Source organism: Pezoporus wallicus, unplaced genomic scaffold, assembly GCF_028554395.1.
Source record: "Pezoporus wallicus isolate ANWC-B61680 ecotype Strahan unplaced genomic scaffold, APGP_CSIRO_Pwel_v1 contig_8042, whole genome shotgun sequence".
Taxonomy (NCBI): domain Eukaryota; kingdom Metazoa; phylum Chordata; class Aves; order Psittaciformes; family Psittacidae; genus Pezoporus; species Pezoporus wallicus.
The window spans coordinates 3,523,934-3,584,881 of NW_026639380.1; the positions used below are offsets into that span (position 1 = coordinate 3,523,934).

General features: G+C 41.7%; 2 protein-coding genes across 2 annotated transcripts; one reads left to right on the top strand and one right to left on the bottom strand.

Annotated features, from left to right (window-relative positions):
- Nucleotides 1–16,631: 16,631 nt before the first annotated feature.
- Nucleotides 16,632–19,846, top strand: LOC130602013 (uncharacterized protein C1orf100 homolog). Its single transcript, XM_057414506.1, has 3 exons — nucleotides 16,632–16,645; nucleotides 18,776–18,982; nucleotides 19,636–19,846. Exons 1-3 carry the CDS (start codon nucleotides 16,632–16,634, stop codon nucleotides 19,844–19,846), a joined length of 432 nt encoding a protein of 143 aa, XP_057270489.1.
- Nucleotides 19,847–23,522: 3,676 nt separating this feature from the next.
- On the bottom strand, nucleotides 23,523–59,766 carry ADSS2 (adenylosuccinate synthase 2). Its single transcript, XM_057414459.1, has 13 exons — nucleotides 59,436–59,766; nucleotides 42,269–42,371; nucleotides 39,796–39,864; nucleotides 39,016–39,066; nucleotides 36,802–36,868; nucleotides 35,540–35,647; nucleotides 35,161–35,242; nucleotides 33,848–33,974; nucleotides 31,024–31,178; nucleotides 30,474–30,598; nucleotides 29,317–29,414; nucleotides 25,079–25,228; nucleotides 23,523–24,303 (listed from the first exon to the last, which is right to left on the bottom strand). The coding sequence occupies exons 1-13, from the start codon at nucleotides 59,601–59,603 to the stop codon at nucleotides 24,251–24,253; spliced, it is 1,356 nt and encodes a 451-aa protein (XP_057270442.1). The 5' UTR covers nucleotides 59,604–59,766; the 3' UTR covers nucleotides 23,523–24,250.
- Between the last annotated feature and the right edge of the window lie 1,182 nt (nucleotides 59,767–60,948).

The window sequence follows — 60,948 nt, forward strand, 5'->3', positions numbered from 1 at the left end:
CCAAAGTCCTGATGCCCCAGCACAGCTGGAGACTTAAGGATGGCTGCCATGTACCCTCAGCTTCAGTGAGCCTGCAAGCAGTCTAACACAAAGACGATATCCTCCAGTCCTCTTCTTTGCAGCATTATTCTTTATTCAACTGCCTTTTGGGGTCTGCAGCCTTCTGGGATACCCTGAAGTTTTCCACAGGCAGGGAGTATTTTCTTGTGCTCTTCTTCCTGTCAGTTACTGTGTCCTCAGCTCCCAGTGGAACTGGTTTCTCTCCCTGCAGATGGGCTGAAGGGCCCTGGCTGGGGGCCATGTCAGCAGGATGCAAGGAAGCACCCTGCTCAGATCACAGTCAAGCAGAGAACATGCTGTCCTGTTATTATGCAGTTGTGCATGGCGCAGCACAGAGGGTCCTGCAATTCAAACTGCAGCCACAATTCAAATCGCAAGCAAAATGAAAGTATTTTTCAAGGGGAACCAGTGACACACAAACCCTGTGTGTAATATGGCTAATTCCACTTTCCTTCACTAACGTTTCCTCCCCTGGTAATCACTGCCTCATCTGGAACGTCTTCGGTGAGAGGAAAGCCTCGTCTCGGGGCCCTCAGAAGGGCAATGTGGGGACACACTGTGATGCTCAAGAAACTCGCTTCCAGGCTGAACAGCAGTTTTGTAACAGGTTCAGATCCTCACCGGTCTGTATCACATTCAGCAGCAGTGTTACAAGTGCAAGATAAAGCCTCTTAACTCAGCTTTCTCACTTGTTTCCAGAAATTTTCACTGGTGGCAAGTACTAGGAGAGGGAGATGCTGCTTCCCTGCAGGGGCAGGTGATACCTGCTAGTTTAGGACTGTTTCCATTAGCATACGGGGCCAGGAAAATGTCAAACCAGAAAGGAGAAGAGGAATGGCCTCAGATGCACTCGCTGAACTACTCCGGTAGGAAACACATTTACTTCATTCAATTGCTTGTCACAGATTTTTTGTGTTGGTGCCATACACAAATACGTACTCAGAGCCAATTTTTGCACACTCTTGCAGGCCCTTCTCCCCAGGTACAGAAACCTGGACCTGGTGTCAGTCCGCGATGTGAGTAAACAGGGTTTGATCCAAGAACTTTTTACCATGATGTAAGTTTGCAAAGAGCTTCACATGAAAGCCTACATTGTTTTGAAGTGCTAGACATTTTCCTGCTCTGAAGTTTCTAACAGGGAACTTCTGCTGGGTTTTGGATTCAGGTCTTGTCGGTTCCCTGGCTGCCAAAATGACTTTTGTGAGGCAGATAAAACTTGGAATAGATCTAGTTCAACCTTTGCAGCCAGCTCCTACGCCTATGAAGTTTCTGAAACAAAACCCAGAGTCTCTGGGGGAAAAAAAAAAAAAAAATGAAAGAAAGAAAAAACCACCTCCTGTACTCTCGATTGTCGTTCAGCTCTCACTCAGGTTTTACAGTCCCGACTCATCACGGCCCGAAAATCGGCCGGTAAATTCCCTTTCAAACCGGTCATTGCTCTGATTTCCCTTTCCCCTGCTAAGGTGCGGGCGCTGGCACGGCGTGTGCACTGCGTGCCGCTAACAAAGGAACAAAGCGGAGGGGCAGGAACCGGGAGCGATGTGCAGCCGCTCCAGCTGACCTGAGCGTTTAGCGGACCTCTCCATTCACCCAGGGGCAGGACGCTCGCGTGTGTCGCGGGGACGCCGGCTGGAAAATCACCTCGTATGAGGTGAAAAAGAAAGGGAAACAGCCCGGGGACATTCACGCCTCGGGTGTCAGCCTGCTCTGAATACCCCGCTCAGCCCCCGCTCCCCTGCCCCGGTCCCCGCTGTCCGCGCTCTGCTGCCAGCGGCGGTGTCGGCGGGGCTCGGCCCGGACAGGCCCGGCCCGGCCCGGCCCTGCTCGGCTCGGCTCGCCGAGGGGGCCCCGGCGGGGCGGTGGCTCTGCCCCGGCCGGGGAGGGGAAGGCGGTGGCTCTGGCTCTGGCTCTGTCGAGCCGCCCCCCGGCACCCGCCCGCCTCAGCGCCCGGCGCGGCACCGCCCAACCGTGAGCGGCGGGAGACCCCTAGCGTCCGCCCGCGCGCAGCCCCGCGCCGCCGCCGGGCTCCACCTGTCGCCCGCCGCTGACACAGGGGCCGCTGGGGTGCTGGTGCCGGGCCACGGCCCGGAGCCCTGCGGTGGGGTCCCCAGGGGCAGCCGCGGGGACGGCCCTGAGCGTCGGGGCCTTTACCCTCGACAGGAAAGGACCGTGTGCGACTGTGAGCCCCCGGGGCGTCTCCTCTGCTCCCGCTGCCGCCTCCGGCACCCAGCTCTGCGCAAGCGATCGGAGCTCCCTGGGCTCTCCCTGCCCGCCGTGCAAAGGCAAGCCTTTAGCACCTTGGCGAATCGTCATGAGGGGCCAAGGACAACGGGGATGAGCCTCTGTGTCCAACACCTTTCTCGGGGCAAGGAGAGTGTGTGGATGCCCAAGGCTGTGACACACCACGCATGTCTCTGGCGCAAGAGTGGGAGAGTCTGTGGTTGGGCGCTGCTGTCACTGTGCAAAACTTCTAACACTTAGCCAGTGTCCAAAAGCAAAAGCCATACTGGCACCTGCAGCGGGAAGCTGCTGGGAGGAGCTCTGGAGGCCTCTTGGCTTTTCCTCTGTGGTTTGATAACATCACCTGTGTCCATGGACCTCCCTGTCCCCATCCCTGAACCTGTCCCTGTCTATGTCCCCATCTCTGACCCTGCTCCCTGCCGCATCCTCCCCTTGGCCTCATCCCATGCTCACAGGGCTGCATGCAAAACAGCAGGAGAGCAAAAGCTCAAGGGGTTTCATTCAAGGAAAACCAAAAAGTGGCCTTAAAGAGCAGAAAGGCTGGGTTGGTGTAACTCTGCACAGGGACTGCAGAGGTGATGCTGCAGTAACCGTCCCGCTCCCTTTGTCTGGCACATCTCACTACACCATGCAAGCACAAGCACATCTTTTCCCAAAGCTCAGCCCAAGTCCAGGCCTCTCAGCCCATGGCATGGGATGTGCATACCGCTTCACACTGAGCCCCCACCAGTCATCAGCCACTTCCAGACCACCAGCAAGGCCAGCCTCACCCAAAAACACAGCTTTGCAAGAACAGAACGTGGCATTGTGGTTGTTTGCTCTAGAAATGAGAAGATGAAGGGAGGACATGGTAGCGAGGAAAGAAAGAGGCAATTTACCATGCCAGCTGCAAGCAGAGGAGGAAGCAGCACACACAGACAGCAGCAAGGGAGAGTGCCGTGTGGAGAGGTGCTGCTTCTTGGCTCAGCAAGCAGGCATTTGATGTGCTCGCCCTTTTCCTGGGAAAGGGCTTTTAAACACGACCTATTTGGAGGAAACATGCTCTTGGTTCCCCTGCCTTTCACACGGGTCGGCAGCAGTGGTTTGGGCACGCACTTACCTCTGGACAGCACCTGAGACGCATTTCCCCCTTGAGCGAGCAAGCAAGGAGGTTTGGTGGTTATCCTGGGGCCCCTCAAAGTCTGTGCGTTTTTGCTCTGGGAGCTTGAGCAAAGCAGCAGCCAGGCAGACCCCACAAATTGCCTGGGCAAAACCACCAGCAGAGCTGCAGAGCCAGCAGCAGCCACAGTGCCAGTGCCAGAGCCATTGCCCAGCCAGGCACTCGGCTTCCAAAGCCACCGGGCTCCACTGCAAGGCTGCTCTGAGCAGGCACCGTCCCGCTGCCCCTCCTGCACCCCCCACAGTCCAGACCTGGCCTCTGCCACCTCCACCCAAAATCACTGCCCACAGTGACCGCCTCCTGAGCTCAGCCTGAGGGCAGTGTGTGCCCTCCAAGGAAACCCTCCCAGGCAGCTGCTGAGCACAGGGTGAAAGCACCACACCTATTTCTGGGTGTTTATGGGCTCTTTTATCTCTCTTGTCCTTCCTCATTCTCTACCTGTCTGCTGAAACACCCAACGCTTCAATAAAGCTCCTTCAGTTTCCTGCTCTTTGTCTCCTCTCGTTTGATCTCCAGGATGCAGATGCCGATGTACCAATACATGGATTACTCTGTATTTTTTTGTGTGTGAAGGAAAACTGTAAAAACTTCACCTACAATTCAAAGAGGGCTCAACTTGTTTTCCCGCTGTAGGAAGTAGTGTTTGTCTTGCCCTGCTCGTTTTTTCTTGGAAGCCTAGATGGATGACAGAGGAGTTTGTCAGACTGAGACAGAGGAGGAAAAAAGCAGGTGAAAATTGATTTGCAAGGAAGTTACTTAATCATATCTTTGTACATTTGGTTGTGCCTCGAGCTTTTGTTTTATATCTGTGTATCTTGTATATTTGGGAGATGCTTGAGAGACGCAACAGGCCTGTTGATACATCAATTAAGGACCAAGCTGACAAGAGCCAAGCTCTCTGAGGTACCTGACGTGCTCTCAGAGATGAGAATCAACATCCCTTGAAAAGGAACCTCAGAGGGAAAACAAATTTCATGACCAGGATTTCTTGTTTAGTTTTACCTAGAAAAATAAAAAATGTTTTTCCTAGCAACTGCGTGTCATGAGCAAATGAAGCAACGGTGTCTTTTTTTTCCCCAAAAACAGGCAAAGAAGAGCTGAAAAACCTAAGTACAGAGGAGGAGAAGCAGAGTTGTGCATGCCAATGCCATTGCAATCTGATCAATGTCTCCACAATTACACAGAAAGATGCAGACATGCACACGTGGCCCCTCTGAGCCAAGCCCCACAGCCCTACAGGTTGTACAGAACCCTCGTGTCCATCCTGCCATGGCACCCACAGTGCTCTCAGCCTGAAAGACATCATTTTAAACACAAGGCAGCATGATGCCTTCTGGAGATTAAAGCTGCTGAAGGCTCTTTGGGGATGGGTATATGCTGGCAGTCCTGGGGCAATGTCCATCAACTCCTGCAAGGGAACTGTCAATGAGCAGGCAGGGGCATTGTGTGCAGGAGCACACTTGTGGCAAGGCCTATAGACTGTCCCCAAACCAACAGCGAAACACCTGGGAGGCCCCATCAGCTGGGCCATGGAGGAGTCACAAGCGAGGAGACAGAGGTGCAGCTGGTATATGGGTACCAGGAGATGAGACAGCTGAGGGCATTGCAAGAGGATGTAACCAAGACATGATCTCAACACCAGTGCCATGACCCAAAAAGTTCGTGTGGGAGACTGCATGAATTGGAAGAAGAAAATAGGTTGCTGAAGGGCTGATCCATGCAAAGTTACCACTTCCGGTTCTACGCTTGAGCTACGAGGAGCTGCTTAGGGGAAGCATCATTAAGGTAAGTACTTGCTGCCTGTCTCCTGCCCTTGGGGGCACAGGCAGGAGAGCCGCATGGACCACCCTGCTCAAGCACAGCCTCCTCCTGGCTGGGGATCACACCGCCTTCCAAACCTTGGTCAGGAGGAGAGGGGAAACTCTGCTGCTTGAGACAAACCGAGCCAGACTGCAGGGGAGATGGCAGCAGGTGAGGCTCAGTCTGCGTCGTGAGGGGATGCTGGGCTCCTCGTTAGCTCCACGTTTTCCTTCCCTCTCCCTGCTGGTGTGAGAAAACGCACACTGCATTTGTTCAGCTGCCAGGAGTATGGCAGCTCAAGCACCATCTTGTTAGCTTTGCTGTGTGTCTTTTCCCACAGCATTGCTTTAAATAATGAAGGGAGTCATGATCCACCAGCTGGATTAGACGTTATGAACTTAACTGGCTCAAATCCAATGGTGATATATTTGGTCTCATTATTTTATGCACAAATGCCACAAAACAGCACAAGATTTTTTATTTTTTTCCTAAATACTCTTTTTCTTTTAGCACTGACATTTCTCTTATTTGCATTAAGATTTGCAGTGAACAGTCTGTGCCAGACCAAAGTTGTCAGATACTTCTGCTTTTATGGGTGGTTTGTTCCAGGAAATCATGGTTGGAAATTGTATCCCCAGCCTCAGAGGTGGGACAGTGAGCATTCCCAGGGTGGGGAACATCTCGCATTCTGGGACCTGCTGTGTGAAGAAATGGGGAAAGTGGTGAATGCATCATGGTGCCATGGCCAGGGTGGTTCAGGGAAAGGGAAATCAAGATTCTCATGTGATCTGACTTTTAGCAGCCCTCTGAGCTATAGTTTCCCCAGCTGCATGGGGAAGATAGTAATATTCAGCCTGCTTTATAAAGTACTCAGAGGCTTTCATCAAGCGGAGACTTTCATCAAGCGGAGAGCTTGATGGAAGTGGTGGGAAGCTCTGTGACCTGCACCCATGCTCTTGCTGTTTCCAGTGGAGATACCCAGCAAGGTGCGTGGAGGGTGAGGGATGTGATGCAACAGGGAAGCAGCCATGCTTGATGTGGAGTGCAAGACCTTCTATCCCCTGCAGAGGGAAAATCAGCTTCCCTGTCATGTGGGAGACAGACACAGGGAAGGTTTTGCAAAGGAGGGCAGCTAACTACCTGCAAAAGCCAGATTTACCAGGGGGATCAGAGGTGTGAGGTTTGTAAAAAATGCTTTGAGCACAGAAAGATTAGAGGGGAGAAGCCTTCACTGTGGATACTTTGAGCTTGCAGCAGTACATATCCAACAGAGTTTGGCCCTTCCTAGGAAGCATGAAATTGCCTCGGACCAGGCTCAACATGTCCTGCTATTCTAGCAAAGCAAAATAAAAAATGCACAAAGAGATGGGAGCCACCTGGGTAATGCCCATCAGCTCAAAATGATGAATTCTTAGTGAGGAAAGTGCAAGAAACAAGGGTCTTGTCTGTGGTGATTTACCTAGACATCCTGGCAAGACTGTGCCATTTTACAATTCAATTCAGCCTTCAACCAACACATTCCTGATGTGCTTCCGGAACTAGTCAATGTCTGCTCTGGGTATTTCATCTAACAACCCAGAGAGAAAGGGAGATTAGAGAGGCAGAAACCTACAGCATATTGGGGAAAAAGTCTTTTTCCCTTTTGTTTTGTGTTTCATATAGTCTCGGGCCAGTATGTGCCATTGTGCTGAGTCTGCTATTGGAAGTAGTTGCTGAAAAGTCAAGACCAAGTTTGGGAGCATCTGCAAAAGACATAAACGCAATGAATCCAAAAAGCAAAATCAGGCTTTCCCCATTTTGTTCTTCATTAAGCAGAGAAAAAGAAGAGAGTGCTCCATGTATTCAGCCATTCAAATGCAATGTACTCACATACTGTCTGGGTGAGCCCAAGCATCGCTCTGCAAATATTGACAGTCTCTTCATTTAAGTAAGAGCTCTCAGAGTCTAATTTTAAGTGCTCATTTTGTGTATGCCTCAAAAAAAGTCATGCAATTAGGGGAGAAACAAGCCCGAGCGTGGCTGGTGTCTCCAAGCACCTCACCCTATGCCACAAAGCACCTACCTATGACATGGTTGCACTGTCTCTATTGTCAGAGCTAAGCATCCTCCCAAAGAGTTCAGCTCCCACATGGATGTTTTAATCTTTCAATGAATCCAGTTATTTAAAGTGAAGCTTAAAAGTGCATTTTTTTTTCTTTTCTTTTCTTTTGCTAGTATTTCAGTCTTTAGCATTTGTGGGGGCATTTTACAGCCTCATCAAAACGCCTGCAGGACTCGAGAGCTCTTCTCAAGGTGGTAAGCACCATTCCCAGGCACTTCACAGACTGAAATGACATATTTGGATCTCCTGAATTCACAGTGGAAAAGCTCCCAGCTCTGGGGCAATATGCAGTAACTATGTGATTGCCTACAGCTTAATAATATTACAGGAAAACTCAAGGTAGGAAGGAGATAAATGCCTCTTGCTTGCAATTTAGTCAGGAAACGGGATTTAGGAAGCTGGAGTGTATTTACACCCACTGCCCCTACTCACCTTGAATGTGCTCAAGAGGTGGGTGTTAGTCCTGCAAAAAGCAGTGCTGGATGTTTAACAGTCACCGGTGGCTGGGATTTTGACTCCACATCATTTGCAGGCAGTTCAATAAAAGAAAGGCTAGTGAGCTTGCTCTGCTGGGATGATCCCTAACCCCATGGCTCCCGATGTAAAGCACAGGCCATCTGTGCGTTAAGATGGCCCTCTCTCTTTTCCTGGGCTGCAGAAATGAGAAACAATAATGAGATCTTCTAGCTGAAAGGACATAGGGCCAATGCTTACTCCTTAATGCAATTACTTGAGGCAATGGGCAAAGGTTTCAGGAACATTTTAAAGCAGATAATCAATACAGAGGCTGAGTAGCCATGATGGGGTTCACAGCTAAACAGATAAGGTGTCGCATCACGTTTGACCTATTTCACAGCATAAGCATCACTTCTGCCCCAGTTGTCTCAAAAGATGACACTGGATACTGCTACCACTGTAGAACAAGAGGTAAGCATCACAGTCTTCAACTGAGGTGTTAAATGGGCTCCATCAAAGGTTAAATTAGCAATCCCCAGTGTAATTCCTTTGTAATATTTCTTTAATATTGAAAAAAAGAATGGGCCAACAGTAGTGCAGGGCAGGCTGTCAGCGGGATCCTGGCTTTCATATACTCACTGGCACACCCAGCCAGCATCAAGCTCATTTAGGTCCCTCTCTGACAGCCTCACCAGTATGGGAGAATGAGACAGCACATCCCATTCCCGCCCTCCCACTATTGCTAAATGCAGGACCCTGTCACCCTGCCAGGCTGGAGCAGGCAGGCACAACACTGCAGCAGCGCAGTCATTCCAATGCACCTTGCAAAATGAGCCCATGCTACTGGAAAATCAAAGCCATGCTGATCAGCAGGTGTTTGTATGTTACAGGTCCTGCCCCAAAGAGATGTGTTGGCTCACAAGCCGCCTGTCCCACCACCTATGGGAGTTCAGCCCCCAATGCCATTACATACCAAAGGGAAGAAGTTGCTAGACTAGGAGATGCTTGCCAGTATCCTATAAAAGCATTGTACTGGAGGTATAAGGCCACTATGTTGAGGAAACAGTAGGCAATGAGGACCTGGTGCAGGTGAATCTGGGCAAAAAGGCAAAAGCAGCCTCAAAGAACACTTTTCCAGGCCGTCCCAGTTCCTGAATATCTGGCATCCCCATATGTGACTACCTGCAGTTCTGCATGGTTCACTGTATAGCACATGGCTGCTATATTGTTCTTGTTCCTGATGAGGGTATAGATCAGGGTGAAATCCAGGTGCATGCAACAATGGGACCATCCCTGACATGGCACAAAGTGTTTGTCACCACTGGGAGTCCATGTACCAGTAATTTCTTCCTTGAGAAGCCAATCTTACACTATCATTACAGGATCCCTTGCTTCAGGGCAGCAATAGAGCCTGAACCAGGATACTTAAAAATAGAGGCAGCAATTTGTATCCCTCTTTTAATGCACAGAGTCAGGTCCCTGCATGCTGGTTTGAAACATGAATGATGTGTCTTGGATCCATGTGTGGTGTTTAGAGGTCTCTGCTCCCTGTATTTCTGGCCAGGAACAAAGGCATTTTGGATATATGCCATTTCAGCTCTATATAAGATTCATAGCCAGTGGGGCTGGAAGTGCCTCGAGAGGACTTCCAGTCCATTTCAGCCCCTCACACATCAAGAATGGTGAAGATGGCAGGAAGAAGCTCCGCCTGCTTTGGGTTTGTGCAGCTCTCAGTCCCCTTTCCTGTGTGGCACCTGGCTAATACTGCACTGGAGCTCCCTTGGGTCTGTGTTTTCTGACCTGCAAGGACTGAATGTCTTTGAGACCATCACCCTCATCAAGTTGGTCAGAAAGTCTGGCAGTCATCTGGAGGGAGCTAACAGGGTGATCATCTAGGCCTTATTTCTATGTGGAACAAGGCTAAAGAAAACCCCACAGATTCAAATTTAGAGGCCTCTTTCAGCCTTAGAGGGTCATTTTGCCTGTCATCCCCAATACAGCCAGTTGGTGCTCTCGCCCTCTTGCTCACACAAGTGTACCAGACACCAAGACTCTCCAAGCACTGCCTCCCAGCACCAGAATAGCCTCAGTATTCAGACTTCCTCCCCAGCCATCATGAGTCTCCAAGGGGGACCATCATCTTATTTTACAGTTACAGACTAATTCAATCTAGTTTTCAAGTTGCTTCCCATTTCTGGGTCCCTTCCCTTTGCTGCCACAACCAGAAGGCCAGACAGGTTTCTTTGGGGTGGGAGCTGTCTTCTTGCACCCTTTGCACGTTTGCTCCTGCTTCTGCCTCGCTGATCCCCCTCCAGCACAGAGCTATTATCCTGGCATTTTTCTTTTCTGTGATAAGGGCAGCATATGTCTGGATCTGCAATTACAAGTTGTTATCTTTGTGAATCGCCAAGAAAAGAATACTCTTTGATCCAACCCATGTGTTGCTTCTCTCCGCTGGTGCCAGAGCGTATGATTTGAACAAGGCACCCAGCTTACCTCTGTAGAGGAGAGCTCTGCTCTAAGTTACACTCGTGCATCATGCACTTAGCGTCATGCAGTGCTGCTCCGCTTTCTCTCTTGAGGTGTTAAAACAGATCCAGTATCATCCTCCTCGGCATTCTTGGTACTGCAGCGCAGCCCCTCCTGCGGCAGGGGGGGCTTGTCCATGGTGTTAGGAGAGGTGGGGTAGCAACAGCTCCAGGTATGAGCGGACAGCTCCTGGCGCCCGCGCTGCGGAGCTGCAGGACTGCTGTGCCGGGGTGAGCCTCTACCAGCCGTTTTCCCACAGCCGCTGTTTGCGTCAAGCCACTTGCTCTGTTATCTTCCAGGGGAATGATTCTCTGTTTTCCCCAGCTGAAGAACGTTAATGCCATTAAAATAATAAGAGATTTAGAGCATCCCTTTGTTTATACAGTAACATGCCACAGTGACAGGCACAATATAAATAGCTCAACACGGAGATAACCAAACACTTTGGCTGATGAAAACCCCCCAGCATTTTTCCCATTCCAAATTCTTTAGAGTAATCTGATTTGACCTCCAGCACAATGCATACTCTAATGATGCCTGAATAATGACTAGGCAAGGAATTAACTCCCACGGTGAGTTAATGCACTCACTTTCACCCAGAAGACCTAGGCTCAAATCCTGAATAAATCAAATGGATTTGGTGATCTCATTCCAGTTCCTCACGGTCCTTTGTTCACACCCTGGTATTCCACAGAGTGGGGGGGCCACTGCCTGCCTCCTGCAGAGAGGGGCCAGCATTTGGGTAGCAGAGATGGTGTGGGCCAGAGGGGAGGTGCATTAGCACAAACCAGCAAACCCCTCTAATCCAGGGATCTCAGCTGCTGGAAACAACATGGGTATGCTAGGGTAGAGAAGGCTTTCACAGACTGACAGCCTTAGCACACCACCTCCTGGGTATCAGTCGTTTGCTGCTGTCAAACACCTTGATGTCAAAAAACCCACCAGTTTTAACTGTGTAATAGATGCTCGAATATAAACTGCCTCAGTGTGATCAACAGCAGATTTGTCTCTCCGGGTTTATGAGTGGAGGAGCAAACATAACTCACCTAGCCTGTGGCAGGGTTGAGGGAGGTCTTCGGTACGTGACTGTGCCGACAGCGTTTTCTGTGTCCTGTGAAGCTGGCAGCGTCAGTAGGGTGGGATGAAACCCTGCACCTATCAAACAGGGAAGCTGGAGAACAAACAGACACATTCTGGTGTCTGCTACTTCCTGCATTTCTTTTGTGCTCGCTGCTAAGGACACTGGGACAGCAATGGGAACCTTTAAGTGGCATTTCCAAATCCTGTTACCAAAAGCTGGATGCCTGGCACCCATACTGGAGCCCGCAGATTACATCAGTGGAAGCTGAAATGCTTGGTGGCTATGAAAATAACATCAGTCCTGCCTAGATGCTCTGCTCTGGTTAAACAAATTGAAAAGCTGCTTTGTTTTTATCTATGTTTTTGTTTAATTCCTCCTGCTAAGACCATACCCAAAGCACAGCCAGCAAAACCACTGACAAGTCCTGTGGAAATAACTGAGTCAGGATATTCTACTATTTTACCTTTCAAATGTGGGCAGCAAAATGTAAATGTCAGTGAAACAAAGGGCATGTATCCATGCAAATGTAACTGGTATTAAAAACACCATGTGGGTAGTGCTCCATCCCAAAGAACACAGAAAAAGAAACGTACTTCAAGTTTTCCATGAAGCCTCATTCAGCACGTAAATTGACAAGGGCTGAGTGCTTTTCAAGAGATTAATATGGACAAGCTTTAACAAGTTTCAACTGTGTTTTTCCTCTCCTCACAGTGCCATTGACTGCAATCCAGAGGCCCTCAGCATGATGTGAAGATAGCTTGTGACAGCTGAGTAGCAGTGGTTGGTGAAATTCTGGTTGCACCAGCATCCATGAGAGCTTGTGCCATCATTTAAATTGCGATGGGGTGTCATCCCATCTCCCAAGTTCCTGATGTGCACATTAATAAGCCAGTCTTTTTTTTTATACTTCATGGCACTGAAATAGTTCGGGTTTCAATTACGAAATGGAGAAGCATTGCTGGTACTGAGCAGGATACCCTTCCTGTGCTGGCTTGAAAGCTTTGCTTCAGGTGTGAAACATACATGAAATAAACATATGGGTCAAGTCAATGCAGCCGATTTATGGAGCCCAAATGATCTCTATCAACTTCAACAAACGCAGTCCTTAGCCTTTGTTGCATCAATCCTATTTATTAGCAGTGGCTAAAGGTGTATGTGTGTGTGTACGTGTGTGTGATGGCTCCTTCCAAGCTGCAATTCTGCAATAAGTGCCTTCTAGTCTTAGCTCCTTATTTGTGAGCTGTACCTGGGGCACAGATGGTGTGAGCTAAGGTTAAGCAAACTTCCTGATCCCGGTGGGTAAGATGAGGCACAGAGGGATAACATGTCCAGGCAGAGCTGGTGTTGCGGAGAAGAGCTGAAAGGAGGACCAGCACCCTACCTACTAAGCACCCATGGTTCTTGCCTTACAAGAACAGGGCACCTCATGCTCTCTCCAGGTATGGAAAACCACATCCATCACATCACAGCTGTCTGCCCTAAACCAGCACAGCCAGTCACCAAGTACTGGCTGCAGGCAGGACACAGGAACAGGCAACAAATGAGGTTGATAGCCAGCAAGCCTTTGTCCCATGCCCCCAGGGGCAGGGCATCGCACCCCAGGAGTCACACATGCTGCGCTGTTTCTGCTTCCTCTGTTTACACACACAGATTTAAAGCATCTCCTCCAGTTTCTCCACAAATTGCTGCATTCAGATGAAGTGGCAGCTGCTGTAATTAAGACACAGTTAATTACATATCCTCTTAATTGCAATGATAGGATTTTGTCAATTTGGTAAATAAGAATTGTTGGGTTTCTTCCGGCAAGTGCAGCCTCAGCACAGCTCAGATGTGGCTCCCTTTGTCTCCCAGCAAACAGGGAGCTGCCTGGTGCTGGGCTGTGATGGGATGGCAGCTCTCAGGTGGTAAAGGTGCTTGCTTTTGGCTTGCTGGCAAACTTCATCTCTCTGGCTGCCTCTGTCCAAAAGCCTTTGCAGAGAGCTGTGTCTGAAGTGTAATATTTAGCATGAACTTCAATGCAAGTGCAAGCTGGGAAACTGTGGGAGAAGGGGTTAAACTGACAGTAAAGTAGCAGGCCTTCTCAATTCTTTTCTTTCTTTAAGGAGAAAAAGAGATAATGAGTTGGATTTCTTAGAATAAGGAATGAAATCTCCCACTCATCTGCTATTGGGTACAGACCACGGCCATAAGCAGGACCAGTGTGACAGCAAAGGGTCTTTCAAATTCCAGCTCTGTCCTCAGGAATGACTATAAGAAGAACAGAATAATGGAATCATAGAATGACTTCGTTTGGAAGGGACCTTCAAAGGCCATCCAGTCCAACACCCCTGCAATGAGCAGGGATGTTTTCAACTAGATCAGGCTGCCCAGAACCACATCCAAACATTGCAGGTTTATTTTATTCACTTCTGTCCAGTGTCCTCCCATACTGACTGCTGAATCTGAGCTGCTCTTTCTCTTGTAACCCACCAAATGAGCAAAGCCCAGGGCCAGCTAGGGCATGTGCCCTCTGCCACATCTTTCTGCCTCTCACCTCCTGTGCAGCCGCACTGCTTGCAGGCTGCTCTCCCAGGGACAAGCCTCCACCTGCGCCAAGATTACCGGGTTGACACAACCCAGTTGTCTGAGAGAGAAGATGGGGAGGGAGAAGGGATGCAAAACACCAGGACTGAACCCAGCCGTCATCACCTGTGTCTGGATGGGAGCTGATCTAGGCTCCCACAGAGGTGGCTGGAGCCGAGAGCAAGCAGGGTGGTCAACCTGAATAAAGCTCGTCTTTCCATCCTGCTGTGGAGGCAGTTTGGTACAGAGCTGAGCGAGAGAGAACATATGTGATACATATATGTCCTTTTTGGAACCGCTTTCCAGTGATTCAGTACACAGAGCTGTCATCCATGTTAATTAATGAATTGTGGTTGGCTGAACAAGTATGCTCAGCCTGTTCTCACACAAATTACTGGCACAAAAAACCATCTGATTAAAGATTACCTAAAATCACCTTAGACTTAACCATTAGTTATGCTTAAGTGATGATTAGCTAGAAATCAATGAAAACATTGTGTTTGCCTCCTAATTCTTTATCCAACAGGCAAACTCAATGTTTCTCCCCATGGGAAGCAGCAATCACCACCTCCAGGCTTTGGCAGGGACCTGATGCTGGTTCAGGTGAGGTTACAGGTTGTGGTTGGGCGTCATCCCTTCCCCAGGGGCACCTCTGCTGCTTCACGCACTCTTTGCTGGGCGCATCAACTTACTGAACCCACAGGCACCTCTTTGCCTATTTTTCTCTGGTTCGTTTTCTGCCTGTTTACCAAGGCAAACTAGTTTGGCACCAGGCTCAGCAACCACAAGTGAAGACCAGGATGTTTTCTTGACAGTATTAGCAAGCTGTTGCTATCAGCTCAAACAGTGACACGTCCAGACTTGCAGGAGGACTTGCATAAGCAAATGAAGAAATGTGGTCCAGAAAAAACTGCTTTGGGGCAGGTGCAGAATTGGCCAGGGGGGAAATCATAGCCTGGAAAGGGTTCATGATTGAAACAAGAAGATGTGTTCAGTGAACAGGTCCTGCTCCCATACAACTAAAATTCCTCTTTGGTGAAGTCAGTGATGGGATAGAGTGTACCTAGTAAACATGTAGGTGGTGCAAAGCTGAGAGGAACCAAAAGCACAGCAGAAAACAGGATGAGATTTCCAAACTGTTTCAACAAATTGGAGAAATTGTCTGAGAAAAACAGGCTGCAGTGCAGGAAGGCTGCGGGCAAGGTTCAACATGTAAGCAAAAGAAAATAAATACATAGAGCAAACACAAAGTGGACAGAAATATGAATCAGCAAAGCTATGCCATTGGAAAGATGGGAACTACCAAACTAGAATCCATAGCTAGATTTTTGATGCAGGTACATGTCATTCATCCCTTCCACTCAGCAATTCTCACATCAGTGAACAAACTGTGACCATTTTCAGGTCCCAGCTCCACAGCGCCAGAGAAAAAAAACTCATGCTTGGAGACTCTAACATGACCTCCAAGCAGAGCTTCAGAGAACTGATCAGCCAGAAGGCAAAACCAACTGGCACATAGCAAATACCCACAGTATTGCTGCAGAGAAAATGGGAATGATCTGTCCTCCCTATCGATAGCAAATAGATGACCAAATAGCAAGATTAAACTGCAGCAGGAGGGATCTGAGCGGATGGTAGGGAAAGCTTTCTAAGGGTGAAACACTAGTGCAGACCATTGGGCAGGCTGTGAATTCTCAAGGTAGGAGGTTAGGCAAGTGTCTGTCAGGATCACCAAAGGTAGAGACCCTTCTCCCACCCCAGGCCCCACAGACTTAAGGCCCCTCATGGTCCCTCCTGGCTCCAGAGGTCTGTATCTCAGGAGCAAGCAAAGCTCTTCTTTCTTCCCTGCCCCACCTCATCTTTCCTGAAGCCTCCCTGTCTCAGTGCCAAGATGTAGGTCATATGACAGAAGGGTGCATAAAAAAAATCCACACTCAAATTACACCTACGTTTCTAATTCCAGAAATGTTAGAGAAAGCTTTACCTTCTGTCTACAGCAAGGAAGATGTACTGGAGAGCAAGTCCAATAAAAGATCAGAGAAAGGTCTACCCTTGAAGACCCAACCCTGGACTCCCTTCTGTGTCACATCTTTTTATGTATTTTCTCACCCTTTGACTTTCTTCATGCTTCACCACTGTTAGGAGATGCTCCTGCACTCAAGATCTTGGAAGTAACCTGAGGAGAATGCAACCTGAGGATGAGCACACTACAGTCTAATTTACTAAAGTGCTGCAGCATGCAGAATGGTGGCTCAGGTGTGCGGGGGCACATTTTCCAAGTGATTTGCTGACAGATTAGCTTTTCCCTTCCCCTTCCTAGTTCTTAAGTTTCCTTAGATCCCCATCTTCAGTACATCACCACTCCACTGATTGCGTACAGTCACCTGCAACATTGCTAGCATATTGGCTAAAACATCACTCAAAAATCCACTTTTAGGACTGACATAGGCAAGGGGCACTCCCAATACCAGCAAGGGAAGGGGAATCATTGCAAATCCAGGCATAGTGAAGTAGAGGAACTTGCTTACACCAGCTTAGCAAGAGAAAGGGGGATCAAGCAGCCAGCCCCCACAACTGTGCCTGCAGGCTTTGCCTTTCCTGACCTTCATTCCATGAATTATTTAAGTCTGTGACCTCACTGCATGAACCAGGAAAGGTAAGCTCACATTGCCGCCTCAGTCTTTGCCCACTCTGTAAGCAGAAATACCACTTAAATAAGCTTTAGTGGTACGGGCTTCCTCAGTTTGCAAAAGCAGAACGGATTTCACCCTGAAGATAACCCTTTTTCAGTGTGTTAAGTTTGACTAGCTTCAAGAACAGGATTAGGGTATTTTTCAATGGATTACTATTATTTAAGACAAGCAGGTAGATTACAGATGGTCCTGCAATTTTAATTGTATGGCTGTAGCATTTGGATGAACTGCTTTTTCTTTGCCACAGCCTCCCTGCAGGCCCCTATACGAACTATTTAACATTCATCTTAGGCTCTCTCCTTCCTACCGGGCTTTACATCCCTTGTCTGTCAAGATGAAAGCCACTTCAGTTCACAGCATGATGAGTTTTTTTAATACATCAGGTGTCAGAAGTTTCTGAGCCTTGAGGAACTAAAGTTTTACGTGCAAAGTTACAAGAGAAAGATGTAACCTGGGCATTCAAACAGCAATTCTATAAAATACTCCTGGCTGTATCCAGGACAAAAGATAAATTCTGACATGAGGACCTGCCTCCAAAGTGTACACCAGGTAAGGAACCCAAGGTCTGGAAGAAAGCTTGTCAATTCTATGAGACACAGTTGCTATTGGCACTATCTCAGGTAGCTGGGTTGGCAACCCGAATACATGATTCCTGCTGGAGGAAGGGATATGCAATGTCCCTCATTTCCCAAAGATGACAGATGAGGAACACTTCCCAATGAAGCCACGTTAAGGGTAAACAGGAGATGAAGAATCACCCCCAAGGAAGAGCTGGGGAGAGGAGAGGAATCTCTGTTGGTGCTGCTGACTATGATGAGGACAACAGTTGTGCAGAACTGGCTGACAGGGATATGGAAATGTTGGTAAATATAACAGTGATTCTCAACAGCTCATATTGTGTGTGAGTGTTGGAGTTGTCACTTTTGTATGTTGTATAGCTACATTTTCCAAGATTGACTGAAATTATCTAAAGCATGAAAATACATTCTTTTGTAGACTGAATTGGATATGGAGTTTTTACATCTTGGATATGGAGTTTTTACATTGTGCTCTACAACTAAGTGGAAGATGCAACGGTCTTGCTTTTAGAAAAGAAAAATACCAAACTGTGGATGTGTTCAAGGAGTTTCTAATGTGGCTGTGTCATGATACTGTTCAAATCGACAGCTTGAGTAAGATCTCTGGTGAGGACCCATTTTAACATCAATCTCCTAAAGCTGCAATATTAATTCATACTCCAGTGAAGCAGCTGCCATGGAGTGGCCAAAACATAATTCATCAACTCTGATAGGCAACAAAATACAGAAAACATCTACTTTGTTTTCCAAATACTGGTGAGTCAGTGTTTTATATACTGCAGCCAAATTTCATTCCTTGGGAGCTAAAATTATTACTTAATTGTGACAAATGAAGAGACCATCAGAACACTGATGTAATGAATCAGTCTGCAAAGAAATTGTTTTGAGTCACAGAAGAGCATGCTGCCATCCTGAATTATAAAATGCCGTTTAAATCCGGTTCTTGTGTTTGCTTTTGCTCCAAGATTTGCCACTAATATTGTGCAACACATTCTAGAAACTCCCATAGCTCTGCAAAATTTAACCTTTTGTGGAACTTTTATGTGCATAGGTTGGTTCTATTCTTCCTGAGGGATCCCCAATAGGTATGTTATTCCGCAGAGAACTTTGTGATCAAGTGGAGATTAATACATTCAAGCCTGTTAGTTTAGCAGCTCCTTAACAAAATCTCTCAGACATTTACATCGTTCTTCGTATGAACTGGGCATGTCATACTCCACAAAGAAACTAAGGGAGTTTATAGATCCTGCACCAATCTTGCCACCAGGACGAGGCTCTTGAATCACACAGCACACATTATTCACACAGGTCAGTGCTCAAGACCCTTAGCATTTCAGAAGGGTACATGGAGGGGTGTGTGGAGAAGAGTAGCCAGGTTTGATTTCTTAAATAGAAATAATAGAAAAGGTGCTTTCACCTGCAGGAACTCACATTTTTTCAGAAGATGCATGATTTTGTCTTTTGTCAATGTCATTCCCTTATTCACTTGCAAACTCTGACCTGAGACAAAAATAGTTCTTCCATAACTGCCATACTGAAAAAAATTGATCTTCCACAGCTTGAGTGGGATTCCTGCTCTCTCGTCTCCTGCTTGTACCTTCACTACCTTCTATCTGCTTGCTGCATCAGCTCAGTTGTTCATCCTGGAAAGGACGTCTGTAGTTTCCATCCCAGGCAGCTGGGACAGGCCTATGAGATACATGCATCCAGAGGAGTTCCAGGGCAAGCTGTGGATTAAGCCTCTCTCTTTTTCACCTACTGTGTGCAACGCTGCAATGGCTTCTAATGATTTTTGATGATTTTGGCCTAAAAGAGGAATAACAGAGGATTCAGGCAGAGTAAACCAAAACTACATCCAGAAGTTTTTGGCCATACCAGGAGTGCTGGTGTGGCCAAAATACCTGAATGTATTGCGTATATAAGAAGCTAGAAGGGAAACTGTAAAGAAAAAGCTGGGTTCCCCCCCACCTCAAGGAAGTCTGTTGTATCGCATATCAACTTCAAAATATACTTATTTTCTAAAAAAAACCCTAAATTAAACATCATAGGCTATTTTTGCTGGGAAGTCAAGGCTCTAAAAATTCTAGCAATATTGAACTAATGCAGTTAGTTGCTTGACTGCAAGAGACACAGCTCTTATCGTGCTAATTACAAGTCAGATGGAGCCAATCGAACAATACTGAATTATTAAGGTCTTACTGTACATTCTCAGGCTGTTAATATCTGTTAGATTACCACTGCATTATACTGAGTGCTCATTTCAGCAGGAGATTAGAAGGTACGTTTATAATGCTGGCTACCCTTTGGGTGGATCATGGTATTTACATACCATATGTCAGCATGAGATTACAGAATGATTTATGCTTTCTCCCTAGACCTTTCAGCAAACTGCAACCGGCTCCAGTAAACTACAAAGCTGAAGCTCCATTTCATCCTGACTTTGACAATTCAGCTCTCAGGAATTCTGTGCCTTTTCCAAAAATAACAAAGACAACCACTAGCCACTGTCACAGTCAAACTTCTTATGAACCAGCATTTGATTTGCCATATTTCAACACAAGTAACCCATGCTGGTTTTCCTGCTGAGAGGGGTGCAGAAGATGAACTAGGGAGGTTTGCTCTGCTGTAAACACAAGTCCTAAACTGCAGAGAGAAAAGAAGCAAACAATCATCTCTTCTTCCAAAATTGAGCTGCCACCTACCCCCCAAAGCCATACCCTCTCTCCACTATCAACACTGGGGTACCCCAGTTCCCTCTGTAATATGCAGAAAACAACCAAGACATAGGAACAGGTAAACTAGTTGTAGTTGTGCAAATCATTACCCAAGAATACTCAAACACGCTCTAGGTAATGCCAGCAGTGAGCTAACAAGTACCTAGATGTATGCACAAATTGCTTCACCACTGACAAAAACTAGTGTAAGAAATTACATTTAATAGCTCTAAAGTGGCACTCAAGAACAACTGGATTTAACTCAACATTATCACTTTAAAGGTGAATGAAAGATATTTGAGTGTCTATTTATTGCAAAGTATTTTGACGATGGCATATCAAACAAGCTGTAAGCTCAGACCAGTGAAGAATGGCTTCAAACTTTTAAGTCTCTGCAAATAATGCATCACCTGTCTGTGTATGTACAGCAGCCTGCCATAAGTAGCTAAAGCTGTCATGCACCAAAAGAAATGTGTTTGATAACTACACCACTAGGTTTATTCAGGTTCACTGTTTTGGAGAAACAGCATGGGTGGGAGACAATACACCAGAATGAGCTGTCCCTTATCTTCTTTCCCAGCTACTTCACCTTTTACTTTTTCTAAACCAGCCAAACCTTTGATTATGTTTCATTAAGGGAGCTGGCTGTGACAGCAAAAGGAAACTATGATCTTCTGTTTGAAAGCAGATTTCCAGGATGATGACAGATGAAAGCAGCTGTCATGCATTACATCAACATTATCTGTCTGCCACTTTATCTGAAGGTTTTGTCCATCAGCTGCATGCCAAAACCCAATTACACGTGGAAGACAAATGGAAAGGCTAAGCAGCAGAAGTATCCCTCACTTCCCCTCCTACTTACTTAATAAAGGAGGCTCACTAAACCATAGGGACATAAGGGCTATTAAATGACACAGTACAGCACAAGCCTAGGAGAACCAGTCTCATAAATATTTCAGTGGCAGCAAGAATGGCGTGAGATCAAAATACCTTGTCTGTCATCAGCCTTGTCAGGTGTAACAGGTGTCTGTGCCTCCTGAAAACATCCCATTAGCAGGAGGGGACACTTGGAGAAGAATCAGTTTCAGTGTCCTATGCTGCCATCCTCTCCCCTGATATGCTACCAACATGTATTCATGTGTCCCCTTCAGAGAGGAACGGAATATATAGGAAAGGCCTGAGAAATACATGCTTATCATTGAAGTACAAAGGTTTTTCCTTTTACTACAGTTTACTACTAGTCTGTGACAGTAGTAGCAAAAGCCTTTTGCCAATGAGCACGGCAATTCCTCTGAGGCCAAAGGGCTCCTGACTAATGAAAGGTGTGTAGGGGTAGAAGAACAGTGAGTTTTGTCTAGAGGAAAAAACAAGTGCCTTCAAAGCACTTTGTCCCTGCTAAACACACAGCTGGTGGTAAGAGCATGAGGCTGTTGTTCTCTTCTTCCTCCTTGCTTCCACAGTTGAACACAGCACGGTTTCAAGAGTAGGGCATACAGTGCTTGAAACAGCCTCTGTAACTTCTCGTATTTGTCTTCTCTACAACATTCAGGTTGGTGATAACACACCCCAACCTATTTCCCTATCCATACAAATGAAATGAGGGATAGAAAAAGTAGCATTTGAGAAGGGGGAAATTTGGTAGGATATAACCATTCTATAACCATTCTTTGACACCAGGAAGTGTTTGTGCACCAGGATTCACTCCAGGAAAACTAAGGCAAAACTGGCATTCAGAGATAATACAATATGCTTTACAGGTGCCAAGTTCAACCACCTGAAATGTAAAGTGAAAAGTTCTTCACTCCAGGTCATGAGAGTGAATACACATCAACAGATCCTCGACCCCACATTATCTGGACAAGTACTGGTAGAACGGTTTCAATGTTCCAGGCCTGCACCTGAGTGGAAGGAGCAAATCAAAAACTCATTGAACTTAAAAGAAGGCAAAAGAACATAAATCACGCTTGCATGCAAGACAATTCTGGCTTGTTTCTTAACTGCACAAATAGTTCATATCACTTTAAGCTACAGCTGTATTGCTTAGAAATCCTGCTGCATCTGGGAATATGAATTCCTCAACCTAAAAACAAAAGCGGTTTGTACAATGGAGCTGCAACAGTGGAAGAATTAAAACAGGCCTTGAACTTGAAGGCATCTGCCTGGCAGAGGTGACATGCAACTACATAGCAAGCCCACATTTATTCACTCACTGTAGAAGAAAAGCATGTCCTCATTTATTTACTCACTCCCTGAGACAGCTAAGCCCCCAGTCCTTGGGTGGTAGTTTCACTGACAGCAGAAATTCCCTTGGTGCCTCCTCCTACAGCTACAGGAAGACAAGAATATTTAGTAATTATTACCTACTGTTCATATTGCAAAGTCAATTCCCTCCATCGCCTAGAAAAGAGTAATTATTTTTTCTTCTCCAATATGAGCATTGGAATTGATGTTTCACAGTTATATCCCTCCTTCTGCTTATCAGGAAATTAGGAAGATGTTTCTTCAGTTCAGCTAGGGAGAGATGGTATGGTTCTCTCCTGGACGGCAAGGCTGACAGCAAAACTAGAACCTCATCCCCTCCAGAAAAAAATGACCATGAAGGTGTTTCCTAATGCTGAGGAGAATGATCTTTACTTGCAATATTGATACGAAGGTCTCCCAAAAGTATTTGCCAATTTTCCAGCATTCTGCAATATCCTCCTCTTTTCACATATTACACCCCCTTCTAACTGCTCTGTCACATGCAAACAATTAGATTGAAAATGCTCCTTAAATATTTGGAAAGAGTTTTAAAACATTTTATCCTTTAACCCTCCTGTTCCTTCCCTGTTGATAAGCCATTTTATTTCATGTCAATTGAGAACATAAACATTGCGCTGAACACCTCAACAGCAGCAATAATCCAAATCTATTTCATTTCAGGCAACATCTGGTTATCCAAGACATTCTCTGAAAGGCCTCTTTTATGTTGCCTTAAAAGTTTATTATATTCAAATGCACAGCCGAAATCTACTAAACTAAATCCAAAACTACTGCCCCACCCTAACACAAGCTTGGTTTTAGGAAACAAATTATGTTTTATTTTAAGCAAAAAGGAAGCACATGAATACCACAGTATAGCGTGTAAAAACAAAGTCATTATCAAAAAATGTGGAAAAGGAGTATGCAATTATTGGGCTGTTGCCGAAAGAAATCGGATTCTTTGGAATATATAATAATGGTTATAAATTAATCCTAGAATATTTCTCAACACTAATAAGCCAAAATATGTCAAATGTCAAGGTGAATGCTTGTTATATTCCCTTTCCCCAAAGCAAATACATTGAATAGTTTAAATGTTATTTCTGAAGCATCTCCAATTTATAATTAAGAAAGTGTCTGTGCTTTGCCAGCTCTCCAGAGAAAGATCTTCTATTGGCTACACAGAAAGGAATTTAAAAGGGCATCAAAATGTTAGACTTCTCACCAAATGTAAATATAACCTCGTTTAATTAGGGAAACAGTTTGAGATATGCGCTTGGGAAGAAGAGAAGTAACATTATAAAACATTTAACTCAAAATCAGAATGGTTCTTTAATAATTGCAAACGACCTTTTTACAATATCGGTTTTCCAACTTTCTGGGCACACTTCCTGGTAAACACTTGAGTCCTCTGCGAGTTACAAAGAGTAAGTTTTCTGTGTTACACAGCTAAAAAAACCTGGACATTCTTAACAACTTGGCATCACATCTTTTTTTAAAAAAAACAGATCACACAATAATTTAGACAGCACTTATAGCATTATAAAATCAGAACCCCCCTCTTTAATCACTCACAAGAGCAGCCATTAAGAATACAACAGCTGTAGGAATACAAATAATGAGGATGTAAAACTATCTGTGCAAAACTGCATTATTTTTACTGTCTAAAATCTCAGGGAAGTAACACCGCTGAAAGCAGAGAGAGGATAACAAAGACAAAGTCATGAAAGTAATGCCGCCTTAGATTTTCAAACAGGAATTACATTATGAAGTAGATATTAGGTGAAGAAAAAAAATCCGATGGCACCTTGAACAACAATGACAAGTGTCCTGGAAATTGCAGCTGAACAAGAACTGATACAGGTTCATGTTAAAGTCTCTTTCAGGAGTAGCGACTGATTTGGGGATATCAACTCTAGCATTTCTTTCCATGCAAAAATCTATCTTTCCAACATCTTTGCTTTGCGGGCTACTAATGCATTTAAGAATGAGCAGTCTTTTGAGGAGTGTGCTTTCTTCCATGCATTTGAAATCTTTAAAATAGCTGGATCATTGATTCCCTGGACTTCCCTACTCCAATCCATTTAACTGCAGGAGAGAAAAGCAAACTTACAGTAAGTAATACAAAGCAAGATCGGATTGCATCTTAAAATACAAACTTATCTTCTTAAGTGCTTAAGGTTTTAAATATCATAGCCTGAAGATAAACACAGCATATACCATTAGCACATTAAGAAATTATAACTATAGCTATTGTCCTTAAAGAAAGAATGCATTCATTAGTAACTTAGAAAAGCAAGAACAGACTTGAATGTCTTGAAGCTGCCATAACAAGTAAATCAGTTTACAGATCATAGGAAAAAAAAAAAGATACATAGAAACTGTCATAAAAGTAAAGATACGCATCATCTCCTAACTCCCAGCTTTGGATGTAACCACAAGATCATGTTTATTAAAAAGCATAAAGAGAAATTGTTAGTTTAGCACCTCTTAACTGTTACATACATTTAATCCAGTTAATATACCAGTGGTCCCACTGACTTTCTAACTGCAGCAGAACTAAACCCCTATTATAACCAATGTGAAAAACACTGAAGTTATTAGAATCTCAGTTGAACAAGAACTACAGTATAAGCCAAAGAAAGAATGCATATTAAAACTTTTGAAATTTTTCAATTCAACAGCAAAAGAGATAGATAAAAAGAAGTAAGCCAATAACTGTTAGTATCACCAGGTACATCAGCGTAAGCACAGCTACAAACTAATTTTCAATATTTTGTATGTTCATTAGGACGAAGTAAAAAGTAGGTTTCATGGAGCAGGAAAAAAAAAACAAACCACCACCAAAACCTTTTTTACTCACCAGGAACACCCAGCTCCATTTCTATGAAGCGAACGTAGTTCTGTGCATTTACAGGCAGCTCGTCAAACGTCCTCGCATTTGATATGTCTGTATCCCATCCTGGGAGTGTCTCATACTGGACCTCTACTTTATTTAAGACTTCCTGGTTGGCTGAGAAGCAAACAGAAACAAAAACCATTATGTCCACAAAGTTCACGTTTTCTAAACACCTAACTGTAAAGCTTTTTATTCTTTTGTTATATAAAAAGGTTTACTTATAAGATAATACCACAACTGAAGGTACTGAAGTGCCCTTTTTTGTTAATGTGCGCAGAGGGGAAAAAAAAAAATAATCCAGTTAACTGCCTGGACTTCAGACTTCCGGAATTCCAGGACCCACATTCACATGCATGTATTTTGCTCAAACCACAGTCTTTTCAGGTCAGAAAACAACTTTTCAGGAAAAGCACTTCCCCAAAATGTTGATTTACTCCCTCACGCTCTCAAACAAACACCAAAATCCAATTCCCTCTTCATAAGGGAACTTGGTGATGTGAAAGCAAACTTAGCCACAGGCTTGTGAAGTATCAGGCACTTAAAGTGTATTTTAAAATGGCATAGGAGTATGCTCTTTACTAAGCAAACATATTCATAAGATGTAATTTATACAGAGTAGACTTCTGATGCCTGCAGACCTTTTGCCCCAAAACCACACAACAAATTTTTCAACCAGTGTAGAGTCCCATATGATACATCAGTATCTCTTCCAGTTACTTCTCAGAATAGAAGCAATGAGTACATTCCATTTTGTCTTTCATACAGTAACTTGCTACAGGGCTGTCCAGCAACTCTGAATCCTGTGATGATTTCAATTACCGGAAAAGATGCACACAGTTCTGGAATTGAATCATTCCAGTAATTATCTGAACATTAATCTTGGAATGACACTAGGCAGTGAAACAGAAGCCTTAAGCCTGAAAATGGTCAAAATACATTTATAACAACAAATGGAAGGTGTCAGACATTCTTGCCTTTCTGAAAAAGACAGGGTTCTGCCCAAGGCACTGTAATTAATGTTATGTAGGCTCCATATCTCGGATCAAGTCACTCTTGCAAAGGCAGCTAATCAACCTGACCAAGGGGTTTAGGTGCAAGAGGCACAGTAGAGGTGCAAATATGAAACCATAGCTAATCCCCTGAGGAGTGTGTGTGTAGCCAACAAACTCATGCTCAGCATATTGAATATTTTGTCCTGGAGCAGTAAGAGTTCAATAGTAACAATGCTGTAAGGAGAGCCTCTATGAACTAGGCATTTTGAGTAAAGGTGAAAGAGGACTATGCTTTACTGACTTCAAAGCCTGTAACAGTGAGAAAATTCACTATTTTTGGACTAAAGTGTTCACACGTTAAGGCAAATGATCCTGCATCAATACTTTTTGCAATTAGGACAAACAGACAGGCATATTAAGGATGTTGGGCGCAGAGTCCAAGGATAAGTGTTTACTTTAATACCATCAACAACCAAGGTGGTGTCTGCTATCCAGGTGATGTCTAAAATAGAACAGCTATATTCAAAGTGCAAAACCACAAACTAATGTCTGGGCAATGCAGATGGTCTTGAATAAGACTCTAGCCTCCCTCCTTCTAAGAGCGAAAGTGACTGAACATCTGATCTCGGTCATTTTGACTTTGCAGCCTTCCTGATGAGGCTAGCTAAGAGATAGCTGAAAGCACTTAGGACTGAATGGTCTCATCTTGTCTACAATCTTCCATTACTCTGAATTAGTTCAATTCCTTGCCTCCCCAAAAGAGAGGTAGAAAAAGAAGGGACAAATTTCTTGATGTTTCAAATGATTCTCTCATTTTGCTCCATCAACTGTGACAAAAGATGATGTGAGGTAAAGATAAGCCATAAACTGCTTTCAGTGTAATAACAGATGTATTCACCATCTAGATTTCTCTCAGTTCTTCCATTAGGGGATTTATCTTTCAGGCTTTCTGGAATATTCCTCATTAACAGCTGAATTAGATAACAAAGAGAACAGATATCATTGTATCTTGCAGTCTGGTACTATAATTTCTAGAGGGAATGATGTGCTGTCATTACGTCCAACTCAAAAAGAATAGCTGAAATTTGGAATCTGCAAGAGAAAGATTCTCCGTCAATTTCCAGAAACTGAACATAAGAATAGTCATATAGGTCAGACCAAAGGTGCCTCTAGAACAGTGTCCTAGCTCTTTAATCTACAGTGGATGCTCAGAGAAAGAGCACAAGAGAGAAAAAAGCTTTCCAAACCCTGTTTCCTAAGGATCTGTGGTTTTTTTTGTCTGTCCATGGTGAGGTCAACTGATGCCTGAACTTGGACAGGAGGCATTAGCAGAACTAGACCATGGCTTTTACATTCCTTCCAAACTGATTAGCTCAGAGCTAGCAGGGACTTTTATCTTTCATAATCTCCTATGACTGAAGAGAAATGGAGCCAGCTCCCTAGCAAAAGACTGCAGCCTCAATGATGCAAACTGAAGTCAGCCGTAAATTTAACAAGACATTTTCAGTTCTTAACAAGAGATTATGAAATGCCCATAGAAATCTAAGATAAAAAAAACAAAACCAAAACCAAACAAACAAAACCACAAAAAACAAACCAAACAAAAACCCTCCCAAAATCCAACAAAAAAACCAACAAAGAAAACAAACATGGAGTTGTAACAAGATTCTGATCCCATCAGAGAGACTCAATGAAAAATCACTTAAGTCTTAATACTGGAAAATATGGCCACCTGTTTGCACCATCTTTAACAATGGACTGCCAGAGAAGGTCCTCCTGGCTTGAGAACAAGACAATCCAAAGAGCCCTCAGGTTAGATGACAAGGCTATAGATGAAGCACTTACTGAGTAATTCTCAACTGAAATGCACCATCTCCATTATGTTCAAAGGCCATCTAAAGCACACACAAATTTTCTTAATATTTTGAAAAGGGCATCAATCAGGAAATATCTGAGTCTTAAAATGGGAAAACACTCCTTGGTTTAGTGCAAGATGAGTACTAAACTTCCTGAGTCAAAGGTCATGCCATATGCATTCAAACTGTAACTGACACATTTGTCTGAAGATACTGGAGGGTAGATCAATTTCAGAACTCTCCCAAGCACATGGAGGGTTTTTTGTTAATTCCTTATGAATTTCTCTAACAGATATGTGCTATTTACAAGGACTGCTGGCAGATCACTGCTGTTCCTTTACACGTAATTACATCTTTATTTTACATAAATCCTCTTGTGAGTTGCATCCCATTACTACAGCTGATCTCCTCACCCACAATAAGTTCTCTGCTGATGATATTGTATGAAAATTTGCAACCTGTGACCAACCAACCTGAAACCCTGAGGTAACAGTTAGAATGGAAACCAGCACCCGTGCACACATTGGAAAAATCAGAAAGCCCAATCCTTGGTATGTTAGTTAATGCTCTTTTTTTTCCTGGAGTACCTCTACTATAGCAAACTGAAAATCCATGAAAACAGTGTTTGGTGACATTTGAATACTTTAACATGCAGGTACATTTTTCAGGTAAAAATGATCAGTAAAATGACCATTGTCCTCCTCAGGAGTTACAGTTTCTGTCATGCTAAGCTGAGGTATGTCAGTCCTGCATTAGAAAGTAGTCTTCCTTTCATCTAAACTAACTGCTCATTTCCTCCTCCACCCCTCTTTCCTCTTTTCTATTGCATAGGTATAACGGGTTTTTGGCTGCTTTGTAAACTATTAAAGGAAACTGAACTGTCAGATGAATAACCCAAGGAGAGAAAAACCTGGCTTTTCAACTGGATCAGATCTCTCATGTGGTTCACCACACGCTTAAAAGAAGATTTGTTCTGCTAGAAGAGGGGATGAATACAGTAGTGGGAATAAGACACGGGGACACTGGATTTAGAGTGTGAAATAAGCTTCCAAATTAGCTTGAAGGTAATGCAGGCTGTATTAAAAGAAAGAGATAAAACCATAACAGCATTTACGTTTAAGAGGCTTTATATAGCACTTTGCATCTTTTAGTAGACAAATGACAGGATTTGGTACAGGTGTCTTTTTGGGTGAGAGTACAGGTGTGGTACAGCGTGTTTCTGGTGCATCTGGGAACACATTAATGGCTTGATGCTGAAGCAACACATTCCCGCTATAACTTTTACAAGACAAATGCATTTAAGTATCAAATTACATTTCACCAAAATCTAAAATTGTTAAACAAGCAGTCTTACCAGGAAAATGAGGTATGATTTCACCATCTAGTTTGTACGCAACACCAATTTTGATTTCTGGAAATACATCCAAGATATCCAATTTGGTAAGTGCCAATCTATAAAGAAACATTACTCCAGTTAAAGAAGTTCAACAGCTTTCAACTCTCATCGCACTGTAAAAATACCAAAAGAAAAATTGTTTCCTGCACATTGCAATAAACTCCCTTTCCCTAGAAAAACAGCTTGTTTGGCATTAATCAATTTATCTGGTGTGACTTAAAAAAGGGCGAAAAAAAAATAAAAGAAGAAAACTTTAAGCAGCCTTTTTTTTTAATCTAGTCCTTAAGGAAAATGGCACAATTCAAAGAACAGCTATTCACCAATTAAAATGACTGGTCTATAGATTTAAGTGTTAGAATTTTAATTGAACAGAGTGCTGCCAAGATACTTGATGACCAGTCATTTGAGATGGTTTCATAGCATGATGCCTGTTGATGTCTGTTGCTGTCCTCTGCCAAATGTTCCTATCCTACAGTGAAGGCAGAAAATAATCAAACACTGGCTCTGTAAATACCTGGCTGCATCCTATTTTAAATAAAAAATACAAAGGACAAGAAAAACACAGAGTTAAGTAAAGAATGCATTTACAGTCTGATCTACTAGGAATTTCATACCGGTTTTGTTTCAGATATGTATTTTTCATTATAATTAAAATCTCAAATTCATATCCAAATATTCTGTTTCCAAACACATACAGCTGAAGATACTGATAGGTTCCCATCTGTCTTACTTTGAAAACAAACTAACCCCACTCCACAAAGGACATCAGGTTTTAAGGCCCTTGCAAAGTATTTGGTTTGGTGTGTGGCAGAGCCTGGGGTCACTTGAAGCTAAGTACTAAGATCTGTAGGGGCTTCTTGGATCACTTTAAGTAGGAAATAATGATGTACTACAAGTAAAAGGAAAGAAGAATTTACAGACATGAAAATGTCAAATATAGAAACATTTAATACTAGGAAAAACTAGGGACAGTTAATTTATCAAAATATCAAAACAATCAACAAATCAACACTAACAGTCTGAATGTGACTAACTAGGCTATCTACCATTTACAATAATCTGTAGCATTTCATTATTTTATGTCAAGTTACCAGCAAAGTATCAAAACAACTCACGCAGTAAATCCATTAATCATGTAGGCATATCGGAGTAACACAAGGTCCAGCCAGCCACATCTTCTCTTTCTACCAGTGGTCACACCAAACTCTTTACCTCTTGCTTGCAGCAACTCTCCAATTTCCTAACAAAGAGTAATACTACTACATGAGCTTTTTTGAAATTAATATTTGCAATACATGATGCAGGTGCACACTTACCATCTTACAATACTGTAAATTACTTTTAAAGTTCTTCCCCAATTTTTTCACAAAGTTGTCCACTGCGATGAAAACAAGAAATGCAAAATGCTACTTCTAATTCAAGAATATGCTATTTGAGCCAGTCTCTCAAAATTTGTCCCTGATCCAGCTTTCTATTCCACAAGAAGGTCTGAGAAAATGGCAATCAGATTTGGCAGTCCTGTAAACTCAGTCTAGAATCAGAAGAGTAAGACATCCAAGTACACCACCATCTACTTGCATTTAACCAGTAACACTGACTTAACAGACAGACACACCAAGTTATTTCACCCAGTTATAGGCCACAGCCAGGGCTGATAATACTCACATTATCTTGTTCTGTAGGAAAGGCACCAATTCCAACTCTTGTTGTATATGCTTTCACAACTCCATACACTTCCCCAACATTCTGTGGTGGCATGCCCAGGCCTGTACACACACCTCCAACCGTACAGTTTGATGAAGTCACAAAAGGGTATGTGCCTATTAAAACAAAACAAAACAAATTTTAAAAACTTACTAAAATACTGGTTTTAAACTCTTTTGGGGTTTTGGCTTTCGTTTGTTCGTTGGGTTTTTTTTTTAAGTATATCTAACCTGATACGGAACAGTACTTGCAGTGCACTTACCTGAACACTAAAAAAACAAAACACACAATAAACGTATTTTGCAGTCAAGAACATATTTAACCATCTCTTAGCCCTGTAGGTACACTGTCTGATCCTTCTTTATTGAAAAAGGCAGAAATACTTCCACTTATTTCAACCGATACAGAGGCCAGAAGTCGACTGCATAACTATTCTGAATAAACTGGTCAGCATATTATAAGGATAAGAAATTGTAAAGAAACGTGTAATTCTAAAAAGAACCATTTTGATTACACAATCAAGTAAAAAAAGTAGTGGTTTGGTTTTGTTTGTTTTTTTTTCCCTTCTTTTATATACCTATATATTTATTTTTCTATAAATAAATAAATAGATGATTCCTGGAATATAGTCTAGTTCATTAGTAGTGAGCTTGTCACTAGTTCCATATTCAGAGCTCATCTAATAAGCAGCCTGCATGGCAAAGAGGAAAGAGTTAAACACCTCAAAAACCTGAGGTATACACCTTTTTAAAAGTATTTTTTCTTAAATGAAACAATAAAAAAAAAAATTTTTAAAGTAAAAGTAGGGTGTTTTTTTTTATGCCAGTCCTTGGTTGCATTGAATTGCTTCAGCCACGAAGTAACTGCATGTAAATCAGAAAGTCTACCTTATGTTCCAGACTTTTTTTTTTTGTTTTCTCTTGGTATAAGAGTCAGGGATGGGTGAAGAAGGAACAGCCAAGACAAAAGGAACTAAAAGCAATACAGACAACTTTAAAATGTAAAAATTCTTCAGAGACTCTTCAGTGAGGTTTTGCTGACTAGCTTCAGGTATCTCTAGCTTATCTCAAATCTCTCAAGAGAAAAACACAGGGTTAGAGGTGATACCTAACAGCAGTTTGCAAACAGTAATTAGTCTTTATCTTTCTTAGGACACAGTAGTTGAGCTTTTCTTTACTGACAGGTAAATACAGCTAGTGAATGTCAGTACGACAACTCTTGCCGATTTTCAGCACTCAGCCTGGTATACTGATGTCTGTCCAACCCTAATGATCCTGTGATTCTGTGTTTATCCTCACTAAGTGTTAAAAACCACAAAAGATCACACCCACCCACCACACCTACAGCCTCAGGCACACCCACATGGAGCTTCCTTACTCACTCCAGAGAAGCTGGATGGGCTGCAAGGCTGGGTGAAGGTTTACCATCTTCACTGCCAACAGGCACACATTCGTAAAAGTCACTTCAGTGCTAAGGCTTCTGTGCACCAACGCACAGGAAATAGCCTCATTCAGAATGATCAATAATCAAATTTGCCATTGTTAAATTTTTTGGCTAGGACATTTCTATTATTATCCCATGTATCTACTCCACTTGTAATTATCTGCCTAAAGAGAGCAAAATATTCTGTGTGGGTCTCACAGCACAAGCAGGAGAAAATAAGTGACCCAAACAACACTATGCATATTGTAGACATACCTGATGGGTTTCAGACTGTTTTCTATACTTATATGAAATCTAAAACTCTCACCACTTACAAAAAAACATCTTCCCCTACAGTTTTCTGCAAATATCTCACTTTTGCATCAAGCATTTCCCTGTGACAGGGAAGACTTCTTATTTTTATTTACTAAAAAAGGAGATTTCTTCCAATACTCGAAAACTTGATACTCACAGTGACTAGTTTTAAACATATATTCCTCTTAAAAGAGGACGTATTCAAACTCTGTGTTTGAAAATGCCCTATTATGAGAACTCCTATCAGTTGACAGCAGAGTGCATGCCAATGTTGTATTTGTTTGACAGTAGTCCTTACAGACTTCAATTTCAGGCTTAAGCATCTTTCCAACAACAGAATAAGGATGTGCTAACAAGGCTAGTGAAACTGCAGAAAAACATGACAAAATGCAGGAGGCCATCATACTGGCTGCTTATGAGTACACAGAGGTATAATAATTTATCTGTCCTTAGAATACAGTAACAATCCTATTAAAAAAAAACCTGCTTCTATCAAGAGGCTTCTAAATTTATCATTAAAATCACAGTATTTTAGAAAAACTACACCATTTATAACTTCAAATTTATTGGGATAATCTTTTCATTCTTGCCTCATTAGCAATCCAGATTCCTTACATCGTGAAAGTGAAAAAATGTTATATAAAGGGGTTAAAAAAAACCTCCACAAGCTGATTCTTCAAAATTTTGTATATATACTCTGCCTCTCAAAGCTCTCAATTTTTCTTACGTGTTTTCCATAGATGTAGTATACTGTAACTGTGAGTTATTTCATATGAAACTTACAGACACTGAAGTAACAGTATACTACTTAAGAAAAGTCGCCCAATCTTTACTGTCATTCAAATAGTTAATATTGGGAGAGTCTAAAGCTTTTTGAAAGAATGAAAAATTCCCCTCTAATTATTTGCTAGTCATAGAGAGAGTACTGTTCTTCAAAAATATAAACCCCTTCTGTCATAAGAACAGCTATGCAGAAAATAATTTTTAGTGTTTCTCTTTCACAACATAAGTATATAGCAACAAGTTTCTCAATAAAGGTTACACCTACCAAAATCTATGTCCAGCAGTGCTGCATTTGCACCTTCTACTAATATCTTCTTTGGTGGTCCATGTAAAGCCTCATACATGAAATAAACACCATCCTTCACCATTGGTTTTATTTTTTCCATGAAGCCCTAAATAATATAAAACACAATTGCACAGTGTAATTTCATTATGATAAAACCAGCCAGAGTACAAGTGCTATTGCTTCCTCATAACAATGCTCTTACTCCTTTTGAAAAGAAAATGAAGAAAGGCTAAATATGCCATTACATGTGAACAGAGGAAGAATTTACACATTTATGCTCCTCCTAGGAGGAAAGAAAGAAAAAAAAAAGGGGGGGGGGGGGGAGGAAAAAAAAGGGGGGCAGTAAAGAAAAAATAACAAAGCAAAATTAAAACTTTTGAAATGCTTTAGAAATATTCAAGCTTGAGTACAATCACAACACTGTACTGTACTTGGTATTTCATTTTCAAGCGTTTGAAATTTCTCCCCAAAAACTAGCATGTAAGGAGTGCTGGCAACCTAAAGCACACAATCGTAAAGCAGCATTAATTTGTGATGTATATATCACATACCTGTGTATATATAAATATATATATGCACAGATATGTTTGTAAGTGAAAATAGAAGGTTATCTATTGGAATTTAGGGTCAAATGCCAGAATGCCACTGAGTAGCTGTATCTAAGAAGCCAGGTAAACACTTGTTACACAGCCTTTTCCCCTGTACGAACATACGGAAGTTCTCATGCAAACAATTCACTCCACATGAAATAAAACACTTTGCATTCAGAATTTAATCAAATGCATTAGCATAAAACAAATGCTAATTGCAAAGTCCTGAACCTACAAATGCATACTATGTTTCCACCCTAACAACAAACTTCAGATATTCTTTAATGTGTATTAGGTAAACTATAATCCATTACAAACCACCCAAAACTCTAACTGTTTTTTAGGTCTACGTATTGACAAAAACATACAACTCTAGTGCAATAGGTATTATTTAAAGTAAACCAAACTTAAGTACTAAGAACTCCCAAGCAAGTGGAAGTCAAAACCAACTCTCCCTATATGAACCTTCTACTTAAAAGTTCGTAGTATCTGTCTTGAAACCGAGTCTTGACATGCTGCATAAAACAGGGTGAAAAGTGTCTTTAAAGCAACTAGCAGACTCCTTAAAATTGATACATACCAGTTTCCCATGTTATATGTTTTAACTCCTCACACAAGCATGAATATCAGTCACCAAGAAGTTTACGTATCAAGTAACTGCACACAGTGATTGTATCATTTAACAGATAGAAGCAGGCTTACCTTGAGCTTTTTCAATTCCCCATCAATATCTATCTCTAAGGTAGGATAAATCGCTTTATACTGATTGGCTAACACTTTGAACCTGGAAGGCAAAAATGCTTCACTAAGGTTTTTTGTTTGTTTTCCTCCTCAAGCCCGCACCAACCTTAGGTTTTACTGGTTACACATCTACAACTATTTGGTGGTAAAACGATTTTCAACAATAAAATATTTTAATAAATATAAATAATTTAACAAAATTATGAATAAGATTATATTCGTATTTTAGAATAAATTTTAATCAAAAAAGTAACAGCAGTCAGGTGTAACTGCTTATCCAGGATACTACCCAGAAAACGAAAACTGTGTTTACAATTGTGCATTACAATACAGAAATTACCTCTCTGAAAAGTCATCAAAATCAGCAACAAGATCACACATTCTGAGTCCACTTCGAGCTGCTTTTGAAGAATATACTGGACCAATTCCTTTTTTGGTAGTTCCCAAACTTTCGAAAGATAACAACAGGAGTTATTTTTGATATAAAACTAAGGTGCTTTTTCTTTAAAGCTAATACATCTTTGGCATAAAATGAAATGCTGTTACACATAGTGGCCAATAAACAAAACAAAACACCGTCTATTCTTCCATATATATATATATATATATATATATATATATATATATGTATGTTCTTTCTGTTTACTCTTTAATTCCTAAAATAACAGGTAATGAGACAGCTGGTACAACTCAGTTGAGTGTGAAAATGACCCAGTGGAAAAATAACTGACAAGTTATCACTTGACAGCAACCTATGTGAAACGAGATATGCCCAAATCAGATACTCTCTTAAAGATTACTGTCAGGGATGATACCTCTTAGACGTCTCAGCGAGGAAGACTGAACTGCTTTTCATCCACACAGACAAATTTCCAACAAAGATTCAGTTTACTGGTATCTCAGAAGGTTATAGTGATACACGAGTTTCCAGCTGTAGACATGTCACACCGATAATTCTACCAGCTTTTTCCCCATCCCAAGAACTAACATACTACATGGAAATCACAAGTTAGAAACATAGGTGCTAGTTTCTAGAAGTTTCAAAACCTTCAGAAAGTCAGTAGCAGCATGTAGTAGAAAATGTGAACATTTACATGCACTTCTGACAATCACAGGATTACAGGATGGTTTTGGTTGGAAGGGACCTTAAAGATCACCCAGTTCAAATCCCCCTGCCATGGGCAGAGACTCCTTCCCCTAGACCACATTGCTCAAAGCCCTGGCCAATCTGGCTGGACAATGAAGCATCACAAGATACCAAACTGGTCATATCAGACCTTACAGTTATTTGGAGACGATAATGGGGCCCTTTAATCTTCATAACCAGAAATATATTTTTACACAAGGAAATACCTCCAGGAAACAACATATCAGGAAGCAGGAACCATTTTTACAAAGGAATTAGGAATTTCTTTGTAAGGCAAAATCCCAAGACACAACCCTTTCATTCAGGATATAATCTTTTGGTAGCCACGCTGGGGGACAGAAGCGTAATAAATGATCCCTGCTAAAACTCTATGACAAACAATAACAGAAACCCAGTGTAATAAGTCATATGTTTGTACTAAGTCATCCCATGTTTGACAAAATAAAACTACCTACTTTTTTCCTGCTTGTTCTTGCCTCTGTTGTTCTTGGATGCCATCAGCAGCTTGGTGGAAATCAAATACTAAGAAAATAAGAACAGCTTAAGTAGAAAATTCATGTGAAGGAAATTACTGTACCAGCAATGATTTCTTCAACCAACATTAGCCCTGTTTATCAATGTAGAAAACAAAAATACACACACTGCAGATGCAAATAAAAAGTTTTTTCTTCTCTTTTTCAGGTTACATTTTTTCCACAGGAAAGAGTTCTGAAGTTCTGGTTTTTTTTTAAATTGTTTATTTGGTAGAATACTTGCAGACTGTGTATACATTTCCCACAGAATAACTAAGTCATTTCAGTTTTGTAGTGGCCCCAAAGAATGTATGGACAACAGACAGAAAACATGCAGCTGAAAAAAAAACCCCAAAAAAGCAGGTTATAGTAAAAAGCATCGCACTTCTAGAATTTGAAGTGGGATCATTAAGTTCACATTCTCACTCATTCTACAGATTTCTTAATGACAACATCAATTAAAATACACTTGGAAATACAAAAGCTCCCAATAACATGTTATGTAAACAGAAGTCATCTTTACAAGCCCTAATTATTTTAAGGCATTACATATCATTAGTGACAAAGATTATGCAAAGTATGCCTTGCACCAGTTCTTTGGCTTCCATGAATGAAAAAAAAAAACCAAACCCTGTAAACAAATGACAAGACTCATGTCAAATATAAGCAGGTTGGCAGAAGCCACCTTATTTTCCTTAAGTACTATCTCCCAAAAGTTAAACAACTAGTCTACACATTACACAGGAAAGACTGAAAACTTGCAAGAAACAGACACATTTAATAAGTACTCTAGTCTCTTTAGAACAAGCATGGCATTCCATCTTTGCCTTACCAATTCATTTTTGTGTTTATTTCCACATATCCCCATAATTTAAAACACCAAATTAACCCCAGAAGCTTGACCCTATTTTTGGTTGATCTTCGTGTTACAGACTTTCACAGATACCTAACACCCATTTTAGAGAAGGCATATTTATTGAGGCAACATGTCCAAACCATTATCTAAATCGAAGCATTCTGAAAATTCACTTATGTTAAGAAGTTGAACAATTATGAGTGATAGTCAGTTACTGGCCCTTCTTACTTAGGACCTGTTTAGCTATGAAAACTTCACAGCATTGCCACTGCAATCTAACCATTGCAGAACATCCTTTCTAATAATCCAGTAATTTCCAAGTAATTCACCTACAGTGATTCTACTCCCAGGAAGGATTTTAGTAAGTTAGGAACAGTCTCTCAGCTACTTAAAACCCAGCAGTTACTCAAAACTGAAAACATATTTATTCTGAAATAATATGTCCACACACTAAGCTGTTCCAATTATTTTTTTTAAATGACAAATCCTTTTTTCCAGTGTTACAAGCTTTTAGCTGAGAAAGACCTAAAATGTTTGCATCTTCAGAAGATGACTACCAGACCAGCAATAAGTCCATTTCCTAATACACACAGTTACCTAACTATTAAGTTACAATATCTAAAGATCTAATTTAAAGGATGAATTTATGTAATAAAGATGTCCTAAGAGTGATAAAGGAAGAGCCTCTGGAGCTCTGTGTTGGTGGTTTGGCTCCAGGCTCTAACTGTAGAGTTTTCTGGAACACAGGCTGGAACCAACACTAGTGATGAGCTCCCTGCAGGAGGGCAGCAGCTACGCTCTCCATCCCTATAGAGTCCTTCCCATAAACTCTCCTTTCTTAAGTATGTAGCAATTTACTTGACAGGGAGCCGGTTAGTTTTGAAGTCATGCCCAGACACATGGCTTCCCAGCAGAAAAGTTGCTATAAGCAATGCTGCTGCACCAGAGAGGTAAATGAATCCTTCAGTCAACTAACTTCTGAACTGCTTCTTGACTACTCTGCATCTCTAATCATTAGTCTGGAAAGTGAACCTGCTTTCCTGACTAAGTTATGCTTATGGAATAGGATTAAACAGTCATTAGAATATAAACCCGGGAGGGTCCCAAGTGGTGAATTATTTTTCTCTAGGATCTTCAAGAAACCAAAGCAGCATATGGAGACTTAATCCAAAGAAAGTACATACCTATACAAAGAGATGGCTAAAAATTGTCATGCTTTTACTGCCAGGGAAAGGCCAGAGGAAACACAGATTAACAAAAACACAAATCAACAAAAAACCAAACCACAAACAGACACTTACCAATGTGAGCTCTGTCAGAAATTATTAGTCTCTTTTCCCAGCCTTCTAGCCCTTAGAAGACAAAATTAAATAGTTCAAATGAGTTCATTTTTGTCTTCTGATGTGTAAAGGATAAATACTTCTCATGTTTAATCTTCAGTCAATCTGTTTAAAGATTGAGCAATGACATCCCAGAGGAAAAAAAACCCAAACATTTCAGTAATTAAAACTTGGCATTAGCCTATAAAGCTGAAAGTCAGGTTTATTCTGAGAGAGAATTCTAGCTATTCTACTAGTTCCTCGATTTCAGTAATCAACTAACAGCCTGTTAGTTTTTTAGTCATCTAGACTACTGATTTACCTTACTTCTAGTAGGCTGCTGCCAAGCACAGCCATAGACATGACAGAAAGCATCTAAAAACCAAGCTCTGAATCAAGAAGTGATTACCACAGCACTTGTTTACATTAATATGAATCAAACTGTACACTAAGGTAAAGAGGTAAACCGACTATGAACAGGTGACACTGTTCATACAACACTTTAACAAGTTGTTTCACTTCTTAAATTCACTGTTTTAAGAAAAGAAAAATGTCTGCAGATAATGCATATTTAGAACATGTTCTCTTCTGAAACTGTACAGCAACTCCTTCTGTCTGTCTTCCCATAAGGGTCCCTCCACAGCAGCTGAATGGAGTTCTGGAAAAACACACTGTACGTAATCTCTGCAGAGGCATCCTCTACCTAAATCTTTTGAGGAGCCCATGAACTCTTTTAAGAGTAATATCTTAAAATTTTCTCACCTTTTCCTTTCTTTAAGTTTTTTTCAGCTTCTTCAAAGAGTCCTGGCAAATGAATTACGACACCATTTCCTGAAGAAAACCATTAACAAAATCTATCAAATCATGTTGAGCATGAAAGAAGATATTCCAAACAATTCAAAGACACTTCAGGTTCTGTATGCAGAGTATTTTATTAAACTTTCAAGACATTGCAATTTTTACTCTTAGGAATTTTAGAAGACTGATTTAACCTAAACTGTGTATTTTTAACTACCTGCATTGAATCTTTTTAATAAACTCAACAAACTTTCTGTTTAGATCAGGACAAACAGTAACAGCATTGTGGGACAGTCCAGAATGCAACTTCCTCTTCCTCGTATCTAAAATTAACGTCCCTCTTTGTACTTCATTTTAATAACCCTATTGTTTTTTTCAAAAGCTTAGCACATTTCTATCATCATTATAAACACTAGCATCCCCTCGGGCACTATTCTGCTGTAAATAGACACAGACTATTCCGTATATAGAGTTGGGGTTGTTAACAGCCTAGCAAAAATAACATAGGAAAAATCCATCTAAAAACCAAGCTTGCTTTCCTACAGCTATCACACTGCTTAGAAAAATATAGGTTATACAATTAACTAGCTTTTACAATTAAATAACTAGCATCACTGATACCAAAGAAAGAGCATTTCCATATAGTGAAACTAAACCATCTTAAACTCAAACCAAACTCAGTAGATCCAAAACTATTAGCGTAACAACATCTGGCTAAAGAATGAAGGGACCTGCCATTTGAAACTGCTGCCATACTGCGTAAAATGCTTTTATGCATGTGGAATTAAAGCCAAAATATGCAGTATTTAAGACTTCTTCTATGGACTATAAGCTTCATGGCACAGTCCTGCTCAATAGTAATAATCTATTATAATGGAACTATAATAGGGAACCTATAAATCCTTTCCCTAAGTGGAATCCTAAGCCAGATAATTTTTTTTTCCAAAAGAGACTTTAAACAAGGCAGACCTAAAGGAAGCTAGAACAACAAACTTCAAAACAGACAAGACCAAGAGACAGCAAATACAGACAAGAGTATTTGTAAAAAGCTCTCTCCTGCCTACTGTACTTTTAAAAGATGGGGTCTCTCCTACTCAGCTCTGAGTTCACTAACAAAACATGGCAAATGGGCATCCTCTTTTTACTGATTAAGAGCAATAACCTATTAAAGAAACATACTACAGTAACACATCAAAAGAGACTACTACAATCATCTGCCATGCCCTCAAAGCTAGAAGTAATTCAGATGCCAACCTCCCCTTCATCAAAGGGAATATATTTACATGCCCAATAGTTCAATTTCTGTACAAGTATTAGGCAGGTCAAGTTGATCCAGAACTATCCCACTACCAAGTCACAAGAAAAGAGGCAAGTAAGAAGTTAAAGCTGACTGTAAGTATACAGTCACTACAAGGTGGACCCAAGAATTCAGCGAGGACTGTTTATTAATCAAGTAAGTAGTGACAGAGGCTCTTTAGTTGCTATGCTATTTAGCAAACTGTCAATGACCAATTACTCCCGGTACACATACAAAGCTGAGAGACAAGACTACGGGTTCAGAGCAATCAGGAAGAAGTAACAGGAAGAGCTTGGCAATAAAGTCCTGATTTGGAGAAGTACACTATGTAAGGGACAGGAGTTCTGGGTATCAGAAAAGCAGGATGAAGTGCTGATAGGTCGTAGCCTTCAGTGACCCAGAGACTCACCTGATATGCAAACAAGCACATGCATTGTTACAACATTGTGTAGACATGGTTTATATTTACCTTCATTTTTGAAGGAAATTTTGAGGGCTACACAACACTGTTAAGTACATTGGTCATACATATGTAATCCAAAAAAAAAAACCAAACCAAACCAAACCACAAAAACACATAGGATAGGAAACAGGATACCAAGAGAGGGAGGTAGGTAAGTAGGCTTGTAGACAAGACAATCTAAACCTCCTTTTCATATCACAGATCCTGACAACAGAGTACTACCACTGCCTTCAACCTTCTAATAAACTCTCCCAAAAGGACTTCTTGGTAAGAACTACATAGTGCAGTCTTTTTTTGAGCATTCATTTCACAATCTAATGGGAAAGGGAGGAAAGTTCTATGCTTCAAATAGTACTTTGAGTTACGTAGCAGGGCTGAAGATTAAAACAGAAGGGAGGAATTCTGAGAATAAAAGAAATAACTGGTGGAGAAAATAAGAGGGAATGGGAGAATAAAGATTAATACTGGGCAGGTATCTGTATACAATGATAGGCCAGGTAAAAAGAAACCTCTGTAATCTAAACTTCACAATTGAGTTAAGACAGTATTAAGATAGTAGAGCAGTTCAGGTCAATGACAATTTGAGGTAGAAAAAAAAAATCCTTATCCTGTAATTCTTCCAAGAAGAAGTCTGTAACTACAGTGCTGTCTATTGTTTTTAGAGATACCTCACTTACCAATGAATGCAGTGACTTTTGGATTGATGATGCCACTTGGCAGAAGATGAAAGTCATACTCCACAGAATCCACAACAACTGTATGTCCTGCATTATTGCCTCCCTAAGGAAAAAAAAAGATAAAAAAGGAAAAAAAGCAGTGTTGTTAATTTTTGATATTAAAGACAAATGAAAGAACATCTCAGTATAGAAATGGAATAAACTGGTTCCAGCTCCAATTCTGCAGCTTTCACTTTTGTTATTGACAAAAGATCTTTCACAGATCTCCTTCTCCCAGAAAATCAGCTCAACTTGTTTTGTCAAACTCAACAACTTCAACATCAGTATTATTTGTCATACAGACTTTGGACCTTATTTTGGTTCATAAAAAGTACAAAAGTTTGGAGTAAGATTAAAATGTTCCTAAAAATTCTCAGAAGCATAAACAGTCTAGAACAAGCAAACATTTCTAAAAGCTATCATCAGTTTTACTAGCTTCCTATTAGTTATGGAGAGTAAATATTAAAAGTCCCAGAAAAAAAAAAACAAAAAAACCACCCCCAAACCACCAGCTATTGGGAAAGATAAGTCTAGCTGTTTGACAACATGCAGGCTTGTTATTCTGAATTTTGGGTTGGGACTTTTGTGTGTTTTTCTATGACTAATAACCAGCAAATAACCATTCTATACCTCCTCAGCAATGAGAGGTCTGTAGTAGTACAAGTCACTTATATCTGTAACATGGTGTTCAGGATTAAATCTAGAGGCAACTAAGACAACTGTGGTTTTGTAAGTCACAGAAAACCATTTACACCAAAATAACACTTAACATTTCTAGTCTTTTTCATTACCACAAAGAGAGTATTATGACAGTGTTAAACTGCAAAATACAGGAAGAAACCTGTGACCAAGTCTTAAAGAGAGTCAAGAGAGGCTTACGAAAATAAAGATTACAAAACAGTTACCAAATTTCCCCGGTTGTTTGTTGTACTTTTGTTGTACTTTTTTGTTGTTGTACTTTTACACTCTCTTGTGACCAAGTCATTTGTGTAAGACAAGGCTACAGACAAAATGATTCTGTCTGTGACAACTACAGGAACATCCTTTACAGGCACCTTGCACCAGAAATAAACAAACTGCTTCACAGATTCCTTAAAGGAAAGCCTTCTAATCTAAGCCTTCTTTCAGCACAAGGCAAACTGAAGAAAGGCATTATATGAGAAGAATTAAAAAGAAACTACATGAAATACTAATCTATGGAATTATAAATCTGAAATATTTCTAAATAACTGTAACAGGAGATCTGTTTTTAAGCAATGGACTCAACAGCTACTCACTACTTCTGCAACGCTTACAAAAGCATGAATGCAATACATAAAGCTATATATCTGACATTACAAATAAAGAATATTCCTGGATATCAAATACTTGTGCCAGTATATAAACAAACACACCACAGGTAAAAGCCTAATCTCAGTGAAGTTAGCAGTGAAAATTCTGGTAACTTCAGCTTCATTTATGTGAAGACTTACACCCAGTTCCACATCCTCCTGAAACAGAGGGAAGACTAACAAACCTTCACCCAACAAACAAATGTCGAAATCTAACAAAAGTTTTAGTAATTTAATAAATTAGTAATATAATTTGGAGCTTTTCCATGTAGTGAACAGTACTCTGAAGAAGTTGTAAGGATCGCCGGATGCAGATGGTTTTCACTGCAAATGATCTAACTTAATGACAGAATGCCAAATTTTCAATTCACAACATGGGAAACTTATTGAATGCATAAATATAGCAAGCCTTTCAAGTTTATTTTTAAAAGAAAATAATAAATGTTCAGGAATAACCTTCCTCCTCCCATCCTTTCTACTCAACAGCAGCTACTAAGGAAGATAATTTAGCGGTCTACCAACTCTACAGTCATACCTGATTAAAAAGGATGTTAACTAGCTACATTAGCACACAGATTATTTACAACTATTTTTGAAATGCAATGCTGATACTCCAGGGCTACTGCAAGTTATTCAAAGATTAGAACAACTAAGTTATACACATACATAAAATATACAAGCTTTTTTCCAGTTAGAGAAGACACTGGTTTTCTACTCAGTGTTTGAGAACCTAAACAAAACCTTTCTTGGAGAAGAAAAATAGCTATGTACTAAGGTAGTATTTACAGTCAAGTAAATCTGCTGAAAGTGGTAGTTATCTTCTTCCTCATCAGGTTCCTTCAAATTATTTCTTTCTACTAGATGGTAATATAAGTCTAGACAAATTAAACATGAGCAATGAAATGCTTTAAATGAAAATTCAATAAGTAAGTCTAAGTACAACACTGAAGTAGTAGTAATTTACAAATGGGAAGACTAGTCCAAAGTCCCCCACTGCAGCATAAATAAACTGGAGTAACCCATAAGCAACACTAAGATTAGTCAATGACTATTCAGTTTAAATCCCCTATTAACTGGATTTAATTTTCTGGTTTGCTTCTAAATTCATTTGGAAAAAATGGAAAAAAAAAAGTTCTCTAGCATCATAAATGTCAAATAAAAAGAATGAAAACTTGTCCATTGCAGAGATCAGAGATCATGATTAACACTTAATTCTTAGTCTCATAAGGTTTGTAAAGCTACCTAAAGTTCAGTGGCCATGTCTGCTTAAGTAAAGCACGTAGTATGCAGACTCGGACTCTTTAATCATGACAACATAGCTGCTGGGTTTTGGTGGTGTCAAGACTTCTCTGTTGTGCTGCTGAGTGACACCAAGGTGTGTTGGTTCCATGCTCACTAATAAATACCCCATGTCCAACAGAATAAAAAATGGCACCTTTGAAAAACTTGAACTACATGCACAGCACAGTTCATCTAGAAGCAAGCTAGTTATATATACATCTGCATGTTTACTGTGAGCAGTTACACTCCAGGTGATTTTGCTAGAGACCTACGAGGAAACTTGACATCACTTGCGAACTGTCAGTTGAACATACTTTTAGGCCACACTTAGACCTCAAACTTTCCAAATGCTTCTTTTCAGACTCAAATTTGAATCTCAGAACTTAGTTGTTTATAATATTATGATGCCTATGACATGAAAAGGTGCTGTTGATAGCAGCTGTCTGGTAGAACATTAAGACAGACCCACCCTGCTTAGGACGTCATTCTGTCAAAACACGTAACTTTGAGAAATATTTTTAATTTCAAACCATATTTTAGGAGAGCATTAAACCAAGAGCATTTCATGAATTCAGTTTTCAAAATTCTGCTACTGATTTATAGGTAAAGTGTACCATAACCACAGAAGTGCATAGTTCACAGTTGGGAATCCTAATACATTAAAAGAATGGTCCACACTGCACACTTAGGGTGAACTAGCAGTAAAGTGTACACATGTTGTGTGCTCTGACATTGCACAACACAGGTTCGATAAACAATTCTAATTATAGAAACCTCTACTTGGAGTTCTAGTGGTGGCAGGGTGAAGGGGTGGGCTGTTGTTGTTGTTAGGTTATAGGATGAGTTTGGTTTAGGTTTTTCTTCCTCCTCCAGAAATAGATGATAACGCCAACATTTTTGTGCTGTAGGCAACTATTGCTTCTGGGCATAATTCAAGGTATGAACTGATGAATTCACTCCTGACGACTTCAATGCCTTCCATCCAGATTTCTCACTCCTCCTCCCTCATCACACTACACCAAAACAGAGATCAGTTAGGTCAAGGTAACACTCCTTTGAGTCAATTGTTTAAACATTATTAATGGAGAACTGTGGAATTTATTTTCACTATTAAACAAAGTTCATGCTCAAATGTATAAAGCTTTGCCAGAGGGAAATTAACATACACAAGCAATTTTGAGGCTGGCCATACTCCCCAATTAACTAAATATAGTCTACCATATAGAAACATAGAACACTTAGGGCTGGAAAGGACCTTAAGATCATCTAGTTCCAACCCCCCTGCCATAGGCAGGGACACTTCACACTAAACCATATCACCCAAGGCTCTGTCCAACCTGGCCTTGAACACCACCAGGGATGGGGCATTCTCAACTTCCCTGGGCAACCCATTCCAGTGCCTCACCACCCTCACAATAAAGAACCTCCTCCTTATATCCAATCTAAACTTCCCCTGTTTAAGTTTTAACCTGTTACCCCTTATCCTATCACTACAGTCTCTAATGAAGAGTCCCTCTACAGCATCCCTTAGGCCCCCTTCAGATACTGGAAGGCTGCAATGAGGTCTCCACAGAGTCTTTTCTTCTCCAGAATGAACAGACCCAACTTTCTCAGCCTATCTTCATACGGGAGGTGCTCCCTGATCATCCTCAGGGCCCTCCTCTGGACTTGTTCCAACAGTTCCATGTCCTTTGCGTGTTGAGAACACCAGAACTGCACACAATACTCCAAGTGAGGTCTCACAAGAGCAGAGTAAAGGGGCAGGATCACCTCCTTCAACCTGGTGGTTATGCTTCTTCTGATGCAGCCCAGCATACGGTTGGCTTTCTGGGCTGCGAGCACACACTGAAGCCGGCTCATGTTCATTTTCTCATTGACCAACACCCCCAAGTCCTTCTCCGCAGGGCTGCTCTGAATCTCTTCTCTGCCCAACCTGTAGCTGTGCCTGGGATTGCTCGGACCCAGGAGCAGGACCTGGCACTTGTCATGGTTAAACTTCATGAGGTTGGCATCAGCCCACCTCACAAGTGTATCAAGGTCCCTCTGGATGGCATTCCTTCCCTCCAGCGTATCAACCGAACCACACAGCTTGGTGTCATCGGCAAACTTGCTGAGGGTGCACTCAATCCCACTGTCCATGTCAGCACAAAGATGTTGAACAAGACAGGTCCCAACACCGATCCCTGAGGGACACCATTCGTTACTGGTCTCCAGTCAACCTGCAGTTTGGGTACCGATCTCGGTACCCAAACTACAGGCTCTCTCCCAGTCATGTGAAAACTGAAACACCTTACCTTAGGCCAACACAGAGAGAGTGGCCAAGCTCATGGCAAGACCAAAAAATGCTTTTGCTCAGTCTGGAATACACTATTTGGATGTAACAAGAGGGTGGAGGACTTTAAAAACAAACAAAAACAAAAAAAAGAAAACAAACCCTGACACTATTTTCTTTGAGTGCTTCCTAAAAATATTTTTGTGATTTTTTTTTCACTGCTGCATTCTCCATGTTACAATATCAGCTACAGTATTGTAAACCTTTAGATCTGCCAGAACATCAGAATCAGAATTTTGAACCCGAGACTGTCTCTCTTAAAAGTAATTTAAGAAACTTTTTCATTCTCCACCCTAGACCTCCTATCCCCGACAGTTTCAACAGATATTAAGGAAAAAAAAAATTATAATTTTAAAAATAGTTATAATAATTAAAAAGCCCACCAACACTGAACCAGAACATGGTTTGGGTTGGAAGGAACCGTAAAGCTCATCCAGCGCCAATCCCCCTGCCATGGGCAGGGACACCTTCCACTAGACCAGGTTTCTCAAAGCCCCATCCAGCCTGGCCTTATCACCCTCATAGTAAATCATAATACCCTAAACATTTATCACTTAATTCTGATTTTTATCCTAACAACAACTGTGTATATAGTTGTTTATATAGTGAACTATGGTATTTTCTTAAGCGTATATTTATCACAGAGGAGACAGTGTTTTCTGTACACATAAAAACCCCTGCACACATCTTTCAAGACACACAGCAGAATTCTTACACTGCGTGAGCTTCTCATTTCAACAGACACAATCTAGAATACCACAACATTTTTTATTCCATGTCTTCTCATCCTGCAAATCACGCCAAAAGGTATCTGTTAGTTACTCGAAAATTTTCTTAACACAAAGGACACAAAGGTAGACAACAAACACAACAGAAAACCAAAGGCTGTATGCATCCCATAGCATTCCAATACTGTGAACTGGAAGCATATTGTTAGAAAGTATTAGGAAACAAAAATCAGTTCTTATTAATATTACATCAGAGACTAAGCTTTTAATAAATATAATATGCATAATGCTTATTTTTTGCTAATTTAACACTACGATATCTCTCTAGATTAGGTTATTACAAGGCTATTTAGGTAAAAATATAAATGATCTTCTCCCTTAAGTTCTAATAAAGCACACTCAGAAGAGAGAGCACTATTAAAAACAAAACCAACCAACCACACAAACAAAAAGACAAAACTATTTTTGTTATGGGGTTTTGTTTGTTTGTTTTTCTTTATATTAGAACACAGCCTCTGGACTTGAGCTCATTTCATCACAGAAAACTGAGTGTGTGGGAAAAATGCTAAACATGCCTTGTTAGAGAATAGGACATAAACCAGACTCTCCATCTAGCAACAAAGCAGCTACCCAAAACTAAGTCCAACAGGAACCAGTAACAGCATCCCTATCAAGAGGCTTACTACTTTGGAAGTCCTAATCATACCCTGCTTAGATACAGCACCACTTTTTTGTGCATGTCTCTCAAGGAACAGCATTGCTGTTTTAGCATACTCTTAGGTTTCCAAAGTTGGATTTTCAGAAAGCATCAGTCTTCTTTGCACTGTATTTTGAGGTAGACTAAAAAAAAAAAGTTAAAAGCATTCAGTTTGTTCTGTCTCCTTTACTTGCACTGTTTTTTCTCCTCTTATCTTTCAACCCAGTATTTGGAACAGCTCTCTCTCGTCTCCCTAATGATTCTTTGGTGACCGAGATCAGCCTTTCAGCAGCCCAGAGCTTTACAAAATTACAATGTCAAATTGTCTCACTAATTGAATTTCTCCAACTTTTCAACTGTCAGGAGCATGAATTTCATAATACAAAGTAATACAAATACATTGTTGTCCTTCCTTTTGATTTTTCTTTGTAGTCAATACCTAGTCCCACTGTTGTTGCTCGAGACTTCGAGACAACACACCAAAGTTAGGGTGGTTGGTTTCACGGTTGGACTCAGTCTCCAGTTTTCAGGTTATCAGTTGCTGTCTACACCGCTGCCAGCAATGCTGGAGGAGTAACTGGCATCAGATGACGCCAAATATTTGTGCGGATAACAGGGTAAAACACGAGCTGGCTCAAACTGAAAGGAGAACAAAAACCAGCTATTTTTTCCCCCTCAACAACATCAGTTCAAACAATTCATGAAATCATGAAGTCAGGCATCTTAAAAATCATTAATCATAGCCTTGATGCAAAAACCAAACCATAACACCTTCAACCATAAAAGTTTCCTGGTACTCTTTATTTTAAGAGTTGTTGGTTTGGATTGGGGGGGGGGGGGGGGGTGTGTTGTTTGGTTATTGTTTTGCTGTGGTTTGTTTTCTTTTTAAAGTCCTCTACATGTCGAGTACAAAACGGTGACAACTGGACTGGAGTGAAAACATTTCTTTCCATTTATTTGGAGACAGTGTGTGAAAGTCATAATGAATAATTACCATGAACCTATGCTGTGTGTCCCAACATGGGAAGGACATGGACCTGCTGGAGCAAGGCCATAGGGCCACGAAAATAATCAGAAGCTGGAGCACCTCCTCTCCTATGAGAGCAGGCCGAGAGCTAGGCTTGTTCAGCTTGGGGAAGGCTCCGGGGAAGACTTTAGAGCAGCTTCCAGTGCCTAAAGGGGGCCTACAAGAGGGCTGGAGAGGGACCTTTTACAGGGGCAGGTAGGGAGAGGACAAGGGGGAATGGTTTTAAACTGAAAGAGGAAAGATTTCAATTAGACATTAGGAAAAAATTCTTTACTGTGAGGGTGGTGAGACACTGGCACAGGTTGCCTAAAGAAGCTGTGGCTGCCCCATCCCTGGCAGTGTTCAACACCATGCTGGACAGGGCTTGGAGCAACCTCATCTAGTGGAAGGTGTTCCTGCTCATGGCAGGGGGTTGGAACGAGATGATCTTTAAGGGCCGTACCAGTCCAAACCATTCTATGATTCCAGATATGGATTTAGTTTGGGGACTTCTTAATTTGATGCTTTGATGGATGAACAATTTAAAATCCTTTTAAGACACAGTAGCCTTTTTAACCCTTTCATGATCCTTACAGTATTAATTATACTGATATTTTGAAGTATTTTAAGTAATTAAGTGGGATAGTGAAGTAAGATCAGGCACAAGATTATTACTTATCTATAATATTTTAAGCAAAACCTGCTGTTGTAAGATGACTAAATGCCTAAGCTCTTAGAAAGGGCATTATTCCAATTTTAGTGGTGTGAAAAAGCCTATAACCCCTAACACTAGCTGGTAATCTTGAAATACCCAAGCTATGTAACATGTTGAACAGCTAAGTCTACAGGACCTGACAGGAAGGGGCATACTAATAGGGAAATTATCACACAAGTACTGTTAGAATGACAGCAATCCCGATAACAAAACCTGCTTTCTAGAAGCCTTATTCTAAAAAACATTACCTATAAAATTACCAGGTTTGAAATATCCCTTTTAGAGAGGTAAACTGCTCAAAATACTATTTTTTAAAAAGCAAACAAAACAAAAAAGGATTTTTCTTCAGCTTCCTAATGATTAGGTAGCCTAAAAATCCTTCTCAGTGTAAGCACCACACCCAAGAATCTGCATCCATATATTCAACTCAGATAGGCTGGTCAGTACTATGCACAAAACAAGATACTATTCTAAAACGTACCTATCCTGGCAAATGTGAACAGAATCAGTTACATGTACACTGAGGGGACATAAGATAGCGAAGGCAGCTGCAAGCATTGCTCATCTGGAGGCCATTTGATAAACATTCTTAGGAAACACCCTTTTGCAATAGTTTTGAATGCCTGAAAATACTAATTTCAAAGGAAAAAAGTCATTATCTGCTAGTTGACAGTTTAGTGGAAACAAGTTTGAAAATTCAATGAATCGAACAAGTGATTCCTGCTAGCCAAAACCCTCTGTGAAAGCACTGGAAGGCATTATTTACCACAAAAAAATACACTCATGCATATGACACAAAGACACCAGTTACCACAATACTGTACCATCCATGTTCCTGAGACTATCACTGGAAAATATACTGAAGACTAATCAATAGTATCAAAGAGGACTGCATTTTAAACATACTGCCTGAACAGCATTTCTAATAACACATCAATACTGATTTTAAGGTAATCATTTCAGCACTTCCCCCATCTAAGCAAAACGGCTTATTTTCTCCTGCATCCTATAGCTTTTAAATATCTTAACTGCCAGCTAAAGCATTCTGCATAAAGAACAAAACAGAACTAGCAGCAATATTAATGCAAGTACCTGACTAAAGTGTTTTGATTTTTTTTTCTTGTAGCTCTGAAGACTAAAACCATTTTTAGAAGTGTAACTCTTAGAAAGGTTTACTCTGCAGCCAAACTGGTAAACTCAAAACCATGTATGAACAACCCCAAAGCAAGACAAGTCTTCTCACTTTGAACCTTCCTGTAGCACAAGAGCTCTTTGGCTTATGTTCTGTCCCTGCAGAACAGCTTTCAAATCATGTATGAAACATGGAAAAAGAGCATTCATAACACTTAACAGCAATTTTTCTTCTGGAATTACATTGTTCTACTAGTCAAAAGCCCCAGAGGGAGCATGCATGTATTGAGCTGGTTCACTGGACAAATAAGAACCCATCTTTTTTGGAGTTACAGCAGAGACTTGATAATTTCATAAAGTTAATTTGATATAATAGTAATGACTTATGTCTGTCTTCAGAAAGTCTAATCGAGGACTACTTCACCAACCATTTTGTATCATGACTTTTACTGTCAGTATTAAAGGGAGATGCTCTTTTTAGACCAAAAGGTATTTTCTTGAATTAAAATACCACAAAGAAGTTATTGGGTAAGACTTCAGGTATACAGTCCTTAACCAGCCACCACCAAAACTCAGCTAACAGAACACTGAAGTTGAAACAACCCCTATATGGGTGGTTTTTTTGGGTTTTGCTAAATATGAAAGTACAACCAGAATGTTTCCTAAGAAGTCATTTATTTAAGAGTAACTTATTTGGCCTACCATGAATATACTTAAACAATATTAATGTTTATCAAGGACATAAAAATTATCAAAGCAGGAGTTACAAGTTCCAGTATGTTTTATACCCCTGCTTGCTAAGTTCAGAGCTGATGAGAAGCTAAGAGAAGCCAACAATTAAGGAAGCATGGAATCTCATCTTCCAAAAAGACTCTGAAAATTATATACAGCCATACTCAAATGCTTATAGAGAAATCCCAAACCAGACCCTTTTCCTATGGTGAGTTTGCTCAGAAAAGTTCCATGCTCCTGCATTTGCAGCCAAGCTCACTGATTTACCTGAAAAGCATGCAAAGGACTTGACTGCTTGTCCTTCCAGTTTAAGCAGAAGGATCTGCAGTTCTTCCATCTTCCTGGCACATGGGACCCTTCCAGGAAAAATGTACACTTAATATATCCATCGTTCTCTGGAATACCCTCATTCTTTATCTTATAGTCAACCTAGATTCAAACTTCAAGTTTTTCCCTTTTTTTTTTAAAGGCACAGTCTAATATGAAACATTAATGTACTGAGTTGGGTAATCAGCAAAACCCAACAAGAAAGCAGAGTTGCCCATCCATAAACTGAAAGCAAAAATACTCTTCCTCATAAGAAAACAAACCAAAACAACCCATACATTTCCTGCTTCTTAAAAACTCTGTGAAGAGCATTGAAGAGCAGAAGTATATATGTGCCATGCGTGCTAGCCAAAGAAGCATACATGTAAGTAGGAGGCATATGCAGATACAAAAGTAGAACGTGCAAGAAATCACTGCAGAAACACATAAAAAAGTATGAGGCATTTGAAACTAAGATGCAGGAACAACAGAATATCTTTCTCCATTTTAAATCTATATAAGTTGAAACTACACATTTTATTTTTAGAACCTATCTTCATTAGTCAAAGGCAGACTAGACATTAATATAAGAACCAGAACAGTTAAATCTGTTTTGAATGGACTGGGACAGCAGTTCAAACCCTGATGCCTCACCTACAGCAGTACTCTCATAACTGCTAAGGTCTACAACTTGACCTAACAGGGGAGGTGCACAGGGAAAAAAAGATTCATTAAAAAAAGCAGACTGAAATTACCATGGCTCTCTATATTGGCACTCAATACAGAAGTATTTAAGGCAGCTCTGAAATACTGACATATACATTTAAGAGAACTATCTACCCAAGAAGTCTGCAGTGACAATCCCTGCCTTTTCTTAGGATATGATCAAGACATCTATTTCAAAAATATGATGCCTTAGGGTAGATAGAGCAAGTAAGTCTTTCAGGTTACTTCCTTTAGAATAGAAATTAGTTGTCTAGTTTAAGGAGATGTTATCTCATGGTACACTGAGGAAGAAGGCATCTTCTCCTTTCAACTCCCCCATCAGATGTGTGTGTACATAATTTTTTCTACAGTTTACCTTTACTGCTACCACATTGCAGCATTCATTTTTAGCTCAGGGCAACCACTGTTGCTTCTGAGCTAGTTATAGAAATGACTGCCAAGCTGGGCAAGAAGCAAGTCAATGTTGCTTTGGCATCATATGGTTGTATACGTTTTCATTTAACTCTTAGATGAAAAGTCAAAAATACATCAAGAAAGCTGGATATTACAATTACTTACAAGAATCATAAGAAAGGCTCCTTGCCTCAGTCAGAGTCTGGGAATGCTGAACACACCTTTAGCAAGTTGATCAGCTTAGCAAAGAGACATACTTGAACCCCTATGATGCACCCTAACTAGATACAGCCTTGCAATGACTAGGCTATTTGCTTCTCATTTCAATACATATTGCCAAAAATCTATTTTGAACTTCAGATTGCAAACCATCCCCTTTAAAGATGTGAAAAAAAACCCCAATGTTTTGATAATTAATTCATTCTCACATCCCAGCTTTTGTGATTTCCTGCTTTCTGCACCCTCCACCTGCAATGAATTAGCAGCTAATAAACTCTACTGTATAACCTGCTCCTGGATTTCAGTATAAACAAAATCCAGCAGCTGGCAATTTTCTTCCTTTACAATCCATTCATGTTTGTTAAGATCTAAACCTAGCTCAAAAAGCCATCATGTAACACACTTAATAAGTTTCTAAAACTTTGGCTAGACTTCAGAAATTTTTGAACATGTAGTACAAGAATTGTTGCATCAGAACGAGATCAAAAGTGTGGCCTGAGGCAGAACATAACAGAATAACCACATTATGCTTTATACATTCACCTGTTTTCTCCTAATAAATAAAGGAACACATTACTTTTACTTTATCTAAAAAAAAAACAAAACACCCCAAACCATACTTCTCTGTACTGACAGAACTTCCTCTAAGGAGCTCCTAAGGAAATACAATATTCAAACAGACTTTTTAGACTGTTTTTGGCCTAATTTCACCCAGTTTGCTAAACCTCACATTGCTGCAACACACATTGGTAGGAAGGGAACAGGATTCATTATCCAGGTCCAGAATACAGACCAATCTATTCCTAAGAGATAAAAGAGATTCAGCGAGATGGGCAGATAAAGAACAAGAAAAATGCTGAAAGCACCGACTGGTCCAGCACTGCATTGCTTCAGGCCACAAAACCCCACAGATATTTGCTACATTTCACAAGAATATTTAAGAACAGATATTATAAAAAAAAAAAAAAGGGACTTTGAGAATATTTACAGAGAACATCTTACAAATGTCAGTGAGATAGTACAGTAGGAATAAAATCATACTTGAAACCTTTATAAATTGCTATAGAGTCCTGCATGTTAACCAACCAAACATAGCAAGGCTTTGTAATGAGATTGAAAAAACAGTAAGAAACCAGTAGATCTAGGCATAATTTGCTCTTCAGTGCTGTTAAGATCTGTTAATGGCACAAACTTCATGAGCTGGAAAATCAGATTTCAACTGTTCTGTTACAAAAGATCACCTGCCAATGATGCTCTAAAGCAGGTCTATGACTTACTGATGGGGCAGGCCAAAGAACTCATTTTACTGACCCCTCTTTCCTCACCAAAGCACATTATCGGCGTGCTGCCAACCACAACAAGGTCCAATAGTGCAACCAGCACTTTAAAAAGAGTGAGAGTTCTAGCTAGACACCACGTATCAAATGCCTGAGCTGCTAAAAAAGTACCAATAGCTACAGCTACTGATTCCATTATTCCTATTTCTGCATGGCCTGCAAAGGCTCTAGACTAAAACACATTTTCAAATGAGAATATTTACAAAAGAACAAAGTGAGCTTGGTGAATGCAATACAGGAAAACTCCAGTTAAAAAAAAAAAGTGGCTATATACAGACTAGTGATATGGAGGTTATTAGGCAGCATTGGTCTGATAGGTATCAGCTCACAACGGTAACTGCTTAACCCCAAGAATCTGCACACTGAAAACTTCTCTATTTGTTACACCATAATTGGCACATATCAAGCAATCAGCAGTGATGTGACTATTCACACTGTTGCTTGAGGGGAGGAGGAGGAAAAGGGAGTACAAAGAATCCACACATAGCAATTACCATGCATTAGCAGTTCAGGAGTAGGAGTAGCATGACCCCACCGCAGGCAGGGCAGTAAGGGTAAGTCACAGGCAGACCATAATGTAATCAGTTACCATTTGGTAAGAAGCTGCAATTGTATTTTGAAGTAGCAGCACAATGTACAATAGGACTGAAGAAGCAGGAAAACAGGATTCTTTAGCATAGGAAGCAGGCTTAAAAATAATTTGAAGACTTGAAAAATCTTATTCACCCATGCGACATATACTGTAAATAAACCAGTTACCTCCAATAGTAAGAACAGGATGTGTTGATGAAATGAGTAAATGAAAACAGAATCATGTAGTGCAGACATTACATTCTTTTCTGTACTGCATACACTGGTAGACTGGGTGGAGGAAGTGGTGTTAATGTAGGAGATACATGGCATATTTTGGTATTGTGTTCACTTTCATAAAGCTATCTAGAATAATTTGCTTGCATTAATTTGCCATTCCCATATCCACTAAGAAACGAAACGCTGGTAATTAAATTCCCCAATTCAGTTGTGCTCTGCAATGACAGGAAGTCCTTTAAGCAGAACTGGAAATGTTTAACTTTCCATTGCCTGTGGAATTAACAAAAATACAATGCATACTTCTAAACATGATGGGTTTGGTGGCAACTATTCCTGAATCTCAAACCCATTCTTTCTCTATTTTACTGTCTGGACTATGATTTATGTGACAGCAGGTAAACAGACTTTACTCTGTATGCCACTGAAGACCAGATGTAGGTTTAAGTCTCACAATGCATTTATTTTATCAATTGTACCATTTTACCACATACTTCCTCGAGGTAAATGAAGACCAATTCAAATTTAATAGTGGAAGAACAAGTACATACTTTGCTTGCCATGTAGACGTGTTTATATTAACTGCATCCGAACCCCCTATACAAGCGGTGTCCTTACAAAACCATCATAGTTGCCAGTGCAGCTGCATTAGCTGCTACATACATGCAGACCCTAGGTGTATTTTAATTTTTGCTTAGTTTCTTCAAACAGTTGTTTTTGAAACCATAATACTACTTGTCATAAAAGCAAATCTGTCTCCTGAAAATACCATTCCCTTGCTCTGAACACAAGACTCCTTTCAACAATCTCTAAACCTAAGATAAAACACTTTAGAGGGTGGTACTTAGAAGTAGAGCCAAAATACAACTTATTTCCTGACACACTGCTTCAGCTAATTGTACCTAAGCAAGCACCTCCTTCCAGATGCCACAGTCAGCTAGTCAAACAAGTGACTGAAGCACACTCGCTACCTAGGAGACGACCTTCCTGTGGCACAGGTTTTGGACTATATCTTCTTGCAGCGCCTTTAAAGGCACTGTAAAAGTAAGTGATAGCTCTCACTTCTGGGACAGGACCAATTTTACGCTGCACAGAACCAGGGACAGCGATACAAAAGCCACACCAGAGTGTTTTACTGCAAATACAGCTCAAGTTTCCAATATATCTTGGACCTGCTACAGCAAGTTCCCAAATCCTCCAGGAAAACGGCTATACTACTAAATTTTTCAGAAGAACATACCAGAAATGTTTGATCTCATCCAGAAGCACTCTAGCAATTCTGTGGCATGCTGAACAGAGAGAACCATCTTACAACAAACGAAAGAATGAGAAGTTCCAATTACAGAAAGCTGGTATTAGCAAGGGGCAGACTAAGTGTGGTACAATCTTTCTTTCTGGATTTGTAGCGGTACACAAAGTTCAAGGGTCATACTCTACATCACCAGCAGTAACACAAACATCAAGAACATGCTTGCGTACATAGGAAGATGATTCAGTCTCAGTACTACTGCAAGAGAATATTCCTATTTTCCCCTCTTGTTCTGAGAAATTGTTCTTTGTGCTTACCCTGTCCAAAGATTCTCTTTTCATCAAGGTCCTCTAAGCCAAGAATATTCCATTTTATTTACTAAAACTGTAAAAACTAAATACAACAAAAAATAGTTTCCTGCCATTTTGGTGAGTTAAATCAACTTACAGAAGTGTTCAAGTGCCAGAGTCAGTGCATGGGAAGAGACCCAGCCAGCACAGCCTTCGTTTTCAACAGGAAAGGGAAGAAAGAAGGATGAAAAAACTCCCCTCAGCAGAACCAACAAGCTGTTAGAAATGTCAGAACTGGCCATGAAATTCAAGCCTGAGATAATAAAATGATTTTTCCCTTTTCATGATCCTTCACCCATCTAATTCAAAAGGAGTAACAAAGACATTAAAACTTGTGAGCACAAAAATTCACTGCCTGCCTCTCCTCTCTCTCCACCAAAACTTCTTAGTATTAAACAAACATGTTCACCTAGATGCCCTTCAAGTCTCAAGAACAAAGCTGTAAAGGACAAACTGAGTCACCGTGTTCTATAACCCTCAAAGCCAAGCAACCACGCCACAGCACATCAGATTTTACTATATAAAAAAGGAGAAAAAAAAAACCACAAAAACCTACAAGATATATGGGGAAAAGTAATTCATCTGTGTAAACAGCTATTTAAGAATATGTTTGTTTACTTCAAGATTAAAAATCTCTGAAGTTCAAGTTTTTGATTTGTCAGCTGCACCTGACTTGGTTTTGAAAACATCAGTTTTATGTGCAGTTCTCAGTCAAAACACAGCTTCAGCCTTTGCACTCTTAGGGAAATGGTGCACTCTCCCAAAATAATTTATTTAAGCTCAAATTTAATTTGTGCAGTCAATAAAAGCATAAAATAACAACACCTACATGAAGTCTGCATATGCTGCAGGCATTCTATGTTGCTGTATCTCTTCAAGAAAAAAACATACACAGGTTTGGTTCATTACGTTCTACAGAATTTGCTACACTACAAACTGTAAGATAAACTATCTCCTCAGCTCTGTGTTGTTTTAACGCAGGCATTTAAAAGTGCTGTGCTTGCAGGCTAGGCTCACTTTTTTTGCTCTTCTGCTGGAGTAAGGCCCCCAGAGAAGAGAAATTCTAAGAACTCTTAAGAGAAAGGCGGGATCCCACCGGCACCACAGTGACCTGGGAACAAGGCGAGCCTTTAAAAGCGAGTTTTATGTGAGCACGACTAAGTCGCTGCGGACACCCCCCTCACGTGCATCCGGTGCTAACTGCTGGTTTCGTGCGGGGCCAGCGCTGCCCCTCGGGGGGGGGGATGGCGGCGAGCACGCTCCCGGGCGGCGCGGCTTAGGCCACGCCGCCGCCAGGGAGGGCTCCCGGCCCCGCAGAACCCGCTCCCACCAGCGATGCTGCGGGAACCGCCGAACGCGGCCCCTTCGCGGCGCCCCCAAACAAAGAGCGCGGCGGCGGCGGGTCTGAGAGGGGGCGCGACCCCAGGCGTGTTCCTCCTGCGGGAGGCCAGCTCTCGGCTGCGAGGCGGGCGCCTTCCTCCTCTTCCTCCTCCCCCCCACCTCCGGCGCCGGGACGGGGACAAAGGAGGAGCGGGAGGGCTGCAGAGCCCGGCGGCGGGGCTCCCGGCAGGGGCTCCTGCCCCGTTGGGGAAGGCTTCGCTGCCCCGCCACCGCCGCAGCCCGCCGCCTCACCGGGCACCGGCCGCCCTGCCCTGCGCCGAGGCGGGAGCCCGGGGGTATACGGGGACGAGAACGGGTGCCCCACGCAGAACCGCGCGGCGGGGCGGTGGGGCCGCCCGCCTCAAGGTGACATCCGCGGCCTCCCCCGCGCCCCGGTTGCCTTCTCACCTGGCACCTGCAGACGATGTCGGCGTCCTGCGCCAGCAGGTCCACCACCTTGCCTTTGCCTTCGTCGCCCCACTGGGCCCCCAGCACGACGGTCACCTTGTTGCCGGGGAGGCGCGCGGCGCACTCGCCGTTGGGGATGGCGGGCGCCGGGGCGCCATGCTCCGCCATGGCTCACGCTGCCCGCTCCGGCTCCGCTCCAGGCACATGCGGCAGCGCGCGGCGGCTCCGCTTCCCCCCCTCCTCCTCCTCCCAGCCGGGCGGGCGGTGGAGCCGCTGCCGCGTCCAGGTGCCGCCGCCTACCGGCCCCGCCAGTGCGGCCTCCCCCCCCGCACCTCGCAAGGGCAGACCCCTGCCTTCAGGCGCAGCCCCGCCCAGCCGCCTCCCCCGCGGGGAAACCGGAGGAGCCACAGCCGCTCCCGGCGCCTTTTTTTACTTCCTCGCCCTCCCGCGCTTCACCCAGGACTACATTACCCAGCGTGCTGCGCGGCATCCCCCGCGCAGGGTGCCGCGCGGAGCCGGGCGCGGTGCATGCTGGGGCTCGTAGTCCTCGGGGCCGCACCTGCAGTGGGACGGCTGCCTGTGGGTTGAGGACCGGGCAGGGCAAGGCGGTGGGGAGCGGCTGTGGCTGGGTGGCGACTGCGCCTTGGGAGCGGGATGGAGGGGTGTCAAACCTGCGAAGGTGTGTTTGCAGTGCACCACAGCTCTGCATGTATGTAATTAGTTTTGCTGACAATGGTAAGAATGTAAATTACTTTTCATAGAACCAGGGGCTGAATGCAGGAGGCCATTTTCTCCAGAGGCACCGAAACATGGCCTCAAAGCCTACTCACGAGGAAGAAAAAAATAATGGAAAAAACCCATAGCAGAGAAATGCCTTCATCATGCATATTTGAAGGCTTAGAAGTGGAACTGATGGCTCAGTGGCTGTTTTCATTCCTTCTTGCTTCACAGAATCAGCACCCCTGGGGGAAGAATTTTTTTTGCAAAGCAGCTATTAAAAAGACATAAATCCAAATGATGTAATTATTGCTAAGACAGCCATTCAGAAACCTGAGTCACTGAGCAGGCACAGTCTGCAGCTGTCTGGCAGGTTGTAGAGTTTGGTTTTGGTTGCTTATTTGCTCCTGCAGGTTTACTTTAACCAAGAATCTGAGGATCCATAAAAGTCACTGGAGCAAAGTTTAACTGTATCTTAGAGAGCTACAGGAATATATAAGAGACAGTTAAATGCAAAGTTGAGAGAACATTTTTTTTTAACAACTGAAAATACCTAAATCCTGAATATCGGTGCAGAGATGCTGTGACGGTAGTCAGTTCAGTACAAAGATGTAGAGCAACTGCAAATCACAGGAGACAATTGTGTATGTACACCTCACAGAGCAAATAGTTCCTTAAGCATCCCAGATAGTCCATAGTACTAATATTTGTGCCTGCTTGTGTTAAAAAAAAACAACCCATAGCTGTGATTTCTGTGTCACCGCAGAGACCTTCTGGGAAGTCAGTAAAAGCCACA

What these genes read in the sequence shown, in the direction of transcription:
- LOC130602013 (XM_057414506.1), top strand. An exon ending in GCATCCAGAGGAGTTCCAGG is followed by an intron (nt 18,983 to 19,635) that starts GCAAGCTGTGGA and finishes CTTTCTCCCTAG; the next exon opens with ACCTTTCAGCAAACTGCAAC.
- ADSS2 (XM_057414459.1), bottom strand. Translation starts at nt 59,603, where the DNA reads ATGGCGGAGCATGGCGCCCCGGCGCCCGCCATCCCCAACGGCGAGTGC. An exon ending in TTCTGACAGAGCTCACATTG is followed by an intron (nt 36,869 to 39,015) that starts GTAAGTGTCTGT and finishes TTATTTTCTTAG; the next exon opens with TATTTGATTTCCACCAAGCT. An exon ending in AATGGAGCTGGGTGTTCCTG is followed by an intron (nt 24,304 to 25,078) that starts GTGAGTAAAAAA and finishes TCTCTCCTGCAG; the next exon opens with TTAAATGGATTGGAGTAGGG.